Raw genomic sequence first — 72,089 nt, 5'->3', positions numbered from 1 at the left:
TCGGTTTATATGGGGGCTATATATAATTATGGACCGATATGGACCAATTTTTGCATGGTTGTTAGAGACCATATTCTAACATCAGGTACCAAATTTCAATCGGATCGGATGAATTTTGCCCCTCCAAGAGGCTCCGGAGGTCAAATCTGGGGATCGGTTTATATGGGGGCTATGCGTAAACGTGGTCCGATATGGCCCGTTTTCAATACCATCCGACCTACATCAATAACAACTACTTGTGCCAAGTTTCAAGTCGATAGCTTGTTTCGTTCGGAAGTTAGCGTGATTTCCACAGACGGACGGACAGCCGGACAGACGGACAGACGGACGGACGGACAGACGGACAGACGGACGGACGGACGGACATGCTTAGATCGACTCAGAATTTCACCACGACCCAGAATATATATACTTTATGGGGTCTTAGAGCAATATTTCGATGTGTTACAAACGGAATGACAAAGTTAATATACCCCCATCCTATGGTGGAGGGTATAAAAACAAGTATATACGGCCGTAAGTTCGGCCAGGCCGAAGCTCGATCATGGATTGCGTAGAAACTTCTTCTAAACACTGCCATCCACAATCGAATTACTTAAGTTGCGGTAACGCTTGCCGATGGCAAGGTATCTTAAAACCTCCTAACACCATCTTCTAAATTGTATGTAAGTCCATACGTGGTATATATTAAATCAAAAAAGATCGATCCAATACGTATATAATTCAGTTTGACAAAGTAGACATAAAATTTTGACAAAATTTTCTACAGAAATAAAATTTTAACAAAATTTTCTATAGTAATAAAATTTTCACAAAATTTTCTATAGAAATAAAAATTTTGACAAAATATTCTATAGAAAGAAAATTTTGACAAAAATTTCTACAGAAATAATATTTTAACAAAATTTTCTATATAAATAAAATCTTGGTAGATTATTTGTGGCTCGAGTGGCAACCATGATTATGAACCGAATAAAATTTGAACAAAATTTTCTATAGAAATAAAATTTTGACAAAATTTTCTATAGAAATAAAATTTTGAAAATGATGAAAATTTTATTATTAACTGAATAAAATTTTAACAAAATTTCTCTAGAAATAAAATTTTGACAAAATTTCTATAGAAATAAAATTTTCACAAAATTTTCTATAGAAATAAAATTTCGACAAAAATTTTTATAGAAATAAAATTTTGGTAGATTATTTTTAGCTCTAGTGGTAACCATGGTTATGAACCCATATGGACCAATTTTTGTGTGATTGGACCAATTTTGGTATGGTTGTTAGTGACCATATACTAACACCACGTTCCTAATTTGAACCGGATCGGATGAATTTTGCTCCTCCAAGAGGGTCCGGAGGTCAAATCTGGAGAACGTTTTATATGGGGGCTATATATAATTATGGACCGATATGGGCCAATTCTGGCACGGTTATTAAAGATCATATACTAAAACCATGTTCCAAATTACAACCGGCTTGGATGAAATTTGCTTCTCTTGGAGACTTCGCAAGCCAAATCTGGGGATCGGTTTATATGGGGGCTATATATGAACCGATGTGGACCAATTTTTGCATGGTTGTTAGAGACCATATACCAACACCATGTCATTGAGCTTACCATGGAATCGGGCAGCACTTAGTGATAAGAGAGAAGTTCACCAATGTGGTATCACAATGGACTGAATAGTCTAAGTGAGCCTGATACATCGGGCTGCCACCTAACCTAACCTAACCTAACACCATGTACCAAATTTCAGCCGGATCGGATGAAATATGCTTCTCTTAGAGGCTCCACAAGCCAAATCTGGGGATCGGTTTATATAGGGGCTATATATAATTAAGGACCGATATGGACCAATTTTTGCATGGTTGTTAGAGACCATATGTTAGGTTAGGTTAGGTTATGTGGCAGCCCGATGTATCAGGCTCACTTAGACTATTCAGTCCATTGTGATACCACAGTGGTGAACTTCTCTCTTATCACTGAGTGCTGCCCGATTCCATGTTAAGCTCAATGACAAGGGACCTCCTTTTTATAGCCGAGTCCGAACGGCGTTCCACATTCCAGTAAAACCACTTAGAGAAGCTTTGAAACCCTCAGAAATGTCACCAGCATTACTGAGGTGGGATAATCCACCGCTGAAAAACTTTTTGGTGTTCGGTCGTAGCTGGAATCGAACCCACGACCTTGTGTATGCAAGGCGGGCATGCTAACCATTGCACCACGGTGGCCATATACCAACATCATGTACCAAATTTCAGCCGGATCGGATGAAATTTTCTTCTCTTTGAGGCTCCGCAAGCCAAATCTAGGGATCGGTTTATATGGGGGCTATATATAATTAAGGACCGATGTGGACCAATTTTTGCATGGTTGTTAGAGACCATATACCAACACCATGTACCAAATTTCAGTCGGATCGGATGAAATATGCTTCTGTTAGAGGCTCCACAAGCCAAATCTGAGGGTCCCTTTATATGGGGGCTATACGTAAAAGTTGACCGATATGGCCCATTTTCAATACCATCCGACCTACATCGATAACAATTACTTGTGCCAAGTTTCAAGTCGATAGCTTGTTTCGTTCGGAAGTTAGCGTGATTTCAACAGACGGACGGACAGACGGACGGACATGCGTATATCGATTCAGAATTTCACCACGACCCAGAATATATATACTTTATGGGGTCTTAGAGCAATATTTCGATGTGTTACAAACGGAATGACAAAGTTAATATACCCCCATCCTATGATGGAGGGTATAAAAACAAGTGATTAAAGTAGAAAATCGGGCGGGGCCGACTATATCATACCCTAAACCACCCCTACTGAATTAGTAAACATAAGCATTTGTGGGGTATCATTGGTATAGGTTTTGGAGTATCATTGGTATAGGTTTTGGAGAACATAAAGGCGAGTACATGTTTGTGCGTGTCTTGTCACAATCTGAGCAGAAATGTCTAATATTAGGAGCTATGGTTTATTTTGCACCAAAAAAAGTGTTAGTATGCCTCTAATATTGAGTTCATTATTAAAAAAGGGGAAATCGGTCAATTAGTTGGGGGTAATAAATCCAAATTTCTGCAAATAGTGCAAAAGATTTATGTAAGAGCTACATGTAAGTCTAAATACAATCAGCTAATACATCAAAATTTGAAATTTGAATAACGTAGGTTAATAAATAAGAGTATTATGGCCAAATATGACCAAATCGAGCGATGCATATATATGGGACCTATATCTAAATCTGAACCAATTTGTATAATATTTTGCAGGTATGATTGATACCACAGAAGGCCACTTTGTGTAAAATTTTAGCACGATCAGTTAATAAATGAAGCCCCTATGGTCAAAAATAAGGTTATTAAGGGCAAAATTTTTCAAAATCGGGCGATACATATATATGGGAGCTATATCTAAATTTGAACCGATTTCGATGAAATCTTGCACATACAGTTAGTGCTATAGAAGATTACATTTAGCCAACTTTGTGTACTATATATTTTACATATATTTATATATATATGGGAGCTATATCTAAATCTGAACCGATTTCGATGAAATTTTGCAGACTTAAAGGGTGATGAAAAAGTTTACTATGTGCACAATTTGATGACGATCGGTTTGTAAAAAAGCGAAACGTGACTTCATTTGTCGAAATCAGCCGATACATATATATGGGAGCTATATCTAAATTTGTTCCGATTTCTTCCAAATTCAATAGCGTCCGTCCTTGTGCCCAAAAAACACCCTGTACAAATTTCATTCAAATCGATTAATAATTGCGACCGGAATCCTGTGAACAATAAATACATGGACCGACGAACGGACACCAAGCGCTAGATCGACTCAGGAGGTAATTCTGAGTCGATCGGTATATATTTTATGGGGTCTAAAATCAATATTTCTGGTAGGCACATTTTTTGGCCAATCAAACTTATTATACCCTGACCACTATGTGGTTTAGGGTTTAAAAACAAGTATATACAGTTCGGCCGGGTCGAATCTTAAATACCCACCACCATGAATTAAATATAATAGTTTCCTTTAAAAATTTGAGGAGGGTTTGATGACAGATATTTTCCCAAGCAGATCAGTTCAACCAGTACGCTTCGCACAGATAAATGTAAAAATTTCACCTATGAAGACTACCCACCAAAAACTCCTATTACCAGGTATGAGTACAAGTATGCCTGCGCCAAATTGGTAACAACTTCCGCGTACATATATCAGTAGTAATACTTTTACACGGGCATGACATTGGAGGAAAGTGCTTCCGTGCAAGTATACCAGCAGTCGAAAAATAAGTACTTCTTCGCAAGCATACCAGCCCTCCAAAAATAATATCTTTACCATAAAGATACCCAAAAAGTGCAAACTCACCCCTGTTGTTTTGTAATCCAACACACTATACCACGCTCCACGACATGGATCTATTCAATTATATTATTTTGTAATATAAATTATGTACTATATAACATTAGAAAACAAAGGTATATTTTATTGGCAATTTTTTTCTGAAATGTAATTTGAAATGTAATCGCTACTATTAACGGTGTCCACTGTAGAGACGAACCCGGACCTCAAGATATGATTTTGATTACCGGTATTAATAGAAAGAATTACTTTTTGCCTACACAGGTAAGTTATTATTTTTAAATCCCAGGTAATATTGCAAGTAGTAACTTTTTGATTACCGGTATTACTGAAAGAATCACTAGTGCTTACCTAGTTTTTGTTGGGTACATCAGATTCTGAATTTTTAAGAAAATGATGAAATACCGCCTTGATTTGAAATCTACAATCTGTGGATTTTCCCGAGGAGTTAAATCGGGAGTTCGGTGTAATGGGGGCTATGCCAAGATATGGAAGGATACACACAGTATTCAGCACATTTAATTATAGTTCTAAAATCTAGACCCCAAATCGGAGGGCCGGTTTATAAGGGTGCTATATCAAAAACTGTACCGATACTCAATATATTCGGCACACCCCTTCATGATCCTAGAATACCTCTAGATTTCCGATTTGAGGCAAATTGGGTAAAAATTACGGATTCTAGAAGCCCAAGAAGTAAAATCAAGAGATCGGTCTATATGGGGGCTATATCAAAACATGGACCGATACTCACATTTTCGGCACACTACTTTATGGTCTTAGAATACCTCTAGATTTCCAATTTCAGGCAACCCTATTTAAGTGGTACCCCACACATACTTATATGTACTAATTCAGTAGGTGTGGTTTAGGCCCCGCCCGACTTTCTACTTTATTCACTTATTTGTATACTCACCACCAGGGAGCCACTGTGGTGCAATGGTTAGCATGCCCGCCTTGCATACACAAGGTCGTGGGTTCGATTCCTGCTACGACCGAACACCAAAAAGTTTTTTCTGCGGTGGATTATCCCACCTCAGTAATGCTGGTGACATTTCTGAGGGTTTCAAAGCTTCTCTAAGTGGTTTCACTGGAATGTGGAACGCCGTTCGGACTCGGCTATAAAAAGGAGGTCCCTTGTCATTGAGCTTAACATGAAATCGGGCAGCACTCAGTGATAAGAGAGAAGTTCACCACTGTGGTATCACAATGGACTCAATAGTCTAAGTGAGCCTGATACATCGGGCTGCCACATAATCTAACCTCACCTATACCCACCACCATAGAATGGTGACGGGGGTATAATAAGTTTGTCATTCCGTTTGTAACATATCGAAATATCGATTACCGACTATATAAAGTATATATATATATTCTTGATCAGGGAGAAATTCTAAGACGATATAAGCATGTCCGGCTGTTGTAATCACGCTACAGTCTTCAATAATGAAGCAATCGTGCTGAAATTTTGCACAAACTCGTCTTTTGTATGGAGGCAGGTCAACTTCGAAGATGGGCTATATCGGTCCAGGTTTCGATATAGTCCCCATATAAACCGACCTCCAGATTTGATTTCTTGGGCCTATAGAAACCGTAGTTTTTATCCAGTTCGCCTGAAATTGGAAATATAGATGTATTTTAGGACCATAAAGATGTGTACCAAAAAATGGTGACTATCGGTCCATGTTTTGGTATAGCCCCCATATAAACCGATCTCTCGATTTGATTTCTTGGGCTTCTAGAATCCGCAATTTTTATCCAATTTGCCTGAAATTAGAAATCCAAAGGTATTTTAGAACCATAAAAAGGTGTACCAAAAATGGTGATTGTCGGTCCATGTTTTGGTATAGCCCCCATATAGACCGATAGGTTAGGTTAGGTTAGGTGGCAGCCCGATGTATCAGACTCACTTAGACTATTCAGTCCATTGTGATACCACATTGGTGAAATTCTCTCTTATCACTGAGTGCTGCCCGATTCCATGTTAAGCTCAAGGACAAGGGACCTCCTTTTCATAGCCGATCGCCCGATTTGTGGTCTTGGGCTTATAGAAACCGTAGTTTTTATCCAATTTGCCTGAAATTGGAAATCCAGAGGTATTTGAGGACCATAAAGAGGTGTACCTAAAATGGTGATTGTCGGTCCATGTTTTGGTATAGCCCCCATATAGACCGATCTCCCAATTTTACTTCTTGAGCTTACAGAAATCGTAGTTTTTATCCAATTTGCCTGAAATTGGAAATCTGCACCACACGCGCTAACAGTCGCCTTAACATATTGCACCACCGAGGGAGATGCCATAATAACGTCTAACGATTATTTTAAGACTTTTCATGACCAAAGAAAAACTAATGCCGTTCATGAAATCATGAACGCGCGTGGACGAAATTGTGAACATTCCGTTTTGATTTTTTGTGAACGTTTCCGTTTCATTTCGTCACCGTCTGTTCACGACTATGGAACGTAATTTTTATACCCTCCACCATAGGATGGGGGTATATTACCTTTGTCATTCCGTTTGTAACACATCGAAATATTGCTCTAAGACCCCATAAAGTATATATATTCTGGGTCGTGGTGAAATTCTGAGTCGATCTGAGTATGAATCCGTCCGTCCGTCCGTCTGTTGAAATCACGCTAACTTCCGAACGAAACAAGCTATCGACTTGAAACTTGACACAAGTAGTTGTTATTGATGTAGGTCGGGTGGTATTGCAAATGGGCCATATCGGTCCACTTTTACGTATAGCCCCCATATAAAGGGACCCTCAGATTTGGTTTGTGGAGCCTCTAACAGAAGCATATTTCATCCGATCCGGCTGAAATTTGGTACATTGTGTTAGTATATGGTCTCTAACAACCATGCAAAAATTGGTCCTCATCGGTCCATAATTATATATAGCCCCCATATAAACCGATCCCCAGATTTGGCTTGCGGAGCCTAAAAGAGAAGCAAATTTCATCCGATCCGGCTGAAATTTGGTACATGGTGTTAGTATATGGTCTCTAACAACCATGCAAAAATTGGTACACATCGCTTCATAATTATATATAGCCCCCATATAAACCGATCACCAGATTTGGCTTGCGGAGCCTCAAAGAGAAGAAAATTTCATCCGATGCGGCTGAAATTTGGTACATGATGTTGGTATATGGTCTCTAACAACCATGCAAAAATTGGTCCATATCGGTCCTTAATTATATATAGCCCCCATATAAACCGATCCCCAGATTTGGCTTGTGGAGCCTCTAAGAGAAGCATATCTCATCCGATCCGGCTGAAATTTGGTACATGGTGTTGGTATATGGTCTCTAACAATCATGCAAAAATTGGTCCACACCGGTCCATAATTATATATAGCCCCCATATAAACCGATCCCCAGATTTGGCTTGCGAAGTCTCCAAGAGAAGCAAATTTCTTCCAATCCGGTTGTAATTTGGAACATGGTGTTAGTATATGATCTTTAACAAGCGTGCCAGAGTTGGTCCATATCGGTCCATAATTATATATAGCCCCCATATAAAACGTTCTCCAGATTTGACCTCCGGAGCCTCTTGGAGGAGCAAAATTCATCCGATCCGGTTCAAATTAGGAACGTGGTGTTAGTATATGGTCGCTAACAACCATACCAAAATTGGTCCAATCACACAAAAATTGGTCCATATCGGTTCATAATCATGGTTGCCACTAGAGCCAAAAATAGTCTACCAAAATTTTATTTCTATAGAAAATTTTGTCAAAATTTTATTTCTATAGAAAATTTTGTCAAAATTTTATTTCTATAAAATTTTATTCGGTTCATAATCATGGTTGCCACTCGAGCCACAAATAATCTACCAAGATTTTATTTCTATAGAAAATTTTGTCAAAAGTTTATTTCTATAGAAAATTTTGTGAAAATTTTATTTCTATAGAAAATTTTGTTAAAATTTTATTTCTGTAGAAAATTTTGTCAAAATTTTATGTCTACTTTGTCAAACTGAATTATATACGTATTGGATCGATCTTGTTTGATTTAATATATACCACGTATGGACTTACATACAATTTAGAAGATGGTGTTAGGAGGTTTGTGGATGGCAGTGTTTAGAAGAAGTTTCTACGCAGTCCATGATGGAGGGTACATAAGCTTCGGCCTGGCCGAACTTACGGCCGTATATACTTGTTTTTTGTATACAAATTGGAAGTTATATTCTGATAGTGTTAATTGGTTTATTACATTAATCATAACTAGAGAATATTCACAAATAGCTTATTTCATACATTTAAATTCAGCTTTTGTGAATTAATCATCTATGAAATTATTTTATTCGTTAGCTAGCTCTCAAAGCTCTTAACGTCATCCTTGCTATCGTCAAAGTTACTTCAAATTATTACATATGTCCTTTTATTTAAAAGTTTTCCCTTGATGTCGATGTTCCGCACATCGACATGCACAAAGGATAGTTAAATTGAAAAGAAGATGAAGGGAAAGATGCCACTCAACCATGAGTGTGAACAATTTGAATTTTCGTTCATCAACACGAGTTGAGTTCTATTGGACAACTCTATGCAAAGAACTAATGAATTATGATTAAAAGGATTTGTTACAGTCACATGAATACTAAAAGACCAGCACGTTCACATGAGATTCGATTGAAAGGAGCGAAACAGAATATGACCAAGGAATTGAAGAACTTAAAGCGTAGGTAGTTAACATCGCTAAGTTTTATGCATTAATATTATTGAAAAGTAGGTACCATGTCTCCTTGATAATTCTCCAAATTAGTTGTGCCCGCAACCTTAGTCTAACAAATTTTGATTTCATGTAAAGATACCCATTTTAACATGAAGCATTTAACTGTAAGGACCTTTTTGCAATGTACTAAATTTTATTATACCCTCCACCATAGGATGGACGGTATATTAACTTTGTCATTCCGTTTGTAACACATCGAAATATTGGTCTAAGACCCCATAAAGTATATATATATATATATATATATATATATATATATATATATATATATATATATATATATATATATATATATATATATATATATATATATATATATATATTCTGGATAGTGGTGAAATTCTGAGTCGATCTAAGCATGTCCGTCCGTCCGTCTGTTGAAATCACGCTAACTTCTGAACGAAACAAGCTATAGACTTGAAACTTGGCACAAGTAGTTGCTATTAATGTAGGTCGGATGGTATTGCAAATGGGCCATATCGGTCCACTTTTACGTATAGCCCCCATATAAACCGATCCCCCGATTTGGCTTGCGGAGCCTCTAAGAAAAGAAAATTTCATCCGATCCGGCTGAAATTTGGTACATGGTGTTAGTATATGGTATCTAACAACCATGCAAAAATTGGTCCATATCGGTCCACTTTTACGTGTAGCCCCCTTATAAACGGTCCCCCAAATTTGGCTTGCGATTGCTCTAAGAGAAGCAAATTTCATCCGATCCGGCTGAAATTTTGTACATGGTGTTAGTATATGGTCTCTAAGAACCTTGCAAAAATTGGTCCACATCGGTACATAAATATATATATAGCCACCATATAAACCGATCCCCAGATTTGAACTCCGGAGCCTCTTAAAGGAGCCACCGTGGTGCAATGGTTATCATGCCCGCCTTGCATACACAAGGTCGTGGGTTCGATTCCTGCTACGACCGAACACCAAAAAGTTTTTCAGCGGTGGATTATCCCACCTCAGTAATGCTGGTGACATTTCTGAGGGTTACAAAGCTCCTCTAAGTGGTTTCACTGGAATGTGGAACGCCGTTCGGACTCGGCTATAAAAAGGAGGTCCCTTGTCATTGAGCTTAACATAGAATCGGGCAGCACTCTGTGATAAGAGAGAAGTTCACTGTGGTATCACAATGGACTGAATAGTCCAAGTGAGCCTGATACATCGGGCGGCCACATAACCTATCCTAACCTAAAGGAGCAAAATTCATGCGATCCGGTTGAAATTTGGTACGTGGTGTTAGTATATGGTCTTCTAACAACCATGCAAAAATTGGTCCTTATCGGTCCATAATTATATATAGCCCCCATATAAACGGCCCCCCAATTTTGGCTTGCGCAGCCTCTAAGAGAAGCAAATTTCATCCGATCCAGCTGAAATTTGGTACATGGTGTTAGTATGTGGTCTCTAATGACCGTGCAAAAATTAGTCCACATCGGTCCATAATTATATATAGCCCCCATATAATCGGACCCCCAAATTTGGATTGACGATCCTCTAAGGGAAGCAAATTTCATCCGATCCGGCTGAAATTTGGTACATGGTGTTCGTATATGGTCTCTAACAACCACGCAAAAATTGGTCCACATCGGTCCATAATTATATAAGTATTTGACCTCCGGAGCCTCTTGGAAGACCAAAATTTATCTGATTCAGTTGAAATTTGGTACGTGATGTTAATATATGGCCTCAAACACCCATGCAAAAATTGGTCGAAATCGGTCCATAATTATATACAGGCCTCATATAAACCGATACCGAGAGTTGACCTCCGCAGCCCCTTGGAAGAGCAAACTTCATCCGAATCGGTTGAAATTTGGTACGTGATGTTAGTATATGGTATCCCACAACCATGCAGGAATTGCTTCATATCAGTCCATAATTATATATAGCCCCCATATAAACCGATTACCAGATTTAACCCCCGGTGCCTATTGGCGAAGCAAAATTCATCCGATTCGGTTGAAATTTGGTACGTGATGTTAGTATATAGTATCCAACAACCATGCAGGAATTGGTTCATATCAGTCCATAATTATATATAGCCCCATATAAACCGATGCCGAAATTTGGTTTTGGAGCCTTTTAGAGGAGCAAATTTCATCCGATTCAGTTGAAATTTGGTACATTGTGTAAGTATATGGCCGTTAACAACCATGACTAACTAGGTCCATATCGGTCTATAGTTATATATAGCCCTCAGGTATATCGATCCCAAATTACACAAAAATTGGTCCATATCAAGTTCATAATTCCATATAGCCCACATATAAGCGACCCCCATATTTCAATTCTGGCTTTCTTAAGGGTGATACGGTCAAAATTTGGTCAAGGGAAAACGCGTGTGAAGCGGTGAAATCGTTTACTTAAAAAATCAAATTAAATTTCTTTTTCAAGTTCAATTAGTATAAAATTCAGGAAAGATATTCAGTTAGGATTTCGCTTTTCCAAATCCGAATTGCCGCTTGACACCTGCCATCAGATTTTGTACAGCCAACTTGTCCACCTTCTTCGCCGCAGTTTGCCTTGAACTGCTGCTCGTCCTTAGCAGTTTTTTTGGTCTTCTTTAGGTTCCGCTTGACAATAGCCCAGTATTTCACAATTGGTCGGAGCTCTGGCGTCTTGGGAGGGTTCTTGTCCTTGGGAACCACCTGCACGTTGTTGGCGGCGTACCACTCCATGGCCTTTTTACCGTAATGGCAAGATGCCAAATCCGGCCAAAACAGTACGGAATAACCGTGTTTCTTCAGGAAAGGCAGCAGACGTTTATTCAAACACTCTTTCACGTAAATTTCTTGGTTGACAGTCCCGGAAGCTATGAAAATGTTGCTTTTCAAGCCACAGGTACAGATGGCTTGCCAAACCAGATATTTCTTTGCGAACTTTGACAGTTTTATGTGCTTGAAAATATCTGCTACCTTTCTCCTTCCTTTTGTCGTATAAAACTCCTGTCCCGGAAGCTGCTTGTAGTCGGCTTTGACGTAGGTTTCGTAGGTTTTCGTGTACAGCCTCCGGGATGGCGCTTTTGTTTATCATCGCGATTTGGAGTCACTACCTTCTTGTAAGTGGATAGTCCGGCTCGTTTTTAGGCTCGATTCACGGTTGTACACGGTTGTGTAGCTTATTTGCGGCATCTCGGAGAGATAGGTTAGGGTTTCGCTTGAAACTACCGGCAACTCTCTTTGTCGTCTCAGCGGCTTCCGGTTTTCGATTTCCCCTCGATCCAGACTTCCTGGCTGTCGACAAACGTTCCCCAAACACTTTAGTTACATTTGGACAGGTTGATTTGACAACTTTTAGCGATTTTGCCAGCTTTGCGTGCGAGTAGCTCGGATTTTCGTGATGCGCGAGCAAAATTTTGATACGCTGCTCTTCTTGCTTGGACGGCATTTTGACAACTGAAGAGTGAATTCCAAAATCAAAATAGGAGCAACATTCTACACACACACACACACCTTCAAAATGAGGGGTGTTCAGGTTTTTTAAATGCAAAATTGAAAGAAATACGTCAAGTTTATATTGACCAAATTTTGACCGTATCACCCTTTAGGTTTACGGCTTTTGCTACATACGTATCATATCATCGCAAACGTATGTCGCAAAAATCATAATTTGCGACAGGCCAACCCTGACCATATGTGATATCACAAAGTCTAAGTGAGCTTGAAATCAAAAATTGTGCTTTTTGAATTTCCAGCTACGCCTACTGCGTTTTAATATTCTGGCCTTCTACTGTTCTTGGAGATAAATAAACGTAAACGAGAACATGTCATGAATACGAACAAGTATAAAAAGGGTTACAGGTAGCTTACCAAAGGATATCCAAAGGAGGGGTATCAAATCAAGGTTTATGGAAATGAATCAGCTCCCTCACTCTCTCTCTCTCTCCAAGTTATATTTAGCAAACATTTCGGAAGAAATAGCTAAGGTATCATTGAACCATAGTGGTCGTCACCAAACAAAAAATCCATATGCTTTAGATGTTCCACTTGAGTTGTTGGAATCTGAGAATAAATCCTTTGATCTGCAAAAGCATAACATGTAATTAATTAAACAAATGATGTGAGACATAGTTAAAATAAATTTTTAAATTTAGATAGCCAAAAGAGTTTGCTTAGATTAATAGGACCTCCACAAATGCCACCACCACCACCATCATCCCTCACACCAAAGAGAAATCACTGCTAAATTAGGATATCTCTCACATAAGCTGAAGTATGGTCTTGCTGATTGATACCTCTCAACATTGGGTTTGGCCGTTGTCATATTAAATGAGGCATCACCCATGTGAGGAAATATTAGTGGAAGGGGTTTCGAAGCACATTCCCTATCCATATGTTTAGCTCAGAAGGGGGTTATATGGTGAAGTGTGTACATTGGTTTTGTCATTTAAGGTTTGTATCTCTGATTGATTTGGAAAAATTCCAAAGCGTGTTATGGCTATAACACGCTTACCTAACTAAACGATGAATTCTTTGAAACATTTACCCTCATGAAAGGACATAGCAAAACCGGAAATACCTGTTGGCTTACTTACAGAAGTGTGACCATATTGGAATGTGTGTACAAGTGAGTGTTTGTATGTGTGTGTGTGGGGAAGTGTGTTAAACACACTTCACACAGGAGGTCGTGTGAACGGACAACCACAGTCATAGGGGGATTTTCATCCATGTAGCAATTATGGTTAACTAACTAAACTTGGCAACCGGTCTACCTAGCTCCCTCCCTTTTTTTTTAAATTAAGAGAAAGGACCATACTCCTCCGAGCTATTTTAGTCACCTCCTCCCCACCACCCATTTCAACGTTATCCCAACTCTACCGTTGGGTTAATTTTAGCTTCATCGTTTAATAAACAATGGTGAATTGCTTCCCTGAAAGCGGGGCAAGTTGAACATCAAATAAACAATTGAATCGATTTTCTATTTAATGAGCCGACCACCTGTGGTTTGAAAATGTAGCTGCAAAAGAGAAAACTCCTAGGATTGTATTTATACGTATTTGGAACTGGTCAATTCATTCATTATCATTTGGGTTGTTTCTTCCTTCGTCCCAATGCAACTTATTACTCTACAGTGAGATGATGTAAGGGACTCAGTTTTATGACATACAGGGATGACATATGAATCTGAAAACGGAAACAATTTTGTACATTAGGAGATAGTATTTAAGTACAGTATAACCTCCCCAGTAGGGACAGATATAAATTCGACCTTTGTTCGGACTACAGTAAAAAAAAAAAATTAAAGGAGTTAGTTGAGGTCGCACGCAGAGAAGGAAATCATATTCCTTCTCTGCGTGCGACCCCAACCATGTTCCAAGAGCAAAATGTTATTTTTTCACGGAAAACATGTAGCATGTTTGTCGAAAAAAAGTAACATGGTGCTTTTGAAACCTGTTTGAAGTGATCATATTCCTTCTCTGGGTGCGGTTGAGATTTTAGATATAGACTTCGTAGGACTTATATTTTCACATTTTGGTTTAACAAGACTGACTGAATGTCGTCTTCAGTGCCCATTGGTTTGTAATGATTGTATCTTTACATAATTAAATTAAAATATTTTCGAAATAAATCCTTGAAAATTAGTTAAATTCCGGTTCGTTGATTGTAGTATTGCCCAGTAAATTGCAGGCAAGAATGGATTTCGAAAGTTAGGGCCAAATTGACTTCCTTTTCTCTTGGGTGTCATGACACACGATGACATCCAATTTTTTCGTTGCCTTATTTATTTTAATACAAGTATATACGGCCGTAAGTTCGGCCAGGCCCGAATCTTATGTACCCTCCACCATGGCTTGCGTAAAAATTTCTACTAAAGACGGTCATCCACAATCGAATTACTTGGGTTGTAGTAATAGTGGCCGATGACAAAGTACCTTAAAACTCCTTACCATCGTCTTCTAAATTGAAAGTTTGTCCATATGGGATATATATTAAACAAAACAAAAAATGCCGATTAAAAACGTATATAATTCAGTTTGACGAAATTTTCTATAGAAATAAAATTTTGAGAAAATTTTCTATAGAAATAAAATTGTGACAAAATTTTCTATAGAAATAAAATTTTGAGAAAATTTACTATAGAAATAAAATTTTGGCAAAATTTTCTATAGAAATAAAATTTTGACAAAATTTTCTATAGAAATAAAATTTTGATAAGATTTTCTTTAAAAATAAAATTTTGACAAAATTTTCTATAGAAATAAAATGTTTACAAAATGTTCTATAGTAATACAATTTTGACAAAATTTTCTATAGAAATAAAATTTTGACAAAATTTTCTATAGAAATAAAATCTTGACAAAATTTTCTATAGTAATAAAATTTGACAAAATTTTCTATAGAAATAAAATTTTGACAAAAATTTCTATAGAAATAAAATTTTGACAAAATTTTCTATAGAAATAAAATTTTGACAAAATTTTCTATAGAAATAAAATGTTGACAAAATTTTCTATAGAAATAAAATTTTGACAAAATTTTCTGTAGAAATATAATTGTTACAAAATTTTTTTTAGAAATAAAATTTTGACAAAATTTTCTATAGAAATAAAATTTTGACAAAAATTTCTACAGAAATAAAGTCTTGACAAAATGTTCTATAGAAATAAAATTTTGACAATATTTTCTACTAAAATAAAATATTGACAAAATTTTCTATAGTAATAAAATTTTGACAGAATTTTCTACAGAAATAAAATTTTGACAAAATTTTCTATAGAAATAAAATTTTGACAAAATTTTCTATAGAAATAAAATTTTGACAAAATGTTCTATAGAAATAAAATTTTGACAAAATTTTCTATAAAAATAAAATTTTGACAAAATTTTCTATAGAAATAAAATTGTGACAAAATTTTCTATAGAAATAAAATTTTGACAAAATTTTCTATAGAAATAAAATTTTGACAAAAGTTTTTATAGAAATAAAATTGTGACAAAATTTGCTATAAAAATAAAATTTTGACAACATTTTCTATAGAAATAAAGTTTTTGTTTGTTATTGTTGGCTTCTCTTCAATCGTTATTGTTGTTTTTTGATCTCAGTTTAAAGCCATGCATTGACTAAACTACAAGTGTAGCAAAGGAAAAGAGATATGCTTGCAAATTTGTTTAGGCAGTAGCCGACTATCAAACCCTTTTTCGGGAGGTTCAAGTGTAGTTCACTTTGGGTTGAGTGAATTACCCGAATTTATTCTGATAATTGGTTGATAGTTTTGCTGCAAGTTGAGGATGCTGATGAGGAATGTGGTAATTCCGAAACAGCTGTACATCCAACCATCTTGCAGTCTATAGGGCTTTGCCCAAATAAATTTGACAAGCATACTTTTCCTCTGTTGGTTAAGCTACACTTGTAGTTTAGTCAATGCATGGCTTTAAACTGAGATCAAAAAGCAACAATAACGAAATAAAGTTTTGACAAAATTTTCTATAGAAATAAAATTTTGACAAAATTTTCTATAGAAATAAAATCGTGACAAAATTTTTTATAGAAATAAAATTTTGACAAAAGTTTCTATAGAAATAAAATGTTGTTAAATTATTTTTGGTGATATGGACCAATTTTTGTGTGATTGGGGATCGGCTATATATAACTAAACACCGATACGTACCAATTTTGGCGTGGTTATTAGCAGCCGTATACTAGCGTAATATACCAAATTTGTGCTCCTCTAAGAGGCTTTGCAAGCCAAATCGGGGGGTCGGTTTATATGGGGACTATACGTAAAAGTGGTCCGATATGGTCCATTTCCAATGCCATCCGACCTACATTAATATCAACTACTTGTGCCAAGTTTCAAGTCGACAGCTTATTTCGTTCGGAAGTTTGCGTGATTTCTACAGGCGGACGGACGGACGTGGCTAGATCGACTAAGAATTTTACAACGACCCAGAATATACATATTTTATGGGATTTTAGAGCAATACTTCGTTATAATCGGAATGATAAAGTTAATATACCCCCACCCTATGGTGGAGGGTATAAAAAAACCTTACCATTGACAGGAAGTGGCAAATTATGCCTTTCCAGGTGCTGAAGTCTCCGTTGGGTGGACCATTATACTTATTGGATACAATGCCCAAGAGCATATTCATCTGCCTTATATATTTGATATTCACTAAGACCCATTTCCTTGACTGTTTTCGAAATTTTTATCCACATTTGAAAGGTGATTCGATAATTTATCAGGATAATTGCCTTGGATTTGGCGGAATTCGGCAAAGCTAGTGTTACATTCTGCCAAACTGACAGCTTTAAAGAACAACTTCAAATTGTTGAGATTATATGTACTCAGAACGTTTCGACATAGGAGCGCTAATTGTGTTGTTTACAGCGACTTAAAAGGTTTATCTCGCCTAAAACTTTAATTAAATCGTTGGAGATTTTCGCATGATTATTTTTTACAACTTTCGAAGTCAATTAACTAAACAATAGTGCTTCGAAAGAAAATTTTGATAAAATTTTCTATAGAAATAAAATTTTTAAAAAATTTTCTATACAAATACAATTTTTACAAAATTTTCTATAGAAATAAAATTTTTACAAAATTTTCAATAGAAATAAAATTTTGACAAAATTTTCTATAAAAATAAAATATTGACAAAATTTTCTATATAAATATTTGGCTGTTAGATTTGTGGTAACATTTTCTTCAAATTTTGGTAGATTTTTTTTGGCACGAGTTGTAATCGTGGTTACACCACATTGGTAAAGATCAAGCTTTGTCGGCTTCTAATTTCCTGCTAAAGAGCCACCAAAATGTAAAAATTATTAAAAATTGTGTTGAGTAAAAAGTCCCTACATTGTGTCCCTACAAGACGCTAAATATTAGAAACAAGTATATACGGCCGTAAGTTCGGCCAGGCCGAAGCTTATGTACCCTCCATCATGGATTGCGTAGAAACTTCTTCTAAACACTGCCATCCACAATCGAATTACTTAAGTTGCGGTAAAGCTTGCCGATGGCAAGGTATCTTAAAACCTCCTAACACCATCTTCTAAAATGTATGTAAGTCCATACGTGGTATATATTAAATCAAAAACCAGTAAGGAAAGTCTAAAGTCGGGCAGGGCCGACTATATTATACCCTGCACCACTTTGTAGATCTAAATTTTCGATACCATATCACATCCGTCAAATGTGTTGGGGGCTATATATAAAGGTTTGTCCCAAATACATACATTTAAATATCACTCGATCTGGAAGAATTTGATAGACTTCTACAAAATCTATAGACTCAAAATTTAAGTCGGCTAATGCACTAGGGTGGAACACAATGTTAGTAAAAAAATATGGGAAACGTTTAAATCTGAAGCAATTTTAAGGAAACTTCGAAAAAGTTTATTTATGATTTATCGCTCGATATATATGTATTAGAAGTTTAGGAAAATTAAGTCATTTTTACAACTTTTCGACTAAGCAGTGGCGATTTTACAAGGAAAATGTTGGTATTTTGACCATTTTTGTCGAAATCAGAAAAACATATATATGGGAGCTATATCTAAATCTGAACCGATTTCAACCAAATTTGGCACGCATAGCTACAATGCTAATTCTACTCCCTGTGCAAAATTTCAACTAAATCGGAGTTAAAAATTGGCCTCTGTGGTCATATGAGTGTAAATCGGCCGAAAGCTATATATGGGAGATATATCTAAATCTGAACCGATTTCAACCAAATTTGGCACGCATAGCTACAATGCTAATTCTACTCCCTGTGCAAAATTTCAACTAAATCGGAGCAAAAAGTTGGCCTCTTTGGTCATATGAGTGTAAATCGGGCGAAAGCTTTATATGGGAGATATATCCAAATCTGAACCGATTTCAAGCAAATTTGGCACGCATAGTTACAACGCTAATTCTACTCCCTATGCAAAATTTCAACTAAATCGGAGCAAAAAATTGGCCTCTGTGGGCAAATGAGTGTAAATCGGGCGAAAGCTATATATGGGAGCTATATCTAAATCTGAACCGATTTGGCTGATATTTTGCAAGTTTTTCGAGACTCATAAAATATTCGGATGTACGGAATTTGAGGAAGATCGGTTGATATACACGCCAATTATGACCAGATCGGTGAAAAATATATATGGCAGCTATATCTAAATCTGAACCGATTTTTTCCAAAATCAATAGGGATCGTCTTTGAGCCGAAACAGGACACTATACCAAATTTTAGGACAATCGGACTAAAACTGCGAGCTGTACTTTGCACACAAAAATACATCAACAGACAGACAGACAGACGGACAGACAGACGGACAGACAGACGGACAGACAGACGGACAGACAGACGGACAGACAGACGGACAGACAGACGGACAGACAGACGGACAGACAGACGGACAGACAGACAGACGGACATCGCTAAATCGACTCAGAATTTAATTCTATGCCGATCCGTATACTAAAATGTTGGTCTATGATTACTCCTTCTTGGCGTTACATACAAATGCACAAACTTATTATACCCTGTACCACAGTAGTGGTGAAGGGTATAAAGATCGATGCAATACTTATATAAAACAATTTAACAAATTAGACATAAAATTTTGACAAAATTTTCTACAGAAATAAAATTTTAACAAAATTTTCTATAGAAATAAAATTTTCACAAAATTTTCTACAGAAAAAAACTTTTGGTAGATTATTTTTGGCTCGAGTGGCACCATGATTATGAACCGAATAAAATTTGAATAAAATTTTCTCTAGAAATAAAATTTTGACAAAATTTTCTATAGAAATAAAATTTTGGTAGACTATTTTTGGCTCTAGTGGCAACCATGATTATGAACCGATATGGACCAATTTTTGTGTGATTGGACCAATTTTGGTATGGTTGTTAGCGACCATATACTAACACCACGGTCCTAATTTGAACTGGATCGGATGAATTTTGCTCCTCCAAGAGGCTACGGAGGTCAAATCTGGAGAACGTTTTATATGGGGGCTATATATAATTATGGACCGATATGTACCAATTCTGGCACGCTTGTTAAAGATCATATACTAACACCATGTTCCAAATTACAACCGGATTGGATGAAATTTGCTTCTCTTGGAGACTTCGCAAGCCAAATCTGGGGATCGGTTTATATGGGGGCTATATATAATTATGAACCGATGTGGACCAATTTTTGCATGGTTGTTAGAGACCATATACCAATATCATGTACCAAATTTCAGCCGGATCGGATGAAATATGCTTCTCTTAGAGGCTCCACAAGCCAAATCTGGGGATCGGTTTATATGGGGGCTATATATAATTATGGACCGATGTGGACCAATTTTGGCAATGGCTGTTAGAGACCATATACTAACACCATGTACCAAATTTCAGTCGGATCGGATGAAATATGCTTCTGTTAGAGGCTCCACAAGCCAAATCTGAGGGTCCCTTTATATGGGGGCTATACGTAAAAGTGGACCGATATGGCCCATTTTCAATACCATCCGACCTACATCGATAACAACTACTTGTGCCAAGTGTCAAGTCGATAGCTTGTTTCGTTCGGAAGTTAGCGTGATTTCAACAGACGGACGGACGGATGGACGGACGGACATGCTTAGATTGACTCAGAATTTCACCACGACCCAGAATATATATACTTTATGGGGTCTTAGATCAATATTTCGATGTGTTACAAACGGAATGACAAAGTTAATATACCCCCATCCTATGATGGAGGGTATAAAAAACCTACATGGGATATTCCCCTACTTCTGGCAACTCTGGATTTGCCTGAAATTGTAGCGAATTTAGTTTTTTTCGACCCATTTGGTAAGGCCTCCATCTAGATCGATTTCACTTCTTGAGGGTATAGAAGGTGCACCGATCATGAAAATTGCATGAAACTGAAAGTAAAATCACCAGATTTTACTTCGTCTAATCATTCGAATAATGGGGGTAAATATTTACAAGTTTTGGATATCAAATTAAGGCGTTATGGCGTCATTTTCTTGCGCACTTTCACTAGATGTTTATGATTACTCAAAACCTCAACAAATCTCAGATCTGATCTCGTCTTCATAGGTAAAATCTTTAAATCTATCTGCGAGAAGCATACTGGTTGAACTGGACTGCTTAGGAGAACATCTGTCATCAAACCAACTGAAATTCTATAGAGTATTAAACCGCTATAACGAAAAGTTTTCAAAAGAAACTATTATATTTGATTCATGGTGGTGGGCATGTCAGATTTGCCCCGTCCGAACTTACTGCTGTCTGTACTTGTTTAATTTCCTATAGTTTCGTAAAAAATCAAATTTTATTACATTTGATTCATGGTGGGTGGTTGGTTGTTATTGTTTTTTATTTTTTAATTGAGAAAAATCTTGATAATTGAGTCTGCAGTGCTTATCTGCAAAAACCTGTTACTTTGTGTACCAATTTCTAGCCTTTGTTCTTTATATTTCACAATTCGTACATGGACATCTCTAATACCATCATCTTGAAATTAGGGGATTTTGTTAAATTGTTTAGAGTTTTTTTTTTTGCTCTGTTTCTGTTGTCTCAGCAGGAGGGCTAAAGAGAAGCAAACTTTTTTTTCTCCACACTTTTCTTATTCATTGATTATGTGTGTTTGTTTTGCCATCTTTTATTCTTAAAGCTAATAAAAATCTCTGATCTTTCATGAAGATTTATTTTGTTATTATTTAAAGGAAGCTGAAGAATGAAAATGACCCAGACTTTGGTTGATTAGTATCCTTGTAATATTCATCAAAGTAAATAATAATAAAAAAAAAAAACAAAAAAAATAACTTTGTTCTTTGTCCTTGGCAATTTCGTTGGCCCTTTCCTATGAAATTTTATAAAAAGGGTAAAAAGGTATTAAAAAGAATTTGAAAGATTTGTTTTTTTTTTTTACACAAACAAAAATATTTTTCAACCCCTTTGAATTTGGCGACCTTTCATACAAGAATATATAAATATTATGTCATAAAATTTTGTCAACCATCACTGGCATTCTCAATCACTGATTTTGACTATTTGGTTCAGATATAAGCCAATTTGGAAACCAACATTTTTTCAGTAATTTCCCGTTTTTATCATGGATTTGTAGTGGTGCAATTATGACATATCCAAGAACTTAATTGCAATTAGGCTTTGTAAATTATTTGTTTTTTTTTATTGAAAATTCCAATTATGACCAATTTCTAAATACACACAAAAAAAAAAAAAACAAGTAAGGAAAGTCTAAAGTCGGGCGGTGCCGACTATATTATACCCTGCACCACTTTGTAGATCTAACACCACTTTGTAGATGGAACACAATGTTAGTAAAAAACAAGTAAGTAAAGTCTAAAGTCGGGCGGGGCCGACTATATTATACCCTTCACCCCTATGTAGGCCAACATTTGTGTTACCATCTCAACTACTATATAAAGGAGACAATTTTTTTACTTCTACAAAATCTCTAGAATTAAAATTTAAATCGGATAACGCTATCCAGTTAATTGGAGGAAACTTCCATTGAAAATGGGTCGAAAATGTGTAACAGTCTACCATATTTCCCCAACTCTGGTGTACGTATATATGGGAGCTATATATAATCTGAACCGATTTTTGCTATATATGCGAAATTTCACGTAAATGGGTGTATAACTTTGGTCCCCTGGACATATGAGTGTAAATCACGCGAAATCTATATATGGGAGCTATATCTAAATCTGAACCGATTTCAACCAAATTTGGCACAATTAACGATACTACTAAACGTACTCCTTGTGAGAAATTTGAAGCAAATCACGGCAAAACTCTGGCTTTTGTGGCCATATAAGTGCAAATCGGACGAAAGATATGTATGGGAGCTACATCTAAATCTGAATCGATTTTGACCATATTTCGCACATACAATAGTATCGTTAAAAGTACCGCTTGTGCAAAATTTGAAGTAAGTCAGGGCAAAACTCTGGCTTTTGAGACCATATAAGTCCAAATCGGGCGAAATATATATATATATATATATATATATATATATATATATATATATATATATATATATATATATATATATATATATATATATATATATATATATATATATATATATATATATATATATATATATATATATATATATATATATATATATATATATATATATATATATATATATATATATATATATATGTATGCCTTGCGCATGTTTTCGGTACATTTTTTCAATATATCGCATACATTGGGTACATTTCGATGTTTTGGGGACTGTCCCTGAAATTTTCTGTTACCTTCCGCATATTTCAGGGACGGTGATATTTTCGGTACATTTACAAAAAAAATCGTTTTTGGGTTTTTTTGAAACCTCCACTTTTCCACAACATTTTTAGCTATTTAATATAAAACAATTCATTCACCTTGTATTATATTTTTTAAATTTAAATTTTATTATTATTTTGCCAGGGTTGCCATAAATTTAGATGAAAATTTGTTCCGTTACGGCGTCAAGGTTTTAATTTCTGATCGCCTTCGGACTCCAGTATGGTATGAAACCCAGATGAGTAGTTTAATATTGAAGAAGAAGAAAATAAATATACTATTGAATAGAACTACAGGCAAATTTTAGTAATGTTTACAAATTTTACGACAAAAATCTGGGTATTCTGGCTTTATTTGCCCAAATCGGAAGACCATATATATTGGGACTTTGTCCACGTCTGAGCTGCTTTGGATCGAATTCGGCTCACTTAAATAGAATGTTAAATTTAGTCTCCATGTAAAATATCTATTCAATTGGTTTAAAATCTCGGGGGTAAAATGTGGGTATCCTAGCCATATTTACCCTGTCGAGAAAACATATATATGAGGTCTATATTTATATCTGAACAGATTTTTACCAAATATGGCACACATTACTAAAATTTTAATTGCACTCCCTGTGCACTCCCATTTCCTGCGATTAAAAGTTTTCGGAGTGGTCACAAGAATCTAAATCGGGCGAAAGATATATATGGGAGCTATATCTGAATCTGAACCGATTTCAAACAACATCTACGTTCATTTCATCTACTCCCTGTCCAAAATTTTAAATAAGTCAGAGTAACACTTTGGCCTTTATGTAAAATCTACATCTGAACCGATTACAACCAACATTGGTATGTATAGTTGGATTGTCAGTTCTACTCCCTGTGCAAAATTTCAAGTAAATCGGAGTAAAACTTGGGCCTCTGTTGTCATATGAGTGTAAATCGGTCTGATATACATATATGGATGCTATACCTACATCTGAACCGATTTCAATCAACTTTGGAATGTATAGCTAGATTGCCACTTCTACTCCCTGTGCAAAATATCATGTAAATCGAAGTAAAACTATGGCTTCTATGGCCATATGAGTCTAAATCAGGCGAAAGACATATATGGGAGCTATATCTGAATCTGAACCAAATTCAAACAACATCTACTTTCATTTCATCTACTACCTGTCCAAATTTAAAATAAGTCGGAGTAACACTTTGGCCTGTATGTAAAATCTACATCTGAACCGATTTCAACCAACATTGGTATGTATAGCTAGACTGTCAGTTCTACTCCCTGTGCAAAATGTCAAGTAAATCGGAGTAAAACTTAGGCCTCTGTGGTCATATGAGTCTATGGGAGCTATATCTAAATCTGAACCGACTTCAAGCAGCTTTGGCACGTATAGCTTGAGCGACACTTTTGATCCCTTTGCAAAATTTCAAGTAAATCGGTGTAAAACTGTGGCCTCTGTGCTCATATGAGTGTAAATCGGTCTAATGATATATATGGGAGCTATGTCTTCAATCACAGAAATGATAGTATCAATCACCACAGTCAATTAAAAAATTAATTGATCCAATTAAAAAATTGATTGTTTTATTTATTGATTATTTATTCTTGTGATTGATTTTTGTTTTAATTAAGAAATTTGTTGAATCAATTAAATTTTTAATTGAATATTTTTGAAAATTCAATTAGAATTATAATTGGAAATATTTTGGTGAAAATTTTTTCTATGTAAATGTTATTATTAGTTGATGGGGAATTATGTAGAACAACAATTCAAGAAGTTTATATTTATTTAAAAGTAATTGCACGAAAAAAAATAGGCAGTCATATTATTTCGCACAAATATGTTTAGGACTCTCTTCTCGATGATACTTGCTGATACTCGCTTTTCGGAGAAACGAACTAAGATTCCTTTTTAAATATATCACTTCCAGTTCAAATTTTCCAAACTCTTCGACGCAATGTACTTCTATGTACAATGATTTGGGGGTCTTAAAACACCAGTCAAATCAATACCCCGACCATCCCCAAATGACCGCATATACGAAGCGAACGATTAATATTTCTCGAAATATGAGACCTCTGGTCCAAGTTCCCAACGCATTGCATCAATTCGCTGTAAACGTTGATATAAATAAGTGAGAAGACCACGCCTGTTTCGTTGCACAGCAGAATTGCGAAAATTCAAAAGTGGACATTAAGTTCGATCACCCGAAGTTAAATAATTGGCCCTATAAAGATAATTCATTCATATTTGGAACATCGAATTTCCGCCTGAGCACAATTTCCGTCGAATATAGCCTTGATTTCCTCCACAACTTGTCATTCGTCATCCTACGAATTAAATTAAAAAATTTTTATTGAAGACTTTACAGTACAATCACTAATCAAAGAAAATTAAATGAATTAGAAGATAGATGTTACCCAAATCAAAGGCAGATATTGATTACAATCTCCTTTCCAATTCTTTATATAATTCAAATGCCTTGTTTGATTTGCTTTTTTCCTGCTGTATTGCTTGAAATATTTGCATTCGTTTGTTTGGCGTTAGAATTTATTTTTCCGAGCCAAAATAAGATCTTTGAACAGCTGATGATTGCACTCCCTTGTATAGCACCTAAACAAAATCGTTTACAATAAAGCGTAACATCGTAACATTCAATGACGATAATAGGTCTGTTTTCCATAACATTATCTGGCCTTTTTTAAACAATTTTGAGATAGGGTCTGAATATTCCACCGAAACTAACAAATTTTAATATAATTTTGTGTAACGAATCGTGGTCATCTCCAGAAAAAGGATGGTACTATATTTGGTTTGCGAGTTGAAAATCACAATCTTCGTCGTTATGCTGTTACTATGTTCGTTTCTGTGAAAAACGAATATCAGCATTTATCACAGTGAATGGGGTCCCAAACACAGAGATATTAATATATTTCAGCGAAATCATATGCCACCCTATATTTCGGTGCGAAAATATCAGCGTTAAATAATAATCTGTTCGAAAAAACCTGGAGTATAACGGGTTTCCGTACGAAAACGTGATTGTAGTACTAGGCTTTACTTTAAAATAATACTCTGTTATACTCCATACCGGAAGCTAAGGCTTTCTTATCCATTAGTAAAAGAAAACAAACCTATTATTTTGGCATTTTAACGAACTTCTGCAAAAGACAATGTAGTATTAAAAATTAGTTTTGTCAAATGTTTCAATCGTCTTGCAGTTTGCGTCGAAAAATAACAATAACAAAGTTATACCAAAATTATGATTGAACGTCAAAATAGAATTTAGATCGTTAAATATTTTAACATGTTTTGAAAAAATGCATTTTTAAAATTTAAAAACAAAATGCATATTGGGTAAAAATAGTGTATTTTAAACAGAAAATGTTCAATGACAATTTTGTCAAAAAACTTAGTTTTCGAAATATCGATCGTTGAAAAGTTTAATATTTTAAAATGTTTTGGACAAATGGCTGCATTTATACTAAATTAAAAAACATAGCATATTAGTATAAATAGTGTATTTTAAATAGAAAATGTAAAACAATTTTTTTGCCAAAAAAGGTTAGTTTTCGAAAAATCGATAGCTGAACATTTACATATTGTAAAATTGTTTACTCGAATGGCTGCATTTTTTAAAAATTTTAACAAAACAATGTATATTGGATCTAAAAAGTGTATTTTAAAAACAATATGTTAAGTACCAATTTATTCAAAAAAGCTATTTTTCCAAAAAATTTCCAAATATTTAAATTTTCAACGATCGATCTCCCCAAAAATTAAGCATTTTTGTCGAAATTGTTACTCACGTTTTCTCCTTAAAATACACTATGTTATTTATACCCAATATGCATTTTTTTGTTAAATTTTTTAAAAACTCCAGCCATTTTTCCAAAAAATTTTAAAATATTTAAATTTTCAACGAACGATATATCGAAAACTAAACTTTTTAACAAAATTGTTACTAACCGTTTTCTCTTTAAAATACCCTATTTATACCCACTATGAATTTTTGTTAAATTAGAAACAAAAAAAATGCAGCCATTTCTCAAAAAATATCTCGAAAACTAAGCTTTTCTGACAACATTCTTACTTGAAATTTTCTCTTTACAATACGCTATTTATAGCAATATGCAATTTTTGATTAAATATTGTAAAATATTTAAATTTTCAACGATGCATATCTCGAAAACTAAGCATTTTTGAGTAAAATGTTACTTAACATTTTCTCTTTAAATTAAATTTAAATTTTGTAAAAAATGCAGCCATTCTTCCAAAAATTCTAAAATATTTAAATTTTCAACAATCGATATAGCGAAAACTAAGCTTTTTGACCAAATTTTTACTTAACATTTTCTCTTTAAAATACGCTACTTATACACAATATGCTCTTTTTGGTTACGTTTTGTTGAAAAATGCAGCCATTTTTTCAAAAAATTGAAATTTTGAAATTTTCAACGATAGATATCTCAAAAACTAAACTATTTTGAGAAAAATCTTACTTATTTTAATTTTCTCTTTAATATACACTATTTATATCCAACATGCAACTTTTTTGATAAATTTACTAATAAATGCAGCCATTTTTCCAAAAATTCTAAAATATGTAAACTTTCAACGATCGATATTTCGAAAATTAAGCTTTTTTGAGAAAAATGTTACATAAAAAAATGTTACACAACATGTTCTCTTAAAAATACGCCAATATGCACTTTTTGGTTAAATTTTGTAAAAAAAATGCAGCCATTTTTTTCAAAAAATTTTGACATTTTTAAATTTTCAACGATCGATATCTCGAAAACTAAGCTTTTTTGAGAAAAATGTTATTTGAAAATGTTACATAACATTTTCTCTTAATAATACACCAAAATGCACTTTTTGGTTAAATTTTGTAAAAAAAATGCAGTCAATTTTTTTAAAATATTTAAATTTTCAATGAACGATATCTCGAAAACTAAGCTTTTTTGACAACAATTTTACTTCACATTTTCTCTTTAAAATACACTAATTTTATTTAATACGTTCCTTTTTTGTTAAATTTTCTAAACAATGCAGCCAATTTTCCAAAGTTAAAAAAAACTCAGCTTTTTTGACAAAATTTTTACTTAAAATTTTCTCTTTAAAATACGCTATTTATACCCAATATGCACTTTTTGGTTAAATTTGGTAAAAAAATGCCGCCATTTTTCAAAAAAATTTAAAATTTTAAACGATCAATATCTCAAAAACTAAGCTTTTTTGACAAAAGTTTTACTTAACATTTTCTCCTTAAAACACGCTACTTATACCCAATATGCACTTTTTGGTTACATTTTAGTAAAAAAGTGCAGACAATTTTTGAAAAAATTTTAAAATATTTAAATTTTCAACGATCGATATCTCGAAAACTAATAATTTTTTGACAAAATTTTTACTTAACATTTTCTCTACGCTATATATACCCAATATGTGGAGCCATTTTTTCAAAAAATTTAAAATATTTAAATTTTCAACGTTATCTCGTTGAAAAAAATTTTTTTTAACAAAATTTTTACTTAACATTTTCTCTTTAAAATACGTTATTTATACTCAATATGCACTTTTGGGTGAAATTAAAAAAAAAAAATGCAGCCATTTTTCCAAAATATTCTTAAATATTTAAATTTTCAATGACCGATATCTCGAAACCTAAGCTTTTTTGACAAAATTTTTACTTAACATTTTCTCTTTCAAATACGCCATTTATACCCAATATGAACTATTTGGTTAAATTAAAAAAAAAAAAAACAATGCGGCAATTTTTTCAAAAAATGTTAAAATATTTAAATTTACAACGATCGATATCTCGAAAACTAAGCTTTTTGGACAACAATTTTACGTAACATTTTCTCTTTCAAATGCACTATTTATTCTCAATATGCACTTTTTGGTTAAATTAAAAAAAAAAAATGCAGCAATTATAAAATATTTAAATTTTCAACGATTGATATCTCGAAAACTAAGCTTTTTTGACAACAATTTTACTTCACATTTTCTCTTTAAATTACACCATTTACATCCAATATGCGAATTTTGTGTTAAATTTTGTAAAAAATACAGCCATTTTTCCAAAAAATTCTAAATATTAAAATTTTCAACGACCAATATCTCGAAAACTAAGCTTTTTTGAAAAAAAAAATTACTAACCATTTTCTCTTTCAAATACGCTATTTATACCCAATATGCACTTTTAGGTCAAATTTAAAAAAAAAATGCGGCCATTTTTTAAAATAAATTTAAAATATTTAGATTTTCAACGACTGATATCTCGCAAACTAAGATTTTTTGACAAAATTTTTACATAACATTTTCTTTTTAAAATACGCTAGTTATACCCATCATGCAACTTTTTTGTTAAATTTTGTAAAAAATGCTGCCATTTTTCAACAAAAAGTTAAAATATTTAAATTTGCAGAGATCGATATCTCGAAAACTATGCTCGGTTAAGAAAAATGCTACTTAACATTTTCTCTTTAAAATGCGCTATTTATACCCAAAATGCACTCTGTTGTTAAATTAAAAAAAAATGCTGCAAATTTTCAAAGACAGTTTAAAATATTTAAATTTTTAAAGATCGATATCGCGAAAACTAAACTTTTTTAAGCAAAGTGTACTTAACATTTTCTCTTTAAAATACGCTATTCATACCCAAAATGCACTTTTTGTTAAATTTTATATAAAAAAAATGCAGTCGTTTTTCCAAAAAATTTTGAAATGTGTAAATTTTCCACGATCGATATCTCGAAAACTTTTTTGACAAAATTTTTACGTAACATTTTCTCTTTAAAATACGCTATTTATAACCAATATGCAGCTTTTTTGTTCAATTTTGTAAAAAATGCTGCCAATCAAAAAAAATTTAAAATATTTCAATGATCAATATCTCGAAAACTAAGCTCTTTTTACAAAATTTTTACTAAAAATTTTCTCTTTCAAATACGCTATTTATACCCAAAATGCACTCTTTTGTTAAATTTTCTAAAAAAATGCTGCCAATTTTCCAAGACAATTTAAAATATTTAAATTTTTAACGAACGATATCTCGAAAACTAAGCTTTCTTGGAAAGTTTTTGCTTTACATTTTCTTTTCAAAATACGCTATTTATACCCATCATGCAACTTTTTGTTAAATTTTGTGAATAACAACAAAAATTTAATAAAATTAAAATTTGAACCGATCGATATCTCGAAAACTGAGAGTTTTTGGGAAAATGTTTGCTAAACATGTTCTCTTTAAAGTACACTATTTATACCTACTATGTTTTTTTTTTTAATTTTGTAAAAAATGCAGCAATTTTCAAAAAAAAAGTTTAAAATATTTATGCCCCGTTCCTGTATATCGAAGGAAAACCCAGTCGAAAGAAAGGCAGTTACTCGAATTCGAATGAATTTGGGTTTCTCTATTCTTGAAAGTTCCATTCGTTTGTATGAGAATACATTGAGTATCAAAAATTAGTATTTTCAAATTTTTGGCCTGAGAATTCATTCAAATGTTAACAATGTTTTTACTTTTTTCTTGACACATATTGTATATGTTCGCTTGTACTCGATAACATAATAACATATGAAGTGACTTGCCTTTCGACATAGAGGAATCAAAATGAATTTTCTTTCGTTTGGATTACCAAATGAAGCTTTCGTTCGATATACAGGAACAGGGCATTAAATTTTCAACGATATTGATCTCACAATAGTAAACATTTTCGGTTTCGAACAGGCCCATTATCAGATTTCAAAGATAGGAATATATGGCAACACTATTATATTAGCTCCGTTCGAGAACCCCATAATTTTTGATAATTATCACAAATTTTTACTGGAAGTCGTTCGTTTACATCAAAAAGCCAGCAAAAGAGAGTCAGAGAGAGAGAAAAAATGACAGTTCTAGCTTAAATATTTTGCAAGTTTTTGCTAGAGATTTTTTCTCCAGTAAAATCTTGCAAAACCTACCATTTGTAAGAATCAGCTGTTCATTTTGTAAACAAGTTATTTAAAGATACACTCTTTTTGCTGTGGTCAATGTAAGTTTTAACAAAACTTGTAAGTACCAGTTATAAAACCCCGGACAAATGGAAATTACTACAGAACATTCGATTGGGGATGGTACCCACTCCATAGAAATGCAAGGTAAATACATTAGCTTTTTGAGTTATTACAAAGATAATTATACAAAATAATTAAAGGACCTGCAACTGCTGTGTTAGCCACCGTAATGCTTTTAATGGAATCATCATCATCGGAGAGTGAGGATGAGGAGAATGAAATTATTATACACATGTTAAGAAGGGAAAGCAACATCTTCCATAAAGGCATGGCTATATTCCAAGAAAAAAATAGGAGAAATTCGATCAAATCATATATAGAAGAAACAGTTCCAAAATATAATAACGTCGAATTTCGTTCCCACTTTCGAGTTTCACGAGAAATTTATGAATCGCTGACAAATCTCTTTTCCAAATGGCCCCACTATGAAATGCTTCGTTCCGATAAACGAATTCCAGCAAATGTTCAAGTTTTATGTTTTTTATGGTTTGCTGGTCATGAATCTTGCAGTTTTCGAGATCTGTCTGATCGATTCAATATGTCCCTTTCAACAATAAGCGCTATAATAAATAGGGTGTCTTTGTTTTTTAGCAGTTTGAGTCCAGAAATTATACGATGGCCGTCAGATGAAAAGAAGGAGGAATCATCTAAATACTTTGCAGAGAAATGTATGATACCAAAAGCTATAGGTAGAACTTTGTACAGTTTTGTTTTTAAATTATTAATCCAATGTTTCCAATTACAGGTTGTATTGATGGTACCCATGTAGTCATTGACCCACCAAAATCTGGAAAAGATGAATATATTGATAGAAAAGGGAACGTAACAGTTTGCTTACAGGGAATATGTGATGAACGCAATAATTTCATAAATGTATTTGTCGGATATCCTGGATCATGCCACGATAGTTGGGTTCTGAAGAATTCACCAATATATAACAAGTTACCGTCATATTGTGGAGGTTGGACATGTCTACAAGTTTAGACTTTCCTTAATTCTTTATTTTCAGATTATTATTTACTAGGTGATTCAGCATATCCTTGCAATAAATACATCGTTACACCTTACAAGGACAACGGGCATCTTAGAAAGGCTCAAAAAGAGTTCAATATGAAACTGAGTACTGGTAGAATTAAAATTGAACACTCATTTGGAATACTAAAGCAACGATTCCGGCAGTTATACTACTGCAAATTGCGAGGAATGAGAAAACTTTGCCATTTTATAAGAGCCTGCTGTGTTCTTCATAACATTGCTAACGAAGATGGTATGCATTTTGAGCCAACTGCATTCCAGGAAGAGGAAGAAGATTTTATGGATGATTATCCAGATAACGACAACATTTCGCGTGGAGATGACGTGCGAAACGCAATATCAAAATCAATACAAGATGTACTTACTACAAAGAATTAATTTTAATTTATTTAACTTTTAATTATAGCTCTACATTTAAAAATATAGTAAGGTAATCATATCGACTAGAGAATACAGCAATCCCTCGATTTACGTTGTTTCGATTTACGTCGTTAAATTTTTTGTTTTATCTACCTTATATGAATATTGTTTTTAAGAACTCTGAATCCAAATCTGCATTTGTTTTTTTTTCTATCAGCTCGATTTTGCGAGATATACCGTTATGTTCAAAATTAAGACACTTCCGCTATATAAATTGGAATAACTTGAAAACAGTTCAACATATTAAATTAAAAAAAATCAGAAAATCCCTAGCAATATTCTCTTTTAGCCGTCTTTACATTGTTTTTCAATTTTTCAAGTAGTTTTGGAGATATCGTTCAAGGAAAGACGGCTAAAAGAGAACATTGTTAGGGATTTTCTGATTTTTTAATTTAATATGTTGAACTGTTTTCAAGTTATTCCAATTTATGTAGCGAAAGTGCCTTAATTTTGGCCATAACGGTATATCTCGAAAAATCGAGCTGATAGAAAAAAATAAATGCAGATTTGGATTCAGGGACCTCAAATTACTAAAAATTCACTATAAATTTCAATAAAACGAGGGATTACTGTATTTATTTCACATAGAGTAATACTATTTATTTTTATAGAAAGAAACATTGTTTGCACTGTTAATTATTTTTTGTGAATATTTCTATTACAAAGACGAAATAGAAAAAAATAAAAAAATTCATTTACACTGAAAATTATTTTAAAACTATTTCATTTCACTAAATAAAACATATTTTGTAATTTTCATGTTGTATTTTAAATTTTAGAAATATGGTGAAAATACCAAATGTTCATTTTGGTTAACTAAACTGTAAGTTAGAAATTGATAAATTAAATATCTTGGAAGTATTGATAAACAAATTATTTTTTCAATATGTTCACTAGGGTTTCAAGCAAATCCACTTTCTTCTTCTCCAGAGCTTCTTTTCGTTCGGCACGTTCTTCTCTTTGTTTCATACTTTGTTCTAATGTTTGTTGTAGAATTGCATCACTCTCTTCTCTTTTTTTTGCATGTTCTTCAGACATGTCTATGAATTGTTGAAGGGCTGTTTTCCGTTTTCTTGATGATGAACTACATGGATCTTCGAAAAATATAAAAAATATTATAACATGAAAAACCTGGTTAAGTGGACCCAAGACTCAAGTCCGTATTGCTACGGGCTTGCTGGCATTGTGATCTATAAATCTACATCTAAATTGAGAAACAAATTAGTCCTGGACGGTATCGTTTTACTACCAATAAATATTACAATAGAATGATGACGCATGCAAAGAATATGTATCGACATTGAAATTTGTTATAGGATCACATTACACTCAAAATCTACATTTCAGATTTGAAATCTACTTTTTATAAGGCAAATGACAGTTGAATCTAGTAAAAGTGGATTTTGAAATTGTAATGTGAATGAGGTATTAGAATAAATAATAACAAAACGTCATTAACCGAATTATTTTCGAAATAGGACGATTTTTTCCGTGTAAGGCGTACCCTTAAAATTCCAAACGAAATTTTTGTACCTGTTTCAGATAAATTTGGGCCTTCGATGAGTTTTAAATCCGCCGAAGACACTTCCGCTTCACTGTCGAGTACAAAATCTGGATTTATAGACTTTTTTCCTGCAAAAGATCGTCCAATTCGCTGCAAAACGAAAGGACATAATGGTATTAGATTCTTAACAAACATGTGCATGCATTTTTTAATTTACCTTTGATAAGGGCACGTCTGCCTATTCCGACCAGTCTTAGAGTTGTAAAGTTGTGTGCGTTTGTATTTCCGTTCCAAACTGAAATACTTGGTTTCCACTTGTTGAGAATTGAAATTGTATCCAAGTGAACACAATTCTTCTGAAATCTTTATCCACATTTGTTTTTTATTTTTTAGGCTGGCCGATTTTCCCACTTTTGGCCGTAATTCTTTCACTTTGGATATCAAAAATTTTACTGCTGGCTCAATCCACACGGACTTCCCGGCTCCTTCATCGTCGTTGGTGCAAGTGATGACTTCATTTTCAACGTGGAACTCTTGGTGGGGGTAAAGAAAGTCATCTTCACTCTGGGTGAAAACTACTTCCTCAAAACTATCACCAGCAATTTCGTCCACCACATTTTGCTGGTATTCCTCATCTGTAAAATGTCCGAAAGTTACATTTTCTTGAATTTATTTATTTCTTGTATCATACTTACCGAAAGAAATTCTTTTGTATGTTCCCGGTGAGCAAATTACGTCCAATTTTCTTTTATTCATTTTTCTTGGTTTACGTATTTGAAACATAAAATACAATCACCTGATCTGTTTTATTTGCAAGTTTTTACTGGATGGCGTTCGCGTACTTTTTGTGGCAAGAGAGCAAAAACAAAGCAAAGAGAGTAAAAACGGTTTTTACTCTCTTGCTGGTTTTTACTGGATATTTTTTACTGGAAAAGTACGCGAACAAACCTATTGTTTACATTGTTTCTTTGCGTTTCTACTCAATAGATTTTGTCTTATATTTTTTTGCCGTCGTTTTGTTTTTTCTAATTGAACTGCAACATCATCAATATGAAAGATGTTGAATTGGCGTATAAAATGAAATTTGCTATATCGGGTCGTTCAAGTTTTAAAGGTTGTAATCATAATATTGCCCAAGGATCCTTGCGTATTACGGCTGTGGTTCAATGCGGTTTCCATGACAAAATTGTGTTTCCTTAAGAAACAGTGTCTATACTCGGTACGTGACAGAACTTGGAAAACATTCGTTATGGAGACCAAGGTCGAATGCACATCCGTTGTGAAAGCAGAAATATTGGAAGTTTGCAAGTTTAGCATTAAATATGCCAAATCTGAAAGAGCCTGTCGTGGCTGTGACTTGAAAATTTTTAATGGCCAAATTCGAGTTCGTAAACACGACTTATGATAAAGAAATTGGTATGGAGTATGGTGTTTAAGCTTTATGACATCCTATGGAATGCTTTGCTCAATTACGTACCGAATTAGGATGGCTTGATACAGGAAACAATATGACCGGTTTCAAACAGAAGGCGACATGAAACTCATAGATATGCTTTTGTCTTCTATGTAGGCTGAATGTACCAGTCGCAAAAAACTAATGCCCTGTTTCTGTATGTCGAACGAAAACCCAGTCGACTGAAAAGCAGTCACTCGAATTCGAATCAATTTGGGTTTCTGTATTTTTGAAAGTTCGATTCGTTTGTATGAGAATACATTCATTATCAAAAATGAGTATTTTCAAATTTTTGGCCTGAGAACTCATTCAAATTTTAAAATGTTTTTACGTTTTTCTTGACATTTATTGCATATGTTCGTTTGCTACTCGACAACAAAATATGAAGTGACTTGCCTTTCGACATAGAGAAACCCAAATCAATTTTCTTTCGTTTGAAATACTCTCGTTCGACATACAGAAACAGGGTATAAGCTAAAGCTTGACAGTCAAGTATGTTACAAAACTTCCAGCAGAAAAATAACTGTTTTGGACGTGGTCGAACAATGTCGTTCCTTCTACACAATGAATTTATAGTTTATGATCTTACAAAAATAAAGATTTTGATATAGTACAAGTGTAGATTTATATTTACTTGTATTACGCATGTATCACACGATAAATCATACACTGAAACAAATATCGGTTGTTATTTGCAATAAACTTTTAACGGCAGTTTTGTTAATATCATTTACAATAATTCACTTCAATTTCCAAAATAAACAAAAAACTAATCCCCATAATTGATGCCCTGTTCCTGTATATCGAACGAAACCCCATTCGAAAGAAAGGCAGTCACTCGAAGTCGAATGAATTTGGGTTTCTCTATTTTTGAAAGTTCGATTCGTTTGTATGAGAATACATTCATTATCAAAAATGAGTATTTTCAAATTTTTGGCCTGCGAATTAATTCATATGTTAACAATGTTTTTACTTTTTTCTTGACACATATTGTATATGTTCGTTTATTACTCGACAACAAAATATGAAGTGACTTGTCTTTCGAAATAGAGGAACCAAAATCAATTTTTTTTCGTTTGGAATACGAAAGAAAGCTTTCGTTCGATATACAGGAACAGGGCATGAGTATTTTTAATAGAGACGCAGTTCATGGTATTACTTAAAATTTAAAAACTTTACTAAAAAAAATGTAGTCAACAAAAATTACAACGATGAAGTTGATTTTTCGTTCAAATTATGAAAGTTTTACTAATAGTTATTACAAAACTAAGTCCTCCTACACTGTTCAAATTTATAACACTATTATTTTGTCTATAGTTTGCGCTCATATGACCATAGATACTTACTCCGATTTACGTGAAATTTTGAAAAGGGAGTATACTTCTAGCTATACATGACAAAATTGGTTAAAATCGGGTCAGATTTAGATATAGTTCCAAAATATCACTCTACCTATATACATTTATGTGACCACAGAGGCAAACGTTTTACTCCAATTTACTTGAAAATTTGCAAAGTGAGTAAAATTTACATTCTAGCTATACATGAGAAAGTTGGTTGAAATCGGTTCAGATTTAGGTATAGCTCCCATATATATATATATGATTCGATCGACTTGCACTCATATGACCACAGAGTCCAAAGTTTTACTCCGATTTACATGAAACTTTGCGAGTAGAATTGGGATTGTTGCTACACTCAAAAAAAAGTTTACTTGGATCCAAAGATTTTGACCTTCCCTTAAGCATTTTGGTATTGATTCCGAGTCAAAGATTCGGCTTCTTTAATATAAAAACAATTTTAGCGACCTATCTGGCGTTAAATTTAGGATCAATAGAATTAAAGTTAGGATACAGATCTCATTTATGGAATTTTCATCCTTTTTTCGCGGTACATTAATAGAACAATTCACGTACAAACAAATTCAAAATATAAAATGTTTCCTTAATTTCAAAAAAAACTTTAAACCAAGGATGCTAAATCCTCAAAAAATAAGTATTAGCCTATATTTGAAGCGTTTTTATCTTATATCTTAAGATTCAATATTTCAGTTAATTTAAGGATGATTTCTTTAAATCAATAATGTGTTTCTTTACTTTAAGGAAATTTTGCCTTGGTTCAAAGACATACGACTTTATCGGAGGGACGCAAATTTCCAAAATTTATGTCCTAAATTTGCGCATCCTAAAACTTAGGTTGCGTAATCTTTAATATCACGTAAATATTTTTTTTCAGTGTATGCACGTCCAATTTTGAGGAAATCGGTTTAGATTCAAATATAGCTCTTATATATATCATTCGACCGATTTAAAACTATATGACAATGGAGGTCAAATTTTTACTCCGATTTATGTGAAATTTTGCACAGAGTGTAGAAGTGACATTCCAGCTATGCATGCCAAGTTTGATTGAAATCGGTTCAGTTTCATATGTAGCTCCCATATATATTTTTCGCTCGATTTACACTCATGACCACAGAGGCCAAAGTTTTACTCCAATTTTCGTGAAATTTTGCATGGGGAGTAGAAGTAACATTCTAGATATATATGACAAAGTTGGTTGAAAGCGGTTCAGATTTAGATGTAGCTCCCATATATATCATTCGCCCGATTTAGACTCAGGCCAAAGTTTTACTCCGATTTACGTGAAATTTGACACAGGGAATAGAAGTGACATTCCAGCTATGCCTGCTAAAGTTTGTTGATATAGGTTCAGATTCAGATATAGTTCCCATATATATCATTCGCCCGATCGACACTCATATGACCACAGAGTCCAAAGATTTACTCCGATTTACATGATATTTTGCATAGGTAGTGGAAGCGACATTCTAGTTACATGTTTCAAAGATGATTGAATCAGTTCAGATTCAAATATAGGTCTAAAATTTTGCACAGGGATGTGACATTCTAGCTATATATGTCAAAGTTGGATGAAATCGCTTCAGATTTAGATATAGCTCCCATATACTTCCTTCGCCTGATACACAATCATATGACCACAGAGTCCAAAGTTTTACTCCGATTTTCGTGAAATTTTGCACGGGGAGTAGAACTAACATTCTAGATATATATGACAAAGTTGGTTGAAATCGGTTCAGATTTAGATATAGCTCCCATATATATCTTTCGTCCGATTTACACGCATATGACCACAGAGGCCAAAGTTTTACTCCGATGTACGTGGAATTTTGCACAGGGAGTAGAGTTAGAATTGTAATTGTGCATGCCGAATTTGGTGAAAATCGAAAATCGCCCGATTTAGACTCGTATGGCAATGGAGATCTAAGTTGCCGTCTGATTTAAGTGAAATTTGACACAGAGGCCAAAACATTGCTCCGATTTACGTGAAATTTTGCACAGGGACAAGAAGTAACATTCTAGATATGAATGCCAAAGCAAGTTGAAATAGGAATAGAAATATATTTTTACTCCGATTTACTTGAAATTTTGCACAGGAGTAGAAATGACGTTGTAGTTATAGATTCACTCGGATTTACTTCAAATTTTGCTAAACTATTCTATACCAATTGATTGGTAGGCTAGTTCTTTTGGTAGTTTTGACTATTTTTTACATCTTATTTACATTTCAGCTCGTTCATTTTTTCTTCTTCTTATTGAAATCAGTGTTGCCAGGGAATTTTTCGGTTTACCCTACAAGGCCTAAAAAAGTTCCCTACTTCTCCTACATTCCCAAAAAATGTTCCCTACAATTTCCCCTACAGTAATTTTCGTTAAATTTAAACAAAAATTAGTAAAAAGTGTTGTTCTATGTGCTTTATTATCTTAAAACATATGAAAATGCAATGTATATTACGTAAAAATAAATTTGCATTCAGTCTTATAAAAATTTATTAATCTCAAAAATAGTATAGGTCCTTAGAGGAATTAACTTTTAGATACGTAGTCATGTCATTTGAAACTCACAAAGTCTCTATTGTTGGCCTATACTTCATGTTCGGTAAAGAACATACTGAGATGTACTTCAAAATTGCTCACCACATTTGGTAGATCACTTTTTTCGCAAAATAACATATATTTATTGGCGAAAGATTTTTTATGTGAAGCTTTGATTTACTATGTTGCTCAAGTTCTCATTTACCACAGCTCATCTTTCACAGAATTTTCCACAGAAATTTTCCTAGAAAATAAATAAACTAATAACAAAAGTATAGTTCCAAAATTTTAGACCATTTTTCGCTGGAGAGTATTTTTATTTTTTCTTCATCGGAGGTGTGCCGAGGTGTGTATTTTGTAACGAAACATAAATGTTGCCACACATTATTAAATATCAAGCCTTGCCAGCTTCTAACGAAAACGCTAGCAAAATGCGGCGGCATACATAACTTTTTTCCTCCCTCAGAGCCACCAAACTGCAAAAATGATTAAAAATTGTGTTGAGTTAAAAAGTCCCTGCATTTTGCTGTATTTGGAAAAGTTTGCCCCTACGTCCCTACAAAACGCAAAATATTAGAAAACAAACTACATGTAGGGAATTTCCCCTACTTCTGACAACACTGCTTGAAATCCAATATCCCAATAAACACAAGAGTGGCGTTTTTCAAATGCAACACCTTTTCAGTTTGAGGGTAAATATCATTTTCAACATAAATCCAACTTGATTTGAAACGTCTTCATACATTTTCAAATTGTTTGCGAATTACTTCTAAAGGCCTGGTTATACATCTAACAATGTAACGTAGCCGTGACATAACGGCGACGTATGATTTTTTGGCGATTATCCTAATTGAAAAAACGTACTAACAAACTATCAAGAGGAGGCAGAAAAAGCGAATAATATCAATTTGTCATCGTCCATTTTAACCGAAAACAACCCAATAGAATATTTTTAATGAAATACATTTTCACGCTAATCACATTTTTATTCTTTTTCAATTGATGAAACTTGTTTTCTGATCAGCTGATACGAAAACTAGACGTCAATTTTTGTTTTTTTTTTTCTGAATCTTACGAAACGTTTACGTTTTGCTAACGTTGGGTAACCGTTTGTATGGGCTGTCGTATATCAAAAACAAACAGCTGATACGCTACGGTACACTTACGCTTTGGATGCATAACCAGGCCTTAAATCGCCAAAAAGTTGACGAAATGTGTTGAAAATAATTGGAGAAAACTTTGACGAAATACTACCCTGAAATGAATTCTCGATGCAAAAATTTTAACTGATAATGTTTAAGAAAAGTTTTATTGATATTCTTATTTATTGAAATGTTATTGACTTTTAATTAGAAGTGGGGTTTACTTTTATCCAAATTTTGGTTGAAAAATATCCACAACAATACAAATTTTTAATTTGCCTCACATCGAAAATTGTCTGAGAAATTGTTAAGTAGCGATGAATTTCGATTTAAGGATTACAATTATTGTTAATGTGTTGAATTTTACAGTTGAGGGTAATGTCTGTTTTTAATTGAGAACGCGATTTTCTGAAAAGTTTCTCAACTTGAATATTGCCCTAATACTTTGAAAAAATGTTTGAAAACTTGTAGAAGTTTAGCATTTTTCAAACGTTTGTGTTTATTGGGATGTTATCAATATTTTTGCATTGCACCAGTAGTCTGAGAACGAAGTCGATATATTTAACGGCGGTAAAAATTGCACTAAATGATGTGTAAAGGTGGCAATCCTTAAATGTTTTATGTGTAGTGCATAGAATGGGGACATGTACTCAAAAGATGCGGTAGATTGAAGGAAGTCCCGAAAACATGCGGTAAAGAGTAAATCGGTTATATACAAGGGAAAAAATCGGCGAAAATTAATAATTTTTTATCCAATAAGTGTCAAAAAAAATATTTAACAGAATAAACCGTTAAAAATGTTAAAATTTTTGTGTCCCCAAAACATGCGTCAGACATATATATATATATATATATATATATATATATATATATATATATATATATATATATATATATATATATATATATATATATATATATATATATATATATATATATATATATATATATATATATATATATATATATATATATATATATATATATGTGAGCTATATCTAAATCTGAACCGATTTTAGCAAAATTTGACACACTTAACGATACTATTAAACGTACCCCTTGTGCAAAATCTGAAGCAAATCACGGCAAAACTCTGGCTTTTGTGGCCATATAAGTGCAAATCGGACGAAAGATATATATGGGAGCTATATGTAAATTTGAACCGATTTCAATCAAATTTACCAAGCATTGGTAGAATGTCAATTCTACCCTCTGTGCAAAATTTCACGAAAATCAGTAGTAAACTTTGGCCTCTGTGGTTATATAAGTCTATATCGGACGAAAGATATATATGGGAGCTATATCTAAATCTGAACCGATTTTGCTGATATATTGCACGTTTTGCAAGACACATAAAATATTCGGTTGTACTGAATTTGAAGAACATCGGTTGATAAACACGCCAATTATGACCACATCGGTGATAAATATATATGACAGCTATATCTAAATCTGAACCGATTTTTTCCAAAATCAATAGCGATTGTCTTTGTCCCAAAAAACGACCCTATGCCAAATTTGAGGACGATCGGACTTAAACTGCGACCTGTACTTTGCACACAAAAATACATGAACAGACAGACAGACAGACAGACGGACGGACGGACAGACAGACAGACAGACAGACGGACATCGCTAAATCGACTCAGAATTTTATTCTAAGACGATCGGTATACTAAACGATTGGTCTCAGACTTTTCCTTCTTGGCGTTACATACAAATGCACAAACTTATTATACCCTGTACCACAGTAGTGGTGAAGGGTATAAATATGGAAACGTTTAAATCTGAAGCAATTTTAAGGAAACTTTGAAAAAGTTTATTTATGATTTATCGCTCGATATATATGTATTAGAAGTTCAGGAAAATTAGAGTCATTTTTACAACTTTTCGACTAAGCAGTGGCAATTTTACAAGGAAAATGTTGGTATTTTGACCATTTTTGTCGAAATCAGAAAAACATATATATGGGAGTTATTTCTAAATCTGAACCGTTTTCAACCAAATTTAGCACGCATAGCAACAATGCTAATTCTACTCCCTGTGCAAAATTTCAAATAAATCGGAGTTAAAAATTGGCCTCTGTGGTCATATGAGTGTAAATCACGCGAAATCTATATATGGGAGCTATATCTAAATCTGAACCGATTTAAACCAAATTTGGCACGCAGAGCTGCAATGCTAATTCTACTCCCTGTGCAAAATTTCAACTAAATCGGAGTTAAAAATTGGCCTCTGTGGTCATATGAGTGTAAATCGGGCGAAAGCTATATATGGGAGATATATCTAAATCTGAACCGATTTCAACTAAATTTGGCACCCATAGCTACAATGCTAATTCTACTCCCTGTGCAAAATTTCAACTAAATCGGAGAAAAAAATTGGCCTCTGTGGTCATATGAGTGTAAATCGGGCGAAAGCTATATATGGGAGCTATATCTAAATCTGAACTGATTTCAACCAAATTTGGCACGCATAGCTACAATGCTAATTCTACTCCCTGTGCAAAATTTCAACCAAATTGGGGTAAAACTCTGGCTTCTGGGACCGTATTAGTCCATATCGGGCGAAAGATATATATGGGAGATATATCTAAATCTGAACCGATTTCAATAAAATTTGGCACACTTGACTACACTACTACTTGTACTTCTTGTGCAAAATTTTAAGCAAATTAGGGTAAAACTCTGGCTTCTGGGGCCATATAAGTCCATAACGGGCGAAATATATATATGGGAGCTATATCTAAATCTGAACCGATTTCTTCCACAATCAATAGGGATCTATTCTGAGCCAAAACACATACTTGTGCCAAATTTGAAGTCGATTGGACTAAAACTGCGACCTAGAATTTGATTACAAAAATGTGTTCACGGACAGACGGACATCGCTATATCGACTCAAGCGCCCTCCCTGAGCTTTTTTGCCAAAGACACCATGTGTCTATCTCGTCTCCTTCGGGGTGTTGCAAACATATGCACTAACTTATAATAATCCTGTTCCACAGTGTGGGGCAGGGTATAATAATAATAATTATTTTATGAACAGTGTTCACAAAAATTTTCCAACCACCGATTTCATAATTTGTATGAAAAAAGTTCATAATAGAAAACAAATATATAGGGTCGTAAGTTTGGTCAGGCCGAATCTTATGTACCCTCCACCATGGATTGCGTAGAAACTTCTACTACAGACTGTCATCCACAATCGAATTACTTGGGTTGCGGTAACACTTGACGATGGCACAGTGTCTTAAAACTTCTTAACACCGTCGTCTAAATTGTAAGCAAGTCCATATGGGGTATATAATAAAAAAGGCCTATTAAATACGTATATAATTCAGTTTGCAAAATTTTCTATAGAAAGAAAAATTTTGACAAAATTTTCTATAGAAATAAAATTTTGATAAAATTTTCTATAGAAATAAAATTTTGACAAAGTTTTCTATAGAAATAACATTTTGACAAAATTTTCTATAGAAATACAATTTTGACAAAAGTTTCCATAGAAATAACATTTTGAAAAATTTTCTATAGCAATAAAATTTTGACAAAATTTTCTACAGATATAAAATTTTGACAAAATTTTCTATAGAAATAAAATTTTCAAAATTTTTCCATAAAAATAATGTTTTGATAAAATTTTCTACAGAAATAAAATTTTGACAAAATTTTCTATAGAAATCACATTTTGACAAAATTTTCTATAAAAATAAAATTTTGTTTGTGTAAATCAGTAACTAATCAAGCTCGATGTCATGACCTCGAGCTTGATTAGTTACTGATTTACACAAGACAATTAAAAAGGTCGAATAAAATAAAGAAAACAAAAAAGAAATAAAATTTTGATAAAATTTTCTATAGAATTAAAATTGGTAATAGTTTCTATAGAAAAAAAAATTTACAAAATTTTGAAAAATTTTCTATAGAAATAAAATTTTGACAAAATTTTCTATAGAATAAAAAATTTGACAAACTGTTCTATAGAAATACAAATTTGACAAAATTTTCTAAAAAAAGAAAATTTTGACAAAATTTTCTATAGAAATAAAATTTTGACAAAATTTTCTATAGAAATAAAATTTTTACAAAATTTTTGAAAATTTTCTATAGAAATAAAATTTTTAGATTTTAGAAATGAAATTTTGACAAAATTTTCCATAGAAACAAAATTTTGACAAAATTTTCTATAGAAATAAAATTTTGACAAAATTTTCTATAGAAATAAAATTTTGACAAAATTTTCTATAGAAATAAAATTTTGACAAAATTTTCTATAGAAATAAAATTTTGACAAAATGTTCGATAGAAATAAAATTTTGACAAAGTTTTCTATAGAAATAAAATTTTGATAAAATTTTCTATAGAAATTAAATTTTGAAAAATTTTCTATAGAAATAAAATTTTGACAAAATTTTCTTTAGAAATAAAATCTTGACAAAATATTGTATAGAAAAAAAAATTTTGACATAATTTTCTATAATAATACAATTTTGGCGAAATGGACCAATTTTTGGGTGCTTGGGGATCGGCTATATATAACTATACAGCGATATGAACCAATTTTGGAATGGTTGTTAGCAGTCATATACTAGCGTAATGTACCGAATTTCAACCGGATCGGATGAATTTGGCTCCTCCAAGATGCTCCGGAGGTCAAATCTGGGTATCAGTATGGGGGCTATATATAATTATAGACCGATATGGAACAACTTTGGCAAGGTTATTATAGACCATAAACTAACAGCTCGCACCAAATTTCAACCGGATCGGATGTATTGTGCTCCTCCGGTGTTTCGTTCGGAAGTTAGCGTGATTTCAACAGACGGACGGACGGGCTGAAATTTTGTACATGGTGTTACTATATGGTCTCTAACAACCATGCAAAAATTGGTCCACATCGGTCCATAATTATATATAGCCCCCATATAAACCGATCCCCCGATTTGGCTTGCCGAGTCTCTAAGGGAAGCAAATTTCATCCGATCCGGCTGAAATTTGGTACATAGTGTTGGTATATGGACTCTAACAACCGTGCAAAAATTGGTCCACATCGGTCCATAATTATATATGGCCCCCATATAAACCGATCCCCAGATTTGGCTTGCGGAGCCTCTAAGAGAAGCAAATTTCATCCGATCCGGTTGAGATTAGGTACATGGTGTCATCATACGATCTCTAACAACCATGCAAAAATTGGTCCACATCGGTCCATAATTATATATATCCCCCATATAAACCGATCCCCCGATTTGGCTTGCGGAGCCTCTAAGGGAAGCAAATTTTTTCGGATCCGGCTGAAATTTGGTACATGGTGTAAGTATATGATCTCTCACAACCATGCAAAAATTAGTCCGCATATGTCAATAATTATACATAGCCTCCATATAAACCAATCCCCCGATTTGGCTTGCGTAGCCTCTAAGGGAAGCAAATTTCATCCGATCCGGCTGAAATTTGGTACATGGTGTTAGTAAATGGTCTCTAATAACCATGCAAAAATTAGTTCACATCGGTCCATATGATGTTAGTATATCGTATCCAACAACCATGCAGGAATTGGTTCATAACAGTCCATAATTATATATAGCCCCCATATAAACCGATCCCCAGATTTGACCCCGGTACCTTTCGGAGAAGCAAAATTCATCCGATCTGGTTGAAATTTGGTACGTGATGTTAGTATATAGTATCCAACAACCATGCAGGAATTCGTTCATATCAGTCCATAATTATATATAGCCCTATATAAACCGATCCCGAAATTTGGTTTTGGAGCCTCTTAGAGGAGCAAATTCCATCCGAGTCAGTTGAAATTTGGTACATTGTGCTAGTATATGGCCGTTAACAACCATGCCTAACTAGGTCCATATCGGTCTATAGTTATTTATAGCCCTCAGATAAATCGATCCCCAATCACACGAAAATTGGTCCATATCAAGTTCACAATTGTATATAGCCCACATATAAGCGACCCCCATATTTCAATTCTGGCTCTCTATGTACCGTGCAAAAGTCCATATCGATTCGGAATTATTTGTAGACTTACCTATACATAACTTTTTTGTCTAATATATACCACGTATGGAATAACTCACAATTTAGAAAACGATGTTAAGTAGTTTATGGATTCGGCCTGGCCGAGCTTACGGCTGTATATACTTGTTTCTTTTGGATTTTGTTTGCCCTAATTATTAGCATACATAATAGGTCCATACATTAAAAGTAACCATTAAAGTCCAGCAAGCAAAAACATAATTGTATAGTATTTTATTTTACTTACAAACATTAGCATGGTGGTATTTAAGATTCGGCCCGGCCGAACTTACTGAGGTATATATTTGTTATTTTCTTATTTTCGGCGTATATTTTTGCGGAAATACATTTTTCCCATTTAAGCTTAACAAAATATTAAAAGTTCTCGTTATTTGCACAACCTTCTCAAAAAAAAAAAAAAAAAAACTTCCATGGAAGTGAAAAAGTCAACAGGCATAGGTTCAAAACCGCACGGGAGTGAAATTTTTAATTTTGTTTTTATACTTTTTTATTGATATTCTATTCTTTTTCGATACATTTAATTGTCCACAATTTAAATTTTGACTTTTCTTTTTGAACTCCAAATAGTATATTTGCTAAGACTGGTCTAAATGAACTTCATTGGAATTGGAAAAAATTTGATGAGGGATCTCGGGATACTCTTAAAAGAAATGTTTACGAAAAAACTCCCAAATTGTTTGCTTCGTAATTTTAAGCAGCAGTTCATAGTCGACACTGCCCAAGTACAGCTCTTTGTTTCTTCTTAAATAAAACGATGTACCTTTGAAGTATCCTTAAAAAAATCACAACTTGCATATTATGCAAAATACACAATAGATCTTTGACTTTTATATACAGTCTCCTGAATGTTATGGACATTTTATGGTATACCATATTTCAGGCATATCCATGTGGTCATACTGGATATTACTTTCTCCTACATATTTCTTGCGAAAAACGTCTGTCCTTTTAGTTTAGTTGCATATCCTTTTGGACTTTATCAATAATATCCCCGTGAGATCATACACTCGAGGCACTTCAATATGGTCATGAGTATGTGTGTCTATGTAGACACACGTGCATACTTTTGTTGCAGTTTTTATTATCCAAACATTCTTTTTTTTATTTTTTAATGCATATCAAAGATTTCTCTGTCCACATAAAATGTCTGACTGTAACCGAAGCATTTTTTCTAGAGTTTTTATTTTTTATTTATTTATTTTTTTTTTGTATTCCTATGTCATTGAATGCAAATATTTCATTTTCTTTCAATTTGTCTTCTGGCCATGGTATAAAATCAATATAAGTTCTCTTAAAGATGTATGGTGTTGGACACCTTACTTTAATAAAATTTAATATTGAGTTATTTTTTGGCAAAAGCTAAAGAAAATCATTTAAGAAAGTGTCTATTTTTTCCAAACTAAATTTTAAATAGCATTTGATATTGTTCCAAAACAAAAATGCTCTCCTTCAAATTTAGTGAAAAAGTACAAAGGATAAATGGCCAGCCAATTCTAGATCATATCAGAGATAATAGATTTGAAAATTATGACAGAAACCAAAGTATGTACTTTTCCTACAAAACACATCGGGGTTCCACTTGCATTTGGGACCAAAGCTTGTTTTATGGGATTTGTACACTATCGATCTGTGCAAGACATATTTAAAACAGCTATATACAGCAGTAAGTTCGGCCAGGCAGAACCTTAAATACCCACCACCATGAATCAAATATAATAGTTTACTGTTGTTTTTGATCTCAGCTTAAAGCCATGCATTGACTAAACTACAAGTGTAGCTTAACCAACAGAGGAAAAGTATGCTTGTCAAATTTATTTGGGCAAAGCCCTATAGACTGCAAGATGGTTGGATGTACAGGTGTTTCGGAATTACCACATTCGTCATCAGCATCCTCCAGTTGCAGCAAAACTATCAACCAATTATCAGAATAAATTCGGGTAATTCACTCAACCCAAAGTGAACTACACTTGAACCTCCCGAAAAAGGGTTTGATAGTCGGCTACTGCCTAAACAAATTTGCCAGCATATCTCTTTTCCTTTGCCAAACACAAATCATCGATTTGAATGTATTTGGCTGGGTTTGTTTTTGAGCGTGCTTCCTCTATCTTCATTCGTTTTGTTTGTTATTGTTGGCTTCTCTTCAATCGTTTTTAGTTTACTTTGAAAACTCTTCGTCGTGGCGGGTTACTTGATAAAATATAGAATTTCAGGGGCTTTGATGACAGATATTCTCCCAAGCAGATCAGTTCAACCAATACGCTTCCCGAAGATAAATTTAAAGATTCTACCTATGAATGATTAAATAAAGCCTTGATTTGAAATCTTAAATCTGAAGATTTTTACCGCCATTATTTAAATGATTACGAGGAGTAAAATCTGGAAATTTTACTTACAGTTTCAACCAATTTTTATGATCAGGACGCCTGCTATACCCTCAAGGAGTGAAATCGGTCTATATCGGTGCCTTAGCAAATGGACCGGTAAAAATAAACGCGATGCAGATTTTTGAGGGTCTAATATACCAGTATATTTACATTTTCGGCAAATCGGATAAAAACTAAGATTTCTAGAAACCCAAGGAGTTAAATCGGGAGATCTGTCTATATGGAGGCTATATACTAAAACATGGACCAACTCTCACCATTTGCGGCACACCTCTTAATGGTTCTCAAATACCTCCAGAATTCCAATTTCAGACAAACTGGGTAAAAACTACGAATTATAGAAGCCCAAGAATTAAAATCAAGAGAGCAGTCCATATGGGGCTATACAAAAACATGGACCGATACGGGACCATATTTGACACACCTCCTTATGGTCCTAAACTACCTCTAGATTTCTAATTTTTGACAAATTGGATAAAAACTACGGATTCTAGAAACCCAATAAGTAAATTTGGGAGATCGGTCTATATGGGAGCTATACCAAAACATGGACCGATGCACTCCATTTCGGCACACCTATTTGTGGTCATGAAGTGCCTCTAGATTTTCAATTTCAGGCAAATCGGATAGAAAATACAGTTTCTAGACGGTCATGAACAAAATCGGGAGATCGGTCTATATGGAGGCTATACCAAAACATGGACCGACACACCTCTTTGTGGTCTTAAAGTATCTCTAGGTTTAAAATTCAGGCAAATTGGATAAAACCAAATTTTTTATAAGCTCAAGGCCCCAAATATATATATATATATATATATATATATATATATATATATATATATATATATATATATATATATATATATATATATATATATATATATATATATATATATATATATATATATATATATATATATATATATATATATATATATATATATATATATATATATATATATATATATATATATATATATATATATATATATATATATATATATATATATAAGATTGCGTAGAAGCTTCTGCATCGTTTTCTAAATTGCTAGTTAGTCCATACGTGGTATATATTAGACAAAACAGTTATATATAGGTAAGTCTACAATTTATTACGAATCGTTAGGACTCACGCACGGTACGTGGAGAGCCAGAATTTAACTATGGGGGTCGATTATATGGGGGCTACAATTATGAACTTTATATGAACCAATTTTTGTGAGATTAGGGATCGATTTATCTGAGGGCCATATATAACTATAGACCGATATGGACCTAGTTAGGCATGGTTGTTAACGGCCATATACTAGCACAATGTACCAAATTTCAACTGACTCGGATGAAATTTACTCCTCCAAGAGGATCCAAACCAAATCACAGGATCGGTTTATATGGGGGCTATATATAATTATGGACCGATGTGAACCAATTTTTGCATGGTTATTAGACACCATATACTAACACAATGTACCAAATTTCAGCCTGATCGGATGACATTTTCTTTTCTTAGAGGCTCCGCAAGCCAAATCGGGGGATCGGTTTATATGGGGGCTATATATAATTAAGGACCGATGTGAACCAATTTTTGCATGGGTGTTTGAGGCCATATATTAACATCACGTACCAAATTTCAACAGAATCAGATGAATTTTGGTCTTCCAAGAGGCTCCGGAGGTCAAATCTGGGGATCGGTTTATATGGGGGATATATGTTATTATGGACCGATGTCGACCAATTTTTGCTTGGTTGTTAGAGACCATATACTAACACCATGTTCCAAATTTCAGCCGGATTGGATGAAATATGCTTCTCTTAGAGGCTCTGCAAGCCAAATCTGAGGGTCCATTTATATGGGGGCTATACGTAAAAGTGGACCGATATGGCCCATTTGCAATACCATCCGACCTACATGAATAACAACTACTTGTGCCAAGTTTCAATTCGATAGCTTGTTTCGTTCGGAAGTTAGCGTGATTTCAACAGGCGGGAGGACGGACATGCTCAGATCGACTCAGAATTTCACCACGACCCAGAATATATATACTTTATGGGGTCTTAGAGTAATATTTCGATGTGTTACAATGACAAAGTTAATATACCCCCCATCCTATGGTGGAGGGTATAAAAGGTGTGCTGAAAATGGTGAGTATCGGTCCATGTTTTGATATAGCCCCCATATAGACCGATCTCCAGATTTTATTTCTTGGACTTACAATAACCATAGTTTTTATACAATTTGCACGAAACCTTAAATCTAGAATTATTTTACGGCCATAAAGAGATGCGCCGAAAATGGGGAGAATTGGACAATGTTTCAGTATAGCCCCCATATAGACCGATCTTCCGATTTTACTTTTTGGGCTTGTAGAAACCGTAGTTGTTGTCCAATTTGCTTGAAATTGAAAATCTGAAGTATTTTTAGGACTATAAAGAGGTATGCAAGAAATGGTTTTATTGTTTGGGATTCTAGAAACCGTAGTTTTTATTCAATTTGCCTGAAATTTTAAATCTAGAATTATTTTAGGACCATACAGAGGTATGCCGTAAACAGTGAGTATCGATCCATGTTTTAGTATAGCCCCCCATAAGACCGATCTCCCGATTTAACTACTTGGGTTTCTAGAAACCAATTTGCATGAAATTGTAAAAATACTGATATTTAAGACTCACAAAATCGTGTATCGGATTTAATTTTTAACCGTCCATATAGACCGATTTGACTTTTTAAGGGTACAGAAGGAGCACTCATCATGAAAATTGATTAAAACTGAATGTAAAATTTCCAGATTTTACTTCTCGTAATCATTTAAATAATGGGGGTGAAAATCTTCAGATTTTAGATTTCAAACCAAGGCGTTATTTTATCATTTTCTTGCACACTTACAAGAGATGTTAATGATTCCACTAAAACTCAAACACAAATGGTTCTTATAAATCCAGAATCTGATATAGTCTTCGTAGGTAAAATCTTTAAATTTATCTTCGAGAAGTGTACTAGTTGAACTGATCTGCTTTTGGAGAATATCTGTTATCAAACCCCCCTGAAATTTCAAATATTTGATTCATGGTGGTGGGTATTTAAGATTCGTCCCGTCCGAACTTACTGCTCTATATACTTGTTTAAAACTCAATTAAGACTTTAATTTGAACAAGTATATAGGGCCGTAAGTTCGGCCAGGCCGAAGCTTATGTACCCTCCATCATGGATTGCGTAGAAACTTCATCTAAACACTGCCATCCACAATCAAATTACTTAAGTTGCGGTAACGCTTGCCAATGTCAAGGTACCTTAAAACCTCCTAACACCACCTTCTAAATTGTATGTAAGTCCATACGTGGTATATATTAAAACAAAAAAGATCGATCCAATACGTATATAAATTAGTTTGACCAAGTAGACATAAAATTTTGACAAAATTTTCTACAGAAATAAAATTTTAACAAAATTTTCTATAGAAATAAAATTTTCACAAAATTTTCTATAGAAATAAAAATTTTGACAAAATTTTCTATAGAAAGAACATTTTGACAAAAATTTCTGCAGAAATAAAATTTTAACAAAATTTTCTATAGGAATAAACTTTTGACAAATTTTTCTATAGAAATAAAATCTTGGTAGATTATTTTTGGCTCGAGTGGAAAAATGAACCGAATAAAATTTTAACAAAATTTTCTCTAGAAATAAAATTTTAACAAAATTTTCTATAGAAATAAAATTTTGACAAAATTTTCTATAGAAATAAAATTTTGGTAGATTATTTTTGGCTCTAGTTGCAACCATGATTATGAACCGATATGGACCAATTTTTGTGTGATTGGACCAATTTTGGTATGGTTGTTAGCGACCATGCCTAATTTGAACCGGGTCGGATGAATTTTGCTCCTCCAAGAGGCTCCGGAGGTCAAATCTGGAGAATGTTTTATATGGGGGCTATATATAATTATGGACCGATATGGACCAATTCTGGCACGGTTGTTAAAGATCATATACTAACACCATGTTCCAAATTACAACCGGATTGGATGAAATTTGCTTCTCTTGGAGACTTCGCAAGCCAAATCTGGGGATCGGTTTATATGGGGGCTATATATAATTATGGACCGATGTTAACCAATTTCTGCATGGTTATTAGAGACCATATACGAACACCATGTACCAAATTTCAGCCGGATCGGATGAAATTTGCTTCTCTTTGAGGCTCCGCAAGCCAAATCTGGGGATCGGTTTATATGGGGGCTATATATAATTATGGACCGATGTGGACCAATTTTTGCATGTTTGTTAGAGACCATATACCAACACCATATACCAAATTTCAGCCGGATCGGATGAAATATGCTTCTGCTAGAGGCTCCACAAGCCAAATCTGAGGGTCCCTTTATATGGGGGCTATACGTAAAAGTGGACCGATATGGCCCATTTTCAATACCATCCGACCTACATCGATAACAACTACTTGTGCCAAGTTTCAAGTCGATAGCTTGTTTCGTTCGGAAGTTAGCGTGATTTCAACAGATGGACGGACGGACGGACATGCTTAGATCGACTCAGAATTTCACCACGACCCAGAATATATATACTTTATGGGGTCTTAGAGCAATATTTCGATGTGTTACAAACGGAATGACAAAGTTAATATACCCCCATCCTATGATGGAGGGTATAAAAAATTTTCGTGGAATTTTGTCTGTGTATGTAGAAACTCGAAATGTGACTACGGGAAGATTACAATTTAAACCATCTGCTACTGAAATTTGTTATCGGTAAGAGGTTTCGCAAAAATATTATCCACTACTGTCGGCACATCAGACATCATTTTGAGAACCTCGCCGTGCCCGTGTTTTTCACCGACCATAGCGATAGCTCGTGTAGCAGTACAGGCCTTGTTACAGCTGACTATTTGGTCAAAATAAATAAAGTCATCATATGCAATATGACATTAAGGGAATCTATTAATGTCTTACTGCATACGGCAGAGATGCATAATTTAATGTTACAAAACATTTTTAAATAATTCATCATTTTCTGCCAAACCCCATATTCAATTATTGCACATTATACAAATCTTATGCAATATCCACAAGTCTATTAAATTATCCAACATTTAGGAAGCATTTACATAAATGTCAATGCAATTCATTGGAATTCTTTAAATGTGAAAATTACTGTAGAAAATTCTACATCCTTAAATCTTGGAATAAATTAAATCGTTTTATAACATAATTAGAAAACGTTTAAGAAATAAATATCTGCGACGACTGCGGCGCCTACCGAGCACAGAATGAATGGCAACAAGTAGGGGGTAAGTATCGAACATGCAACAGATGAGCAAAGAGAATTTGCAACAAGTAGTGAACAGAGTATACTCAAACAATCATAATAGGCACTCCCCATACATACAAACATGTTGTGGGTGGTATACATATAGGAATCATGAGATTCCTATGAAAGTATTAGTGAGATGTACTAATACAATCGCAGAACTTAAGAGGCAGTGGCGTAGTTGCAAAAAAATTTTGCTACATTGCCATAAATTTGCAACATAATTACAGTTCATCTAAGGTTTTTTTTACCAAAACCTCGGAAAGCCTTTTCAAATTTTCTTAAAATATTCAATTCTTGTATCATATGATTTTTAATTTTTTGTAGAAATTTTTCTATTGCGCATGTTACCATTTCTGTTGCAGGGGAAATTTATCATTGTGTGGGTGAGTTAAAGATTAAAAAGTCAATCATCTCACCCATACAATCACATGTCACCAAATACTAACGAAGAATTCTATATGTAAAGAGTACGAATTTCATGCTCTATTAACATTTGATTCTCTCTCTTTTGATTCTTCGATGGTGGTTGAGACCACAATGGTTTCCCCATTGGTGTCAGATGAATGATGGTTGCTTTACCTGTTGCTAATGTGGTGTGAGCAACAGTTGCTAAGGAAGTCATCATTAAATGGTCGCTGCAGTTGTTTAGATTAATGTTTATGTGGAAAGAGCATCCATAGAGGATAGTGTTGGGTAACTGTTAAAAAAACAAAAAGTATATACAGCCGCATGTTCGGCCAGGCCGAATCTTATGTACCCTCCACCATGGATTGCGTAGAAACTTCTACTACAGACTGTCATCCACAATCGAATTACTTGTGTTGCAGTAACACTTGCCGATGGCAAGGTATCTTAAAACTTTTTAACACCGTCTTCTCAATTGTAAGTTAGTCCATACGGGGTAAATATTAAACAAAACAAGTAAGGAAAGTCTAAAGTCGGGCGTGGCCGACTATATTATACCCTGCACCACTTTGTAGATCTAAATTTTCGATACCATATTACATCCCTCAAATGTGTTGGGGGCTATATATAAAGCTTTGTCCCAAATACATACATTTAAATATCACTCGATCTGGACAGAATTTGATAGACTTCTACAAAATCTATAGACTCAAAATTTAAGTTGGCTAATGCACTAGGTTGGAAAACAATGTTAGTAAAAAATATGGGAAACATTTAAATCTGAAGCAATTTTAAAGAAACTTCGCAAAAGTTTATTTATGATATATCGCTCGATATATATGTATTAGAAGTTTAGGAAAATTAGAGTCATTTTTACAACTTTTCGACTAAGCAGTGGCGATTTTACAAGGAAAATGTTGGTATTTTGACCATTTTTGTCGAAATCAGAAAAACATATTTATGGGAGCTATATCTAAATCTGAACCGATTTCAACCAAATTTGGCACGCATAGCTACAATGCTAATTCTACTCACTGTGCAAAATGTCAACTAAATCGGAGTTAAAAATTGGCCTCTGTTGTCATATGAGTGTAAATCGGGCGAAAGCTATATATGGGAGCTATATCTAAATCTGAACCGATTTCAACCAAATTTGGCACGCATACCTACAATGTTAAATGTGCCAAATTTGAAGGCGATTGGACTTAAATTGCGACCTAGACTTTGATTACAAAATGTGTTCACGGACAGACGGACATGGCTATATCGACTCAGGAGCCCACCCTGAGCATTTTTGCCAAAGACACCATGTGTCTATCTCGTCTCCTTCTGGGTGTTGCAAACATATGCACTAACTTATAATACCCTGTTCCACAGTGTGGAGCAGGGTATAAAAAGGCCTATTAAGTATATATATAATTCAGTTTGACAAAATTTTCTACAGAAATAAAATTTTGAACAAATTTTCTATAGAAATAATATTTTGAAAAATTTTTCTATATACACAAAAAAAAAATTTCACGAAAATTTTTCCAATTAAAATTTTAATTGAGTTTTAAAAAATATTCAATTAAAATTTTAATTGATTCAACATATTTTTTAATTGAAACAAAAATCAATCACAAAAAAAATAGTATCAATTAATTTTTCAATTGGATCAATTAGCTTTTTAATTGACCTTCAATTAATTTTTTAATTGATACTATCATTTCTGTGATTGAAGACATTTCAATTAAAAAATTAATTGGATCAATTAATTTCGTGATTGAATCAGAAAAAAAATTTTTTGTGTGTAGAAATAAAATTTTGGTAGATTATTTTTGGGGATCGGCTATATATAACTATTGACCGATATGGAATATTTTTGGCAATGTTGTTAGCAGCCATATACTAGCGCAATGTACCAAATTTCACTACGTACCGAATTTTAAACGGTTCGGATGAATTTTGCTCCTCCAAGAGCTCCGTAGGTCAAATCTTGGATCGGTTAATATGGGGGCTATATATAATTATGGACCGATGTGGACCAATTCCTGCATGGTTGTTAAAGACCACATACTAACACTACGCAACAAATTTCAATCGAATCGGATGAATTTTTCTCATCCATGAGGCTCCGGATGCCAAATCTGGCGATCGGTTTATATGGTGCTATATAATTATAGACCGATATGAACCAATTTTTGCATAGTTGTTAAAGAACATATACCAATACCATGTACCAAATTTTAGCCGGATCGGATGAAATTGGCTTCTCTTAGAGGCTCCGCAAGCCAAATCGGGGGATCGGTTTATATGGGGGCTATATATAATTATGGACCGATTTCGACCAATTTTTGCATTGGTGTTTGAGACCATATATTAACACCACGTACCAAATTTCAACTGAATCAGATGAATTTTGGTCTTCCAAGATGCTCCGGAGGTTAAATCTGGTGATCGGTTTATATGGGGGCTATATATAATTATGGACCGATGTGAACTAATTTATGCATGGTCATTAGATACCATACACTAACACCATGTATCAAATTTCAGCCGGATCGGATGAAATTTGCTTCCCTTACAGGCTACGCAAGCCAAATCGGGGGATCGGTTTGTTTGGAGGCTATATATAATTATGGACCGATGTGGACCAATTTTTGCATGGTTGTTAGAGACCATATACCAACATCATGTACCAAATTTCAGCCGGATCGGATGAATTTTGCTCCTTCAAGAGGCTTCGGATGTCAAATCTGGTGATCGGTTTGGGGGCTATATATAATTATGGACCGATGTGAACTAATTTATGCATGGTCATTAGTTACCATATACTAACACCATGTACCAAATTTCAGCCGGATCGGATGAAATACGCTTCTGTTAGAGGCTCCACAAGCCAAATCTGAGGGTCCCTTTATATGGGGGCTATACGTAAAAGTGGACCGATATGACCCATTTACAATACCATCCGACCTACATCAATAACAACTACTTGTGCCAAGTTTCAAATCGATAGCTTGTTTCGTTCGGAAGTTAGCGTGATTTCAACAGACGGACGGACGGACATGCTTAGATCGACTCAGAATTTCACCACGACCCAGAATATATATACTTTATGGGGTCTTAGAGCAATATTTCGATGTGTTACAAACGGAATGACAAAGTTAATATACCCCCATGCTATGATTGAGGGTATTTAAAAAAAAAACTTTTATATATAGGATATACCCCCCATCCCCCATTGACTTTGTCATTCCATTTGTAACACATCGAAATATTGCTCTAAGACCCCATAAAGTATATATATTCTGGGTCGTGGTGAAATTCTGAGTCGATCTAAGCATGTCCGTCCGTCCGTCTGTTGAAATCACGCTAACTTCCGAACGAAACAAGCTATCGATTTGAAACTTGGCACAAGTAGTTGTTATTGATGTAGGTCGGATGGTATTGTAAATGGGCCATATCGGTCCGCTTTTACGTATAGCCCCCATATAAACGGACCCTCAGATTTGGCCTGCGGAGCCTCTAAGAGAAGCAAGTTTCATCAGATCCGGTTGAAATTTGGAAAATGGTGTTAGTATTGGGTCTCTAACCACCAGAATTGGTCCATATCGATCCATAATTATATATAGCCCCAATATAAACCGTTATCCAGATTTGACCTCCGGAGTCTCTTGGAGAAGCAAAATTCATCTGATCCAGTTCAAATTTGGAACGTGTTAGTATATGGCCACTAACAACCATACCAAAATTGGTCCATATCGGTCTATAGTTATATAGCCGATCCCCAATCATACAAAAATTTATCCATAACATGGTTGCCACTCGAGCCAAAAATAATCTACCAACATTTTATTTCTCTAGAAAATTTTGTTAAAATTTTATTTATCTAGAAAATTTTGTTAAAATTTTATTTCTGTAGAAAATTTTGTTAATATTTCATTTCTTTAGAACATTTTGTCAAAACATTATTTCTATAGAAAATGTTGTCAAAATTTTATATCTATAGAAAATTTTGTCAACATTTTATTTCTACAGAAAATTTTGTTAATTTAATATTTACTACGTTTGTTACATGGGATCTACTTCTAAATCTGAACCGATTTTGACTAAATTTGACATATATAGTTAGAATGTCCATTCTATACTATCTTCGCAACATTCCACATTAATCGGCATGGTTTTAAGAGAGTAAATAGGGAGAAAAATATATATGAGAGCTATATTTAAATTTGAACCCATTTCAATCCAATTTAGCACCCTTGATATTAATTGTAACCACTATGTAAATTTTGAAGTTTCAGGGTAAAACTCTGCCAGCAAAAAAAAAAACTAAAAATTGGAAATTGTTCCACAATCATTTAGTTTTAGGAGCATACCGGAATCCTTTATCAATTTTTTTCTACTTGTTAGATTCTGCAGGCCATTTCTCTGCAACTTCAAGGAACTTCACAAATTTTTCTATAGAAATAAAATTTTGCCAAAATTTTTTATAGAAACAAAATTTTGATAAAATTTTCTATAGAAATGCAATTTTGCCAAAATTTTCTATAGCAATAAAATTTTGACAAAATTGTCTATATAAATGAAATAAAATTTTGACAACATTTTCTATAGATATAATTTTTTAAAATAGAAATAAAATTTGACAATAGAAATAAAATGTAGACCAAAATTTACTATAGAAATAAAATTTTCACCAAATTTTCTAGGATATTAAATGTTGACAAAATTTTCTATAGAAATAAAATTCTGAGAAAATTATCCATATAAATAAAATTTTGAGAAAATTTTCCATATAAATAAAATTTTGATAAAAATTTTCTATAGAACTAAAATGTTGACAATACTTTCTATAGAAATAAAATTTTGACAAAATTTTCTACAGAAATAAAATTTTGACAAAATTTTCTACAGAAATAAAATTTTGACAAAATTTTCTATAGAAATAAAATTTGACAAAATGATAAAATTTTCTATAAAAATAAAATTTTGACAAAATTTTCTATAGAAATAAAATTTTGACAAAATCTTCTATAGAACTTCTTTACAAGATAGTCTATAAACTTTTGACAAAATTTTCTATAGAAATAAAATGTTGACAAAATTTTCTATAGATATAACATTTTTACAGAATTTTTATAGAAATAAAGTTTTAATAAAATTAAAAAAAATTATAGAAATAAAATTTTGAAAAAAAAATTCGTTAGAAATAAAATTTTGAAAAAAAAATTCTTTACAAATAAAATTTTGACAAAATTTTCTATAGAAATAAAATTTTGACAAGTTTTTCTGTAGAAATAAAATTTTGACAAATTTTTCTATAGAAATAAAAGTTTGACAAAATTTTCTATAGAAATAAAATTTTGACAAATTTTCTATAGAACTTAAATTTTGACAAAATTTTCTATAGAATTAAAATTTTGACAAAATTTTCTATAGAATTAAAATTTTGACAAAATTTTCTATAGAAATAAAATTTTTACAAAAGTTTCTATAGAAATAAAATCATGACAAAAAATTTTTATAGAAATAAAATTTTTACAAAATTTTCTATAGAAATAAAATTTCGATAAAATTTTCTATAGAAATAAAAGTTTGGATAAAAATTGTCTATAGAAATAAAATTTTGACAAAATATAGGACTACAATTTTAACAATTTTTTATAGAAATAAAATTTTCTATAGAAATAAAATTTTGACAAAATTTTCTATAAAAATAAAATTTTCTATAGAAATAAATCATTTTGAAAATTTTTTTATTTATTTTTTTTGATTTCAGCTTAAAATCATGGCGTTGACTAAACTACAAGAGTAACTTAACCAATAGAGGAAAAGTATATTTGTCAAATTTATTTGAACAAAGCCCTATAGACTGCAAGATGGTTGGATGGACTGCGGTTTCGACATTACCACATTCCTGATCAGCATACTCTGCCTGACAGAATTTTTCTAAAGAAATAAAAATTTTTTATAGAAATAAAATTTGACCAAAATTTTCTATACAAATACAATTTTAACAAAATTTTTATACAAATAAAATTTTGACAAAATTTTCTATAGAAATAAAATTTTGCCAAAATATTTTACAGAAAATTTTCAATAGAAATAAAATTTTTTCCAAAATATTATATTGAAATAAAATTTTGCCAATATATTCTATAGAAATAAAAATTTTTATAGAAATAACATTTTGACCAAATTTGCTATAGAAATAAAATTTTGACAAAATGTTCTATGGGAATAAAATTTTAATACAATTTACTATAGAAATACAATTTTGACAAAATTTTCTATATATAAATATTTTTAAATAGAAATAAAATTTGACAATAGAAATAAAATGTTGACCAAAATAATAAAATAAAATTGAAATAAAATTTTGACAAAATTTTCCATACATTAAAATTTTGCAAAATAAGTTCAAGGTATAAAGATCCTCTTCTGAACTAAGCCCATACACAAAAAGAAAACCAAAAAGCAAAATTTCCTTTTTTAAGTATGTCTCAAACATTTCATCAACTAAACGTGAGTATAAAGTTCAATGACCGTATACATATGTTTAGTATGAACTAGAGCAGAAAAATATTTTCGTGCGATTTCCAAAAATAGTAAGAATGCACTACTGTATGGTTAAAATGGTTATAATTTGTCGTAAATAATTTATTTTTCTTTATTTTTAGTTAATTTTTCCTTCTAGGAGAGGAAGTAGTTTCCTGGTTTTTAGTTTAAAAGTACACAAATAAATTTTCCTGATTTTAACAACGCTTTGTGGAAATCTCAAAATGTAGAGTACAATTTAGTTCAATCACACGAGGTAGTTCATTCTTCCTATAGAACAGTTTACTTTTTTTCTGTGTAGCCTCATTTCACTCATTGCATCGTTTCACTGCACAACTTGCATCACCTTCTTAAATAGGTAATTACAAGTGTCAACATGTTTAATAAATTCTAAAATTTAAATTATTTAAGCGAAAAAAATCTGCTACAAATGAAGCATATTTTGATCTTTGGCATACCTTCCCTTGGCTTTAAAACATTTTCCAACACTAGTTTAAAAATCGGAGAGAGAATTTTAAAATTTGCCAAGTACACCAATACAAATAAAAACTGGGTGCAGCTTTTCAAAACAAAAGGCAACAGGTAAAATATACACCGATACAAATGTACTCTTACAACTACATAAATAGCTCTCCCCTCAAAAAAAAAAGAGTAAAGAAAGTGGAGTGAGTGAGAAGAAAACGATAGAGAGAATACAGAGATACAGAGACAAAAAAAATCAAATGAATGAAAAAATGTCAAACACCAAGTTGGAGCTCACACGCAACAATCATCCCAATTTTTTTTTAAATCTCCTCTCAAAAGGAAGCGCAACAGTTAGGGGTGCCTGTTGCATATCGAGGCAACGATGATAGGATTGCAAACCGACGAACAACAACGATGATAATAATGATGTTGTGTGGTGACGATTTATCACGAAGTGTTTAGAGTAACAACAACACCAAAAACAACAACAGTAAAAGTAACAGCTGGGAGAAAAAAAAACGAGCTCTTGCAGTACTCTATGGGACATAATGACAAACACCGGAAACGGATATGCTGATGTAGTGTAGTCTTGTATATATATGACCATTGTCAACATCTCATTGAGACTGAAGCAGTCACTGCAGTTTCTAGAGAATTTTCTTTTAGTGTGGGCGCTAGAAAAAAAAACAACCCAAGAGTGAGAAAGTCATCGTCAATGGGACCCAGGACTCGTACCCCATATGACCGAAAGTGAAGGAACATAAAAACAAAAACCAAAAAGACACAGAAAATATGAGAGTGTTATGTTAAACATTTTATGCGGCCACCATATACACTCGAATGCATAGCTAACGGTGGGGTTAGTCCACCTCCTAGGTTATCATTAAGCCGCAATGAATGGAACATGCAGCAGAAATCCTTCGATTCGATATTCAGCCACATTTGTTACATATTTGAGGTGTTTGCTTTTGCCTGTTCGCCTCTGTTGGCAAAACAAAAAGGCATCTCAATATGGGAATGTTTTGCAATCAACCGAGATATGACCATAGTGGAGATGCATTCATGCCCCACCCAACACGGATGCAGAGTGAATCTATTGCTCCAAGTGGCCGTTGCCTCTGCTCACAACAATGCAGGGCTCCATAGGCTTCATAGTTGTTATCACCCTTGGCATTAGTGTGTGCAGTACCAGCAACACCTCTGGCCAAACATCGGCAACAGAGCTTCGAATGGGCCATGTTCGTTAGATCCATATGGAAGGATGGGTTACAATGGATGATGGTGGTTCATGGGGTAAAAGGGCTCTTCTTATTTTACAAAATAGCAATATTACCATGATTTTTCCTGTAGGCTTCCCGCTGAATATCACATCACAGACTGACGACTAGCTGGCTGCATTTGTGAACTGCTAATGACTCAAGTTGATTCGAAACTTGGAAATCAGTTGGTTATTTGACGCGTTGCAAGACAGTTTATTTTGGTATACTCTTGACATGGGAAGAACTAAACTAAACACTTTAAGTACTTAGAAAAATTTACCATTCAGAGAAATATCTTTAACAAAAAAAAAAAATTGGTCTATAAAATTTTAGTGAAAAAAATTGGAAAAGTGTTATAAATAAAAATAAAGAGTTTTTATTGAAAAAGAAAAATTTATTCAAAAAATATTACAAAAGTGTTTTTCCAAATTTTCTATGTTATCTAAAATAATTCAGTGAATTGAAAACATTTACATACAATTTTTTTTTCATGTCATATATTCCATCCATCATTTTGCCCCTTTTGACTTTCACTTCAACCTCAATCAGGGCGAAAACAACAACATCAACAGGTAATTATAAACCATTTGCTTTTTATTAAATATTAAAAAAATTATCATTAAATTTAACCGGCTTATTAAAATAATATTATATGACAGTCATGGCTAAAGTCCTTGTTGTTTGTCTACTTGTCTGGCACTCTGCCATATGTTAAGTGTTTTTGTGCAATTTTCCCTTGATGAAAACCTTACTGAAGTTTTGTTTTTGTCCTAGACACACACACTCACACACAAACGTTGCATCCGAAAGTATTTTGTGTTGTTGTGGATGGCTGAAAGGATAATTGTCTGGTTGGTTTACTGTCATCGACTTGCATAAATTCCCTGCAGTGCATTTAATTTGCATGTAATCTAATTATCCTTTTTGGGCAAAGTCATTGGGATATGCACAGATTGAAAATAAAACTCAAACAAATTGGGCGTTTTTTTATTTAGGATAAAAGAAAAGATACATATAAGTGATAGAAACCAGTGAAATATTTCCGCAAACATCCCATTGGGAATAAAAGGGAATAATCAGCGAATAAAGTTCGATTTGACAAAGAGCCTACTTATTCGAATAGTCTTAGCGTAATTCTAATATATCCAGGGCACATAAAAAAAATCGCAAATATTTTTACAAATAAAATCTTAATTGCATTTTGAAAACAATATTCCATTAAAAAATTAATTCATTCGATTGATGTAAATTGAAGCTAATGGGAATTAAAAACAAGTATATACGGCTGTAAATTCGACCAGGCCGAATCTTATGTCTATAAGAGCCTATAAATTATTACTAAACGATTAGAACCAAATTTTCCGCAGTAATTAGAGAGCTAGAAATGAAATATGGGTGGGACGGTTTACATCAGGGATGGAAAATGCTTTACTAAAGTACGTTTTTCTTCCAGTACGGGGTATATATTAAACAAAACAAGTATATACGGCCGTAAGTTCGGCCAGGCCGAATCTTATGTATCCTCCACCATGGATTGCGTAGAAACTTCTACGAAAGACTGTCATCCACAATCGAATTACTTGGGTTGTGGTATCTTAAAACTTCTTAACATCGTTTTCTAAATTGTGAGTTAGTCCATACGTGGTATATAGTTATTAGACAAAACAGTTAATGTATACACACAAAAAAATTTCACGAAAGTTTTTCTAATTAAAATTTTAATTGAGCTTTAAAAAATATTCAATTAAAAATTTAATTGACTCAACAAATTTTTTAATTGAAACAAAAAACAATCACAAAAATAATATTATCAATTAATTTTTTAATTGGATCAATTAACTTTTTAATTGACCTTCAATTAATTTTTTAATTGATACTATAATTTCTATGATTGAAGACATTTCAATTAAAAATTAATTGGATCAATTAATTTCGTGATTGAAAAAAAAAAATTTTTGTGTGTAGGCAAGTCTACAAATAATTACGAATCGATATGGACTTTTTGCACGATACGTAGAGAGCCAGAATTGAAATATGGGGGGTCGCTTATATGGGGGCTATATACAATTATGAACTTGACGTGGACCAATTTTTGTGTGATTGGGTCTCGATTTATCTGAGGGCTATATATAATTATAGACCGATATGGACCTAGTTAGGCATGGTTGTTAACGGCCACATACTAGCACAATGTACCAAATTTCAACTGACTCGGATGAAATTTGCTCCTCCAAGAGGCTCCAAAACCATATCACGGGATCGGTTTATATGGGGGCAATATATGATTAAGGACTGATGTGGACCACTTTTGGCATGGTTGTTAAATATCATATTCTACCACCACGTACCAAATTTCAACCAGATCGGATGAATTTTGCTTCTCCATAAGGCACCGGAAGTCAAATCTGGGGATCGGTTTATATGGGAGCTATATATAATTATGGACTGATATGAACCAATTCCTGCATGGTTAGACTATTCAGTCCATTGTGATACCACATTGGTGAACTTCTCTCTTATCACTGAGTGCTGCCCGATTCCATGTTAAGCTCAATGACAAAGGACCTCCTTTTTATAGCCGAGTCCTAACGGCGTTCCAAATTGCACTGAAACCACTTAGAGAAGTTTCGAAACCCTCAGAAATGTCACCAGCATTACTGAGGTGGTATAATCCACCGTTGAAAAACTTTTTGGTGTTCGGTCGAAGCAGGACTCGAACCCACGACCTTGTGTATGCAAGGCGGGCATGCTACCCATTGCACCACGGTGGTTGTTGGATACCATATACTAACATCACGTACCAAATTTCAACTGAAACAGATGAATTTTGGTCTTCCAAGAGGCTCCGGAGGTCAAATCTGATTCTCGGTTTATATGGGGGCTATATATAATTATGGACCGATGTGGACCAATTTTTGCATGGTTGTTAGAGACCATATACTTACAACATGTACCAAATTTCAGCTGAATCGGATGAAATTTGCTTCTCTTAGAGGCTCCGCAATGCAAATCTGGGGATCAGTTTATATGGGGGCTATATATAATTATGGACCGATGTGGACCAATTTTTTCATGGTTGTTAGAGACCATATACTAACACCAATGTACCAAATTTCAGCAGGATCACATGAAATTTTCTTCTCTTAGAGGATCCGCAAGCCAAATGTGGGGGCCGTTTATATGGGGGCTATACGTAAAAGTGGACCGATATGGTCCATTTGCAATACCATCCGACCTACATCAATAACAACTACTTGTGCCAAGTTTCAAGTCGATAGCTTGTTTCGTTCGGAAGTTAGCGTGATTTCAACAGACGGACATGCCCAGATCGACTCAGAATATCACCACGACCCAGAATATATATACTTTATGGGGTCTTAGAGCAATATTTCGATGTGTTACAAACGGAATGACAAAGTTAATATACCCCCCTTCCTATGGTGGAGGGTATAAAAATGCCGATTAAATACGTATATAATTCAGTTTGACAAAATTTTCTATAGAAATAAAATCTTGACAAAATTTTCTATAGAAATAAAATCTTGACAAAATTGTGTACAGAAATAAAATTTTGACAAAAATTTCTATTAAAATATAATTTTGACAAAATTTTCTATAATAATAAAATGTTGACAAAATTTTCTATAATAAAATTTTGATAAAATTTTCTATAAAAATAAAATTTTGACAAAATTTTCTTTAAAAATATAATTTTGACAAAATTCGCTATAATAATAAAATTTTGACAAACTTTTCTATAATAAAATTTTGACAAAATTTTCTATAATAAAATTTTGGCAAAATTTTGTATACTAATAAAATTTTGGAAAAAATTTCTATAATAATAAAATATTGACAAAATTTTCTATAATAATAGAATTTAGACAAAATTTTCTATAATAATAAAATTTTGACAAAATTTTCAATAAAAATAAAATTTTGACAAGATGTCCTTCGTTTTGTTGACCTGTTGTTCTAATTTATTTTATTATTATTTCGGCTTGAGGTCCTTTTTAATAAAAAATCCTTTTTACGATTTTTGATTACTTGTTAACTTTATTCCCCAATATTTTGACTAACATCGTTAGTCTTCGACGGGGATCTACATAAATAACAAATATTAGTACACAATGTACGAGTAACACAAACAATTTATATTTACATTAAAGTATTTTTAGGAAATAATCAAAAAATTGTAGAGAGTGATTACGTCTGCTTTTTAGAAAATTTGATTGCCAACTAAATATGTCTGCGTCCGTGTTTTTTTATGATGTATCTATACATTTGAGAACATTTATCTGTGTCTGTTTTAAAGTTTAATCTCTTCTCGCTGGGAACGTCGGTGATATAAAGCATCTCTAAGGTATATCGTCGGAACAGATTACTCTCTTGCACTAATACATCTACATCGTCAAAATTCGGGCTGTGTCCAGTTTGTGTACAGTGGGTTGCGAGTGCCGTCTTTTGATCCAATGGCTTATCTCTAGCCTTGTGGTCAGATTTGTGGGATGAAATTCTCGTCTTTAATTTAGTTCCTGTAGTACCAACATATACCTTTTGGCATATGTCGGACCCGTCTCCATTACATTTTATTTGGTATACTAAATTTGATGTGTCCTCCTTTTTAACTTTTGATTTTGTTTTCCCATAGAATTGGTCCATTGTATTGTGCGTACTGAAAGCGAGTTGAATCTTGTCCTTGTCATAAATTTCAGAGTTTTTGAATCTTTCGGAGAAACCAGGTATAAAAGTGACAGATTTATATATTTTTGGCTCCTTATTGATATTGTCCTTTTTTGGCTTCTGTGCACGTTGTAATAAAACTTTTATAGTCTTCTTTGGGAAGTCATTCATTAATAAAATGTCTCGTATCTAAGACCAATCTGCTCTTCAATCAATTCTCCAGGATATGATCTTTCCCGATATTTAGTCGACATTTTAAGACATTTGACGAAGGAATCAAAGTATAATATAAGAGACGCGGTGGATTTTAAATCTAGATTGACCAATGTTAAAATAGAATCTGACGAAACATTAATATCTTTTGACGTAATTTCCTTATTTCCAAGTGTACCAGTTGAACTAGCCATTAAGACAATTGAGAAAAAGTGGAATATTTTGGAGCAGTACACTAATATACCCCGAGGACTATTCATTGAAATATTAAAATTTTGCATTAAGGACACAAGGTATTTTAAATACGAGGAAAATTTTACAGTCAACAAAAAGGATTACCCATGGGATCTCCAGCTTCACCAGTAATTGCTGATATAGTAATGGAAGATTTATTGGATGACTCGATTGGAAAAATGCCAAATAAGCCCAAAATATTGACGAAATATGTGGACGACTTGTTTGGAATCATAAAGAAAACAGAAACGATTAACACTATCAACGTTCTAAATTCATACAATAAGCTAATTCAATTTACGATGGAAGAGGAAAATGACAACAAACTGGCATACTTGGACACGATAGTAATAAGGAAAGAAAATAGGATTCTTCTTGATTGGTACCAAAAAGACACAGCTTCTGGACGATTGGTCAATTTTCATTCCAAACATCCAAAATCAATGATAATAAACACCGCGAACAATTTCATAAATAGAGTTTTGACAATAAGTGACAAGATATATCATCATCAAAATAAGCAAAAGATACGAGACATTTTATTAATGAATGACTTCCCAAAGAAGACTATAAAATATTTATTACAACGTGCACAGAAGCCAAAAAATGACAATATCAATAAGGAGCCAAAAATATATAAATCTGTCACTTTTATACCTGGTTTCTCCGAAAGATTCAAAAACTCTGAAATTTATGACAAGGACAAGATTCAACTCGCTTTCAGTACGCACAATACAATGGACCAATTCTATGGGAAAGCAAAATCAAAAGTTAAAAAGGAGGACAAATCAAATTTAGTATACCAAATAAAATGTAATGGAGACGGGTCCGACATATGCCAAAAGGTATATGTTGGTACTACAGGAACTAAATTAAAGACGAGAATTTCATCCCACAAATCTGACCACAAGGCTAGAGATAAGCCATTGGATCAAAAGACGGCACTCGCAACCCACTGTACACAAACTGGACACAGCCCGAATTTTGACGATGTAGATGTATTAGTGCAAGAGAGTAATCTGTTCCGACGATATACCTTAGAGATGCTTTATATCACCGACGTTCCCAGCGAGAAGAGATTAAACTTTAAAACAGACACAGATAAATGTTCTCAAATGTATAGATACATCATAAAAAAACACGGACGCAGACATATTTAGTTGGCAATCAAATTTTCTAAAAAGCAGACGTAATCACTCTCTACAATTTTTTGATTATTTCCTAAAAATACTTTAATGTAAATATAAATTGTTTGTGTTACTCGTACATTGTGTACTAATATTTGTTATTTATGTAGATCCCCGTCGAAGATGTTAGTCGAAATATTGGAGAACAAAGTTAACAAGTAATCAAAAATCGTAAAAAGGATTTTTTATTAAAAAGGACCTCAAGCCGAAATAATAATAAAATAAATTTTGACAAGATTTTATATAAAAACAAGTAAGGAAAGTCTAAAGTCGGGCGGGGCCGACTATATTATACCCTGCACCACTTTGTAGATCTAAATTTTCGATACCATATCACATCCGTCAAATGTGTTGGGGCTATATATAAAGGTTTGTCCCAAATACATACATTTAAATATCACTCGATCTGGACAGAATTTGATAGACTTCTACAAAATCTATAGACTCAAAATTTAAGTCGGCTAATGCACTAGGGTGGAGCACAATGTTAGTAAAAAAATATGGGAAACATTTAAATCTGGAGCAATTTTAAGAAAACTTCGCAAAAGTTTATTTATGATTTATCGCTCGATATATATACATTAGAAGTTTAGGAAAATTAGAGTCCTTTTTACAACTTTTCGACTAAGCAGAGGAAAATGTTGGTATTTTGACCATTTTTGTCGAAATCAGAAAAACATATATATGGGAGCTATATCTAAATCTGAACCGATTTCAACCAAATTTGGCACGCATAGCTACAATGCTAATTCTACTCCCTGCGCAAAATTTCAACTAAATCGGAGCAAAAAATTGGCCTCTGTGGTCATATGAGTGTAAATCGGGCGAAAGCTATATATGGGAGCTATATCTAAATCTGAACCGATTTCAACCAAATTTGGCACGCATAGCTACAATGCTAATTATACTCCCTGTGCAAAATTTCAACTAAATCGGAGCAAAAAATTGGCCTCTGTGGGCAAATGAGTGTAAATCGGGTGAAAGCTATATATGGGAGCTATATCTAAATCTGAACCGATTTGGCTGATATTTTGCAAGTTTTTCGAGACTCATAAAATATTCGGTTGCACGGAATTTGAGGAAGATCGGTTGATATACACGCCAATTATGACCAGATCGGTGAAAAATATATATGGCAGCTATATCTAAAACTGAACCGATTTTTTCCAAAATCAATAGGGATCGTCTTTGAGCCGAAACAGGACCCTATACCCAATTTTAGGACAATCGAACTAAAACTGCGAGCTGTACTTTGCACACAAAAATACATCAACAGACAGACAGACAGACGGACAGACAGACAGACAGACAGACAGACGGACAGACAGACAGACAGACAGACGGACATCGCTAAATCGACTCAGAATTTAATTCTAAGACGATCGGTATACTAAACGATGGGTCTCAGACTTTTCCTTCTTGGCGTTACATACAAATGCACAAACTTTTTATACCCTGTACCACAGTAGTGGTGAAGGGTATAATAAAATTTTGGTAGATTATTTTTGGGGATCGGCTATATATAACTATAGAACGATATGGACCAATTTTGGCTTGGGTGTTAGGATCCATATACTAGCGCAATGTACCAAATTTCACCACGTACCAAATTTCAACCGAATCGGGTGAATTTTGCCCTTCCAAGGGCTCCGGAGGTCAAATCTGGTGATCGGTTTATATGGGGGCTACATTTAATTATGGACCGATATGGACCAATTCCTGCATGGTTGTTAAAGACATATACTAACACCACGTACAAAATTTCAACTGAATCGGATGAATTTTGCTCATCCATGAGATTCCGGAGGTCAAGTCTGGGGATCGGTTTATATGGGGACTATATATAATTATGGACCGATGTGGACCAATGTCTGCGTGCTTGTTAGAGACCATATACTATCACCACGTACCCAATTTCACCCGGATCGGATGAAATTTGCTCTTCCAAGGGGCTCCGTGGTTCAAATCTGGTCATCGTTTTATATGGGGGCTACATATAATTATGGACCGATATGGACCAATTCCTGCATGGTTGTTAAAGACCATATACTAACGTCGGATCGGATGAAATTTGCTTATCTTACAGGCTCTGCAAGCCAAACCTGGGGATCGGTTTATATAGGGGCTACATATAATTATGGACCGATATTGATTTTATTTCAATAGAAAATTTGGTCAAAATTTTATTTCTATAGAAAATTTGTCAAAATTTCATTTCTATAGAAAATTTTGTAAAAATTTTATTTCTACAGAAAGTTTTGCCAAAATTTTATTTCTATAAAAAATTTTGTCAAAATTTAATTCTATAGAAAATTTTGTCAAAATTTTATTTCTATAGAAAAATTTTTGAAAATTTTTTTCTAAAAAAAAAAATTCAAAATTTTATTTCTTTAGAAAATATGCTCAAACTTTTATTTGTATAAACAATTTGATCAAC

General features: G+C 33.4%; 2 protein-coding genes and 1 long non-coding RNA gene across 3 annotated transcripts; 1 reads left to right on the top strand and 2 right to left on the bottom strand.

Moving 5' to 3' along the window:
• Positions 1 to 25,085: 25,085 nt before the first annotated feature.
• Positions 25,086 to 25,970, bottom strand: LOC142229260 (uncharacterized). The gene is made up of 2 exons (XR_012720370.1): positions 25,804 to 25,970; positions 25,086 to 25,713 (listed from the first exon to the last, which is right to left on the bottom strand). It is a non-coding gene; the product is annotated as an uncharacterized LOC142229260 (long non-coding RNA).
• Positions 25,971 to 33,465: 7,495 nt separating this feature from the next.
• LOC142229122 (uncharacterized) lies at positions 33,466 to 35,350 on the bottom strand. The gene is made up of 4 exons (XM_075299660.1): positions 35,099 to 35,350; positions 34,621 to 35,038; positions 34,433 to 34,553; positions 33,466 to 33,993 (listed from the first exon to the last, which is right to left on the bottom strand). The coding sequence occupies exons 1-3, from the start codon at positions 35,184 to 35,186 to the stop codon at positions 34,517 to 34,519; spliced, it is 543 nt and encodes a 180-aa protein (XP_075155775.1). The 5' UTR covers positions 35,187 to 35,350; the 3' UTR covers positions 33,466 to 33,993; positions 34,433 to 34,516.
• Positions 35,351 to 68,572: 33,222 nt separating this feature from the next.
• Positions 68,573 to 69,625, top strand: LOC142231175 (uncharacterized). The gene has a single exon (XM_075301793.1). The coding sequence runs from the start codon at positions 68,573 to 68,575 to the stop codon at positions 69,623 to 69,625; it is 1,053 nt and encodes a 350-aa protein (XP_075157908.1).
• Positions 69,626 to 72,089: the final 2,464 nt, after the last annotated feature.

The sequence above is a fragment of the Haematobia irritans genome, chromosome 3, assembly GCF_050003625.1.
Source record: "Haematobia irritans isolate KBUSLIRL chromosome 3, ASM5000362v1, whole genome shotgun sequence".
In the NCBI taxonomy this organism is placed as follows: domain Eukaryota; kingdom Metazoa; phylum Arthropoda; class Insecta; order Diptera; family Muscidae; genus Haematobia; species Haematobia irritans.
This window is presented reverse-complemented; position numbering and strand designations above follow the sequence as displayed.

Bases quoted from the DNA above. Each gene is read 5' to 3' on its own strand.
- LOC142229122 (XM_075299660.1), bottom strand. From the start codon at position 35,186: ATGTTTCAAATACGTAAACCAAGAAAAATGAATAAAAGAAAATTGGAC. The intron at 35,039-35,098 runs GTAAGTATGATA...GACATTTTACAG, and splicing joins ATACAAAAGAATTTCTTTCG to ATGAGGAATACCAGCAAAAT. The intron at 34,554-34,620 runs GTAAATTAAAAA...TTCGTTTTGCAG, and splicing joins CAGACGTGCCCTTATCAAAG to CGAATTGGACGATCTTTTGC.
- LOC142231175 (XM_075301793.1), top strand. From the start codon at position 68,573: ATGGGATCTCCAGCTTCACCAGTAATTGCTGATATAGTAATGGAAGAT.